This window comes from Hordeum vulgare, chromosome 5H (genome assembly GCF_904849725.1).
Source record: "Hordeum vulgare subsp. vulgare chromosome 5H, MorexV3_pseudomolecules_assembly, whole genome shotgun sequence".
NCBI classification, from domain to species: Eukaryota; Viridiplantae; Streptophyta; class Magnoliopsida; order Poales; family Poaceae; genus Hordeum; species Hordeum vulgare.
Window position 1 is genome coordinate 355,088,810 of NC_058522.1, and position 72,089 is coordinate 355,160,898.

Here is a 72,089-nt window from a genome sequence, read left to right on the forward strand (position 1 = left end):
CCGGCACCCTGCCGAAGGGAGGATTGACCTCCGGGAGCTTCTCCAGCACCATGGATGCTTCTCGGACATGCCATGAGTAGTCCTCCTTGGACCATGATACCATGACCAGTAGCTATGTGATGTCTTCTCTCCAATCTTGTGCTTCCATGATTAGCCCTTGTGAGCTGCCCTACATGATCAAGGCATCTATGTAATTTTCCTGCTATCGCTATGCTCGGTTTGTTGGGATCCGATGGATTATGAGATTATGTTCAGATTGTTATGAGTTATATATTTAATTATCCTTTTATATTATGTTCTTTAGTGATTCATGCATGTTCTCCATTGCTCTTTATTGCTTTGGCCGAGTAGTAGATTGTAACTCCAAGAGGCAGCGTTATGCATGATTGTGGGTTCATGCCCCCTGATGTCTAGCTTGAGTGACAGAAACATGAGACTAGGAGATGTGGTGTTGCCACCAGGGAGAAAACAACGGTGCTTATGACCATGGTTGCAAGGATTGTTTACCTTATGCATAGTTCGTTAATGCAGTTGTCCGTTGCTTTGAGTTTACACTTTTTGTGGGGCTCGCAACTTAATACCAGTGAGATGTTCTGGATAGATATCTCAAGGTGGATGATTAGTAAGTAGATGCTGATGAATAAACGATCTACTTGTCTTGGCGTACTGCCCGTTACTATTGAGTCTCTAACTTTCAAGTAGCATAATTAGCATTGCGGTGCATTTATAATTATGTCAATTGCCTAGCTGTAATTTGTTTACCTGATGTCTACTACGCAACCTTCTCCTTGTTGACGTTGTTGGGCCTCCAAGTGTAGAGGGTTGTAGGACAGTAGCAATTTTCCCTCAAGTGGGTGACCTAAGGTTTATCAATCCACGGGAGGCGTAGGATGAAGATGGTCTCTCTCAAGCAACCCTGCAACCAAATAACAAAGAGTCTCTTGTGTCCCCAACACACCTAATACAATGGTAAGTTGTATAGGTGCACTAGTTCGGGAAGAGATGGTGATACAAGTGCAATATGGATGGTAGATATAGGTTTTTGTAATCTGAAATTACAAAAACAGCAAGGTAACAAATGGTAAAAGTGAGCAGGAACGGTATTGCAATGCGTGGAAACAAGGCCTAGGCTTCATACTTTCACTAGTGAAGTTCTCTCAACAATGATAACATAGTTGGATCATATAACTAGCCCTGAACATGCAACAAAGAGTCACTCCAAAGTCACTAATAGCGGGGAACAAACGAAGAGATTATTGTCCAGTACGAAACCACGACAAAGTTATTCTTTATGATCGATCTATTCAAGAGTCCGTAGTAAAATAACACGAAGCTATTCTTTCCGTTCGATCCATCATAGAGTTCGTACTAGAATAACACCTTAAGATACATATCAACCAAGACCCTAATGTCACCTAGATACTCCATTGTCACCTCAAGTATCCGTGGGCATGATTATACGATATGCATCACATAATCTCAGAATCATCTATTCAACCAACACATAGAACTTCAAAGAGTGCCCCAAAGTTTCTACCGGAGATTTAAAACGTGTGCCAACCCCTATGCATAGGTTCCCAATGTCACGAACCCGCAAGTTGATCACCAAAACATACATCGAGTACTCACATGAATCAAACTTGTGCCAACCCATATGCATAGGTTCCCAATGTCACAAACCCGCAAGTTGATCACAGCAGATAGACACGTGCAAGACATGCATCAAGTGTTCTCAAAGACTCAATCCGATAAGATAACTCCAAAGGGGAAACTCAATTCATTACAAGAGGGAGAGGGGGAAGAACATCATAAGATCCAACTATAGTAGCAAAGCCCATGGTACATCGAGATCAAGACATCTCAAGAACAGGAGAGAGAGATCAAACACATAGCTACTGGTACATACCCTCAGCCACGAGGGAGAACTACTCCCTCCTCATCATGGAGATCGCCGGGATGATGAAGATGGCCACCAGAGATGTATTCCCCCTCCGGCAGGGTGCTGGAACGGGCTTGCGACGGCGGAACTCCCGATCTAGGTTTCTTTTTGGGGGTTTCTGAATTTATAGGAATTTATGGCGGTGGAATTACGTCGGTTGGGCCCACGAGGAGGTCACAAGCCTGGTAGGCGCCGCCTAGGGGGGTGGTGGAGGCCTCAGGGCTTGTGACTCCCTCGTGGCTCTTCTGGCCTTCTTCCAAAGCTTCGGGGGTCTCTTTTGGTCCAAAAAAATCATCGTAAAGTTTCATTCCATTTGGACTCCGTCTGAAAAAGGGTAAAAAACACGGAAAAAATAGAAGCTAGCACTTGGCACTGAGTTAATAGGTTAGTCCCAAAAAAGTTATAAAATAGCATATTCATGCATATAAAACATCCAAAGTTGACAAGATAATAGCATGGAACCATCAAAAATTATAGATATGTTGGAGACATATCAAGCATCCCCAAGCTTAACTCCTGCTCGTCCTCGAGTAGGGAAGTGATAAAGAATGAATTTTTGATGTTGCATGCTACCTAGCATAGTTGTCCTTTTTAACTTCTCTCATGTGACATGAATGTTCAGATCCGTTAGATTCAAAACAATAGTTTGCTATTGATGTGGAGACAATAATACTTCCAGCAAACTAGCAAGGTAATCATGAACTTTCAAAATAACAAGGCCAAAAGAAAGTTATCCCTACAAAATCATATAGTCTGGCTATGCTCTATCATCCTTGCACAACGAATTTAAATCATGCACAACCTCGGTATTGGCCAAGTAATTGTTTTCACACCTTTACTTTCTCAAACTTTTTCAACTCTCACGCAATACATGAGCGTGAGCCATGGTTATAGCACTATAGGTGGAATGGAGTGGTGGAGGTTGTGAGAAAAAAGGAGAAGATGGTCACATTGACTAGGCATATCAATGAGCTATGGATATGCTCATCAATACATATCAATGTGAATCGGTAGGGATTGCCATACAAATGGTGCACTAGAGCTAAGAGTATGTGAAAGCTCTTAAAGAAAACTAGTGGGTGTGCATCCAGCTTGCTTGCTCACGAAGACCTAAGGCAATTTTGAGGAAGCCCATCATTGGAATATACAAGCCAAGTTATATAATGATAATTTCCCACTAGATATATGGTGGTGACAAAACGAGAGACTCTCAATCATGAAGATCATGGTGCTTAATATGAAGCACAAGTGTGGAAAGGATATAGTAGCATTGTCCCTTCTCTCTTTTTCTCTCATTTTTTGGTGGGCTCTTTGGCCTGTCTTTTTTTGTGGGCATCTTTGGCCTCTTTTTCTAAATGGGATTTGCTGGCCTCTTTTATTTCCTCACATGGGACAATGCTCCATCAATGATGATCATCACACTTACAACTCAAAACTTAGAGTAATGATGACTCTATATGAAATGCCTTCGGTAGTGTACCGTGACAATGATCTAGCATGGCATAGACATCAATGGAAACATCATGCTAGCTATCTTATGATCATGCAATGGCAATGTAGAAGCTGTGGCACATGTCATGGTGGTATTTTCATGGCAATATATCTCGGAATGGCTTTGAAAATGCCATAGTAGGTAGGTATGGTGGCTGTTTTGAGGGAGGCTGTATGGTAGGTTTATGCACCGGCGAAAGTTGCACGGTACTAAAGAAGATAGTGATGGTGGAAGGTGAAAGTGCATCTAAAACATGGACTCAACATTAGTGAAGAAGAAATCATATACTTGTTGCAAAAAATTTATTAGTAATCGAAACAAAGCATTCAACGCATACTCCTAGGGGAAGGGTTAGTAGGTATAAACCATCGCGCGATCCCGACCGCTACACAAAGGATGACAATCAATAAACTAATCATGCTCAAACTTCATCACATAGCGGTTCACCATACGTGCATGCTACGGGAATCACTAACTTCAACACAAGTATCTATAGATTCACAACACCATACTAACATAACTTAAATATTACCACAACCACATCTCAAAACTAATTGAGAGGAATCAAGCTTCTCTTTCTATTCAATGCACATGAAGATGGAAGTTTTCGTATCCCTTTGGATAACTACCACTTTTGGGACTACTTTCATAGCATAATCCAACTACCAAGCCACGCACCGATGTGCTCTAAAAGATATAAGTGAAGCACATAGAGAAAAATCAACTAGCTCTAAAGATATAAGTGAAACACATGTGAGCTAAATTGCCTAACTCAAAGGATATAAGTGAAGCTCGACAAAATTACGGTGAGTGCATCTCTCTCTCTCTAGGTGTGCAGCAAGGAATATTGTGACACAAAAAAAATAAAATACTCCTACGATACATGACGCTCCAAGCAAAACACATTTCACGTGGTGAATAAAAATATAGCTCCAAGTAACATTTCCGATGGATTGAAGATGAAAGAGGGGATGCCTTCCCGGGGCATCCCCAAGCTTAGGCTTTTTCAGCATCCTTGAATCAACTTGGGGTTCCTTGGGCATCCCCAAGCTTGAGCTCTTGCCACTCTTTATCTCTTTGTCCATAAGAACTTCACCCAGAACTTGAAGGCTTCACAACACAAAACTTAAACAGAAACTCGTGATATCATTAGTATAAGAAAGCAAATCACCACTTCCTTAGGTACTGTAGCAAACTTAAATTCTACTTATGTTGGTGTTGGGTTGCTGTATTTTTCACTTTTCCATGGCTAGTACCCTCCGATACTATCCATAGTTTCATCAAAATAAGCAACCAACTCAACAAAAACAGAATCAGTTAACAGCAGACTAGTCCGTAGCAATTTGTATACTTCGTATACTTCTGGTACTTCAAAAAATCTGAAACATTACGACAGCATGAAGAAATTACATAGAAATCAGAAGCAAAAAGAATCAACTCAAAAGCTCTTACAGAATAAAAATGAAAATTCTTTTCATGAGCAGAAAGTTTCTGTCTTTTTCCAGCATGATCAAACAATCATCACCAAGACTAATCATAACGGTTTTGCTTGGCACAAACACAAAAAGAAACACAAAAGAAACAATCATAACAGAATTATGATGGTGTGGAGAAAACAAAACAGGAAGCAAAAACGCAAAGAAAAATTTATTCATTGGGTTGCCTCCCAACAAGCGCTATCGTTTAACGCCCTTAGCTAGGCATTGCTTTCAATGATGCTCACATAAAAGGTAAGGATTGAAACACAACGAGAGCATCATGGAGCAAATGGCTAGCACATTTAAGTCTAACCCACTTCCTATGCATAGGTATTTTGTGATCAAACAATTTATTGGAGTAAGAATCAACTAGCATAGGAAGGCAAAACAAGCATAGCTTCAAAAATTTCAACATATGGAGAGGAAGCTTGATACTATTGCAATAAGTAGAAGCATATGATCCTCTCTCATAGTAATTTTCAGTAGCATCATGAATGAATTCAACAATATAACCATCACCTAAGGCTTTCTTTTCATGATCTACAAGCATAGGAATTTTACTACTCTCCACATAAGGAAATCTATTCTCAAGAATAGTAGTGGGAGTATCGTAAAAGACTTGAGCACTACAAATTGTGTCCACAATGAAAAAGCAAGGTTTAGCAAAGGGGTTCTCGAGAGTATGACAAGTTTTATCATCCCTCTTCTTTAAAGCATAAGTATCCTCACAATAATCATCATAGATAGGGGGCATGCTTTCATCAAAATAATTTTGATCATTCAAAGTGGAAGAACTAAAAAGATCCTCTTTATCAAATATAGCATCCCCAAGCTTGTGGCTTTGCATACCATTAGCATCATGGGTATTCAAATAATTCATGCCAAGGACATTGCAATCATGCTCATCATTCACATATTCTATGCCAAGCATTCTATGTAATTCTTCTTTCAGCACTTGAGCACAATTTTCCTTCCCATCATGCTCACGAAAGACATTGAAAAGATGGAGCATATGAGGCATCCTCAATTCCATTTTTTTTGTAATATTCAGCGAAAGAACAAGAAACAAAAAGATTCGATTGCAAGATCTAATGATATACCTTCAAGCGCTAACCTCCCCGACAATGGCGCCAGAAAAGAGCTTGATGTCTACTACGCAACCTTCTCCTTGTAGACGTTGTTGGGCCTCCAAGTGCAGAGGGTTGTAGGACAGTAGCAATTTTCCCTCAAGTGGGTGACCTAAGGTTTATCAATCCACGGGAGGCGTAGGATGAAGATGGTTTCTCTCAAGCAACCCTGCAACCAAATAACAAAGAGTCTCTTGTGTCCCCAACACACCTAATACAATGGTAAGTTGTATAGGTGCACTAGTTCGGCGAAGAGATGGTGATACAAGTGCAATATGGATGGTAGATATAGGTTTTTGTAATCTGAAATTACAAAAACAGCAAGGTAACAAATGGTAAAAGTGAGCACGAACGGTATTGCAATGCGTGGAAACAAGGCCTAGGGTTCATACTTTCACTAGTGAAGTTCTCTCAACAATGATAACATAATTGGATCATATAACTAGCCCTCAACATGCAACAAAGAGTCACTCCAAAGTCACTAATAGCGTGGAACAAATGAAGAGATTATTGTCGGGTACGAAACCACCACAAAGTTATTCTTTCTGATCGATCAATTCAAGACATACATCAAGTGTTCTCAAAGACTCAATACAATAAGATAACTTCAAAGGGGAAACTCAATTCATTACAAGAGGGAGAGGGGGAAGAACATCATAAGATCCAACTATAGTAGCAAAGCCCATGGTACATCGAGATCAAGACATCTCAAGAACACGAGAGAGAGAGAGAGATCAAACACATAGCTACTGGTACATACCCTCAGCCCCGAGGGAGAACTACTCCCTCCTCGTCATGGAGATCGCCGGGATGATGAGGATGGCCACCGGAGATGGATTCCCCCTCCGACAGGGTGGTGGAACGGGCTCCAGATTGGTTTTTGGTGGCTACAGAAGTTTGCGGCGGCGAAACTCCCGATCTAGGTTTATTTTTGGGGGTTTCTGCATTTATAGGAATTTATGGCGGTGGAATTACGTCGGTTGGGCCCACGAGGAGGTCACAAGCCTGGTAGGCACCGCCTAGGGGGGTGGTGGCGGCCTCAGGGCTTGTGACTCCCTCGTGGCTCTTCTGGCCTTCTTCTAAAGCTTTGGGGGTCTATTTTGGTCCAAAAAAATTATCGTAAAGTTTCATTCCATTTGGACTCCGTCCGAAAAAGGGTCAAAAACACGGAAAAAACAGAAACTGGCACTTGGCACTAAGTTAATAGGTTAGTCCCGAAAAAGATATAAAATATCATATTCATGCATATAAAACATCCAAAGTTGACAAGATAATAGCATGGGACCATCAAAAATTATAGATACGTTGGAGACGTATCATTACCCAAGCATAGTTGTTTATCGTCTTTTGGGAGAGAGACATCACTAGTGAACATCATGTGACTCCAGTCCATATCACCACCATTGCTTACACCTCCACCATTTAGTGATTTCATTTAGTTTTCCGTTGCAATCACTATCACTATTCCTGCTTGTGTTTTGATCCTTTGCAAACTACAAGGCCGGAGAGATTGACAACCTCTCTGTACTCGTTGGGAGCAAAGTTATTTGTTGTGTGTGAAGGTCCACGTCTTTTGCTAGCTCCAGGGCAGCGAGCACCTACTTGTTGATCCTCGGAGTCCTCATGGTTCGATAAATCTTTCTGTCTCCGTGTAAGGGAAAGTTGATGCTGACTACATCTCCACCTTCCACTTGGGGAAACCAATGAGGGGCGAGAAGTATATTCATCAACTCGTCATCAACAGGGAGGCATCCTCTCGTGGATTATGCCATGTTCCGCACAGAAAGAATCAAATTCATTTGAGAAATACTCTCCACCACGATTGGACCTAAGCCTCTTGATCTTTCGATCAAGTTGGTTTTCAGCTTCACTTTTATAGATCTTGAAATAGTTGAAAGCCTCATCGTTAGACTTTAGCAGATACACTTGGCAGTATCTAGTGGAGTCATCAATTAACATCATGAAATATTTCTTTCCACCTTTTGTTAAAATGCCATTCATTTCACATATATCTGAATGTATGAGCTCTAGTGGTGCAAGGTTTCTCATTTCGGCAGTCGTGTGAGACTTACGAGGCTGCTTGGCTTGCACACAACCTTGACACTTAGATCCCTTGACGATGGTGAAACTAGGGATTAAGTTCAATTTGGCTAGTCGTGACATGCAACCAAAATTAACATGACTGAGACGCGAATGCCACACATTTGATTCACTATTGTTGCAAACATGATTGACAACTTTACTGCAAACATGTGCCAAGGATAAACGGAACAGGCCTCCTGACTCATAGCCTTTACCAACAAAAGTTCCATACTTGGATATTACAAATTTATTCGACTCAAGACAAGCTTGTAGCCATCCCTACACAGAAGAGATGCGCTAACAACATTTTTATTGACGGAGGGGGCATAATGCACATTCTTCAGCCGCACGATCTTCCCCGAAGTATGTTGGGGAACGTAGCATGGGAAACAAGAATTTTCCTACGCACACGAAGACCTATCATGGTGATGATCATCTATGAGAGGAAGATCGGATCCACATACCCTTGTAGATCTCTAAACGGAAGCGTTAATAAACGCGGTTGATGTAGCGGTACATCTTCATGATCCATCCCACAAACCATCCCACGATCCGTCCCACGAATAGTCTCGTGATCCGTCCCGATCAAGTGCCGAACGGCACCTCCGCATTCCGCACACGTACAGCTCGATGACCATCTCCGCCTTCTTGATCCAGCAAGAGAGACGGAGATGTAGATGAGTTCCCCGGCAGCGCGACGACGCTCCGGTGGTGGTGGTGATCTATTCCTACAAGCCTTCACCCGAGCTCCGCAGAAAACCGATCTAGAGGAAGAACTACGAAGTTAAGGTTTAGGGTTGCACGTGGCAAAGTTGTGTCTCAAACAGCCCTAAACCTCCAGTATATATAGGAGGAGGGAGGGGGCAGGCCTTGCGCCACAAGGGAGGAGCCCTTCGGTCGGCCGAAGTGGAGGAGGGAGGAGTCCTCCTCCAATCCCACTTGGATTAGGACTCCTTCCTTAATTTCCCACCTCTTTTGGATTTTCCACTTTTCCTCATGGGCTTTCCTTGGATGACTTTGTCAGACCATTATGCCTTATCGCGCATCCAATAAACCCATGGACCCCTTGGGCGTGGTGGGCCCATCCAGTGGGCCCCCGGAACCCATTCGTCACTCCCGGTACACTGCCGGCAATGCCCGAAAACCTTCCAGAATCCAAATACCAACTTCCTATATATCGATCTTCATTTTCGGACCATTCCGGAACTCCTCCTGACGTTCGGGATCCCATCCGGCACTCCGAACAAAACTTCGGTCACCAACACATATGACTCAAGTATACCGAAACGTCACCGAACCTTAAGTGTGCAGACCCTGCGTGTTCGAGAACTATGAAGACATGACCCGAGACACTCTCTGGTCAATAACCAATAGTAGGACCTGGATGTCCATATTGGCTCCCACATATTCTACGAAGATCTCTATCGGTTGAACCTCTATGTCAAGGATTCAGTTAATCCCGTATGTTGTTCCCTTTGTCCTTCGGTATGTTACTTGCCCGAGATTCGATCGTCGGTATCTCCATACCTAGTTCAATATCGTTACCAACAAGTCTTTTTACTCATTCCGTAATACAAAATCCCATAACTAACTCCTTAGTCACATTGCTTGCAAGGCTTGTTGTGATGTTGTATTACCGAGTGGCCCCCGAGATACCTCTCCGTTACACGGGGTGACAAATCCCAGTCTTGATCCATGCCAACCCAACAGACACCTTTGGAGATACCTGTAGAGCACCTTTATAGTCACCCAGTTACGTTGCGACATTTGGTAAACCACAAGGTATTCCTCCAGTGTCTGAGAGTTGCATGATCTCATGGTCATAGGAACAGATACATTGACATGCAGAAAACAATAGCAATAAACTGACACGATCATACACTGCGTTTATAGTTTGGGTCTTGTCCATCACATCATTCTCCTAATGATGTGATCCCGTTATCAAGTGACAACACTTGTCTATGGTTAGGAAACCTTAACCATCTTTGATCAATGAGCTAGTCAACTAGAGGCTTACTAGGGACAGTGTTTTGTCTATGTATCCACACATGTATTTGTGTTTCCAATCAATACAGTTACAGGATGGATAATAAATGATTATCATGAACAAATAAATATAATAATAACTGCCTCTAGGGCATATTTCCAACAGTCTCCCACTTGCACTAGACTCAATAATCTAGTTCACATCACTATGTGATTTTAACGAGTCCAACACCCATACAGTTCTGGGGTTTGATCACGTCTTGCTTGTGAGAGAGGTTTTAGTCAACAAGTCTGAACCTTTTAGATCTGTGTGTGCTTTACAAATCTCCATGTCATCTTATAGATGCTGCTACTACGTGCCATTTGGAACTATTCCAAATGACTGCTCCACTATACGAATCCGCTTTACTCCTTAGAGTTATTCGGATTAGTGTCAAAGCTTGCATCGACGTAACCCTTTATGACGAACTCTTTAATCACCTCCATAATCGAGAAAAAATTCCTTAGTCCATTAGTTACTAAGGATAACTTTGACCGTTGTTGAGTGATTCAATCCTGGATCACTCTTTGTACCCCTTGACAGACTTATGGCAAGGCACACATTAGGTGCGATACACAACATTGCATACTTTAGAGCCTACGACTAAGGCATAGGGGACGACCTTCGTCCTTTCTCTTTCTTCTGTCGTGGTCGGGCTTTGACTCTTACTCAAATTCACACCTTACAACACAGCCAAGAACTCCTTCTTTGCTGATCTATTTCGAACTCCTTCAAAAACTTGTCAAGGCATGCATTTCATTGAAAGTTCTATTTAGTGTTTTGATCTATCTCTATAGATCTTGATGCTCAATGTTCAAGTAGCTCTATCCAGGTTTCCTTTGAAAAACTCCTTTCAAACAACCCTTTATGCTTTCCAGAAATTCTACATTACTTTCGATCAACAATATGTCAACCACATATACTTATCAGAAATTCTATAGTGCTCCCACTCACTTCTTTGTAAATACAAGTTTATCATAAACCTTGTATAAACCCAAAATCTTTGATCATCTCATCAAAGCGTATATTCTAACCCCGAGATGTTTGCACCAGTCCATAGAAGGATCGCTGGAGCTTGCATACTTGTTAGCATCCTTAGGATCGACAAAACCTTCTGGTTGTAGCACATACAACCTTTCCTCAAGGAAACTGTCGAGGAAACAATGTTTTGACATCCTATGTGCAATATTTTATAAATAATGCAGCAACTGCTAACATAATTCCAACAGACTTTTAGCATCGCTATGAGTGAGAAAGTCTCATCATAGTCAACTCTTTGAACTTGTTGGAAACATCTTTGCGATAAGTCGAGATTTTCTTAATGGTGACTTTTCACCATCATCGTCTGTCTTCCTTTTAAAGATCCATATGTACTTAATAGTCTTACGACCGTCAAGTAGTTCTTCCAAAGTCTATACTTTGTTTTTATACACGGATCCTCTCTCGGATTTCATGGCCTCCAGCCATATGCCAGAATTCGGGTCCACCATCGCTTCTCCATAGCTCGTAGATTCATTGTTGTTCAACAACATGACCTCCAAGACAGGGTTACCGTACTAGTGTAGTAGTACGCAACCTTGTCGACCTACGGGGTTTGTAGTAACTTGATCCGAAGCTTAATGATCACTATCATCCGTTTCTACTTCAATTGGCGTATGTGCCACAGGAACAACTTCCTGCGCCCTGCTACACACTGGTTGAAGTGATGGTTCAGTAACCTCATCATGTTCCACCACCCTTCCACTCAATTCTTTCGAGAGAAACCTTTCCTCGAGAAAGGACCCATTTCTAGAAACAAACACTTTGCTTCCGGATCTGAGATAGGAGATGTACCCAACTATTTTGGATATCCTATGAAGATGCATTTATCCACTTTGGGTTCGAGCTTATCAGAGTGAAACTTTTTCACATAAGCGTCGTAGCCCCAAACTTTCAAGAAACGACAGCTTAGGTTTCTCCAAACCATAGTTCATACGGTGTCATCTCAACGGAATTACGTGATGCCCTATTTAAAGTGAATGCGGTTGTCTCTAATGCCTAACCCAAAATGATAGTGGTATTTCGACAAGAGACATCATAGTATGCGCTATATCCAATAGGGCGCGGCTATGACGTTCGAACACACCATCACACTACGGTGTTCTAGGTGGCATGAATTGCAAAACAATTTCCACATTGTCTTGACTGTGTACCAAAACTCGCAACTCAGATATTCATCTCTATGATCATATCGTAGATATTTTATCCTCTTGTCACGATGATCTTCACTCTGAAATAGCTTTGAACTTTTCAATATTTCAGACTTATGATTCATCAAGTAAATACTCCTGTATCTACTCAAATCGTCAGTGAATTAAGAACATAACGCTATCCACTGCGTGCCTCAGCACTCATTGGACTGCACACATCAAAAATTTATTACTTCCAACAAGTTACTTTCTTGTTCCATCTCACTGGAAAACAAGGCCTTCAGTCATCTTGCCTATGTGGTAGGATTTGCATGTGTCAAGTGATTCAAAATCAAGTGAGTCCAAATGATCCATCTGCATGGAGTTTCTTCATGCGTTTATACAAATAGGTATGGTTTGCATGTCTCAAACGTTTCAAAAAATGAGTGAGTACAAAGATCCATCAGCATGTAGCTTCTTCATGCATTTTATACCAACATGACTAAAGTGGCAGTGCCACAAGTAAGTGGTACTATCATTACTACTTTGTATCTTTTGGCATCAATATTGTGAACATGTGTAGCACTACGATCGAGATTCAATAAACCATTGAAGGTAATTATTCAAGCAAACAAAATAAACATTATTCTCTTTAAATGAATAATCTTCTTGCAATAAACACGATCCAATCATGTTCATGCTCAAGGCAAACACCAAATAACAATTATTTAGGTTTAACACCAATCCCGATGGTAGAGGGAGCGTGCGATGTTTGATCACATCAACCTTAGAATTACTTCCAACACACATCGTCACCTCACCCTTGCTAGTATCCTTTTAATCCGTAGCTATAACTTCGAGTTACTAACACTTAGCAACTGAACCAATATCTAATACCTTGGTGCTACTAGGAATACTAGTAAGGTACACATGAATATCAGGTATATCCAATATACTTTTGTCGACTTTGCCAGCCTTCTCATCTACCAAGTATCTAGGTTAGTTCCGCCTTAGTGACCGTTTCCCTCATAACAGAAGCACTTAGTCTCGGGTTTGGGTTCAACCCTCGGTTTCTTCACTAAAGGAGCAACTGTTTTGCCGTTTCATAAAGTATCCCTTCTTACCCTTGCCCTTTCTTGAAACTAGTGGTTTTATAACCTCAACAATTGATGCTCCTACTTGATTTCTACTTTCGCAGTGTCAAACATTGCGAATAGCTCAAGGATCATCATATGTATCCTTGATATGTTATAGTTCATCATGAAGCTCTAGTAGCTTGGTGGCAGTCACTTTTGAGAACCATCACTATCTCATCTGGAAGATCAACTCCCACTCGATTCAAGCGATTGTAGTACTCAGACAATCTGAGCACATGCTAAAAAATTGAGCTTTCCTTCCTTACTTTGTAGACAAAGAATCTTGTCAGAGGTCTCATACCTCTTAACAAGGGCACGAGCATGAAATCCCAATTTCATCTCTTGAAACATCTCATATGTTCCGTGACGTTTCAAAACGTCTTCAACGCCCCAATTCTAAGTCGTTAAGCATTACACACTGAACTATCACGTAGTCATCAAAAACATGTATGTCAGATGTTCGCAACATCCACAGACGACGCTCGAGGTTCGGCACCCTGAGCGGTGTATTAAGGACATAAGCCTTTTGCGCAGCAATGAGGACAATCCTTAGTTTACGGACTCAGTCCGCAAAATTGCTACTATCATCTTTCAACTAAATTTTCTCTAGGAACATATAAAAATAGTAGAGCTACAACGCAAGCTACAACATAATTTGCAAAGACCTTTTTGACTATGTTCATGATAATTGAGTTTAGCTAATCATATTACTAATAACTCCCACTCAAAATAGACGTCCCTCTAGTCATTTGAGTGGTGCATGATCCAAATCCACTAACTCAAGTCCGATCATCACGTGAGTTGAGTATAGTTTCAGTGGTGAACATCTCCATGTTGATCATATCAACTATATGATTCATGCTCGACCTTTCGGTCTCTTGTGTTCTAAGGCCATGTCTGTACATGCTAGGCTCGTCAAGTTTAACCCGAGTGTTCCGCGTGTGCAACTGTTTTGCACCCGTTGTATGTGAATGTTGAGTCTATCACGCCCGATCATCACGTGGTGTCTCGAAACGACGAACTGTCGCAACGGTGCACAGTCGGGGAGAACACAATTTTATCTTGAAATTCTAGTGAGGGATCACCTTATAATGCTACCGTCATTCTAAGCAAAATAAGGTGCATAAAAAGGAATAACATCACATGCAATTCATAAGTGACATGATATGGCCATGATCTTGTGCTTCTTGATCTCCATCACCAAAGCACCGACATAATCTTCATCATCACCGACGCCACACCATGATCTCCATCATCGTGCCACCATCGATGTTTTCGTGCTATCTATGCTATTACTACTAAAGCTACAACCTAGCAATATAGTAAACACATCTGCAAACACAAACGTTAGTTTAAAGACAACCCTATGGCTCCTGCCGGTTGCCGTAGTATTGACGTGCAAGTCGATATTTAACTATTACAACATGAGCATCTCATACATCCAATATATCACATCATGTCTTTGGCCATATCACATCACATGGATACCCTGAAAAAACAAGTTAGACGTCCTCTAATTTGTTGTTGCATGTTTTACGTGGCTGCTATGGGTATCTAGTATGATTGCATCTTAATTACGCAAAGCCACAATGGTGATATGCAAATTGCTATTTAACATTTCTCCAAGGACCGCCTTAGTCAAATCTGATTCAACTAAAGTTGAAGAAACAGACACCTGCCAGTCATCTTTATGCAACAAGTTGCATGTTAGTCGATGAATCCGGTCTCTCGTAAGCGTAAGAGTAAGGTTGGTCCGGGCCGCTTCAATCCAACAATACCGCCGAATCGGGAAAGGACTAAGGAGGGAAGCAAGTCGAACATCAACGCTCACAAAAACTTTTGTGGTCTACTCGACATTTCATTAATCTATGCATGAACCTAGCTCATGATGCCAGTGTTGGGAACATAACATGGGAAACAAAAAATTTCCTACGCACACGAAGACCTATCATGGTGATGATCATCTACGAGAGGGAGATCGGATCCACATAACCTTGTAGATCACTAAGCGGAAGCGTTAATAAACATGGTTGATGTAGTGGTACGTCTTCACGTTCCATCCCACGAACCGTCCCACGATCCGTCCCACGAACAGTCTCGTGATCCGTCTCGATCAAGTACCGAACGGTCGACACCTCCACGTTCCGCACATGTACAGCTCGATGACGATCTCCGCCTTCTTGATCCAGCAAGAGAGACGTGGATGTAGATGAGTTCCCCGGCAGCGCGACGACGCTCCGGTGGTGGTGGTGATCTATTCCTGCAGGGCTCCGCCCGAGCTCCGTAGAAAACCGATCTAGAGAAAGAACTACAAAGTAGAGGTTTAGGGTTGCACGTGGCAAAGTTGTGTCTCAAACAGCCCTAAACCTCTAGTATATATAGGAGGAGGGAGGGGCAGTCCTTGCGCCACAAGGGAGGAGCCCTTGGGTCTACCAAAGTGGAGGAGGGAGGAGTCCTCCTCCAATCCCACTTGGATTAGGACTCCTTCCTTAATTTTCTACCTGTTTTGGATTTTCCAATTTTCCTCATGGGCTTTCCTTGGATGACTTTGTCAGCCCATTATACCTTATTGCTCATCCAATAAACCCACGTGGACCCCTTGGGGCGTGGTGGGCCCATCCAGTGCGGGTGAGCCCTGCTAGCAGTCCCCGGCAACGGCACTAGAGAAATGTTGTTGACGTGTTCCTGACTTGATGCCTCCACGGCAACGGAGCCAGAACTGCTCCCAGTTGCTCAACAATTAGCAATTGTCTTGCAATGGCCCACCAGTGCGTGGGTTCGCGACAGTTTTCGAGGGTAGAGTATTCAACCCAAATTTTTTGGTTCGCCCGACGGGAAGTGGAAGAATATTCTCAAGTATTAGCAGCTGAATGTGTCAGATTCAACCACACCTGAAAGATTAGTATATGCAATCAAAGTATCAACAACAAAGTAGTATGATAACAACGGTGCTAGAAACGATCTGTTGACAAGGCAGACTATTCCTAACTGTCGTATCAATGGCGCCAGAAGTTGATCGTGGACGGGAAATATTCTTTCCCGTCATCGGCGCGAGAAAAAGTATTGTAGCAGGTAGCAACAGTGTAACGAGTAACATCAGTGGCAAGGAACAACAGTAGTGACAACAGTGGGACAAACTCGTAGGCAATGGGTCGGTGATTTGTTTGGATGATATTCATCATGCAATAGTTATAACACGGGGAGATATGTGGCTAGCTCCCGTTCGTCAATGTGATGTAGGCATGCATTCCGTGTGTCGTCATACGTGCTTAGGGAAAAGAACTTGCATGACATCTATTGTCCATCCCTCCCATGGCAGCGGGGTCCAAAAGGAAACTACGAGATATTAAGGTTCTCCTTTTAATAAAGAACTGGACCAACACATTAGCACTTGGTGAACACATGAACTCCTCAAACTATTGTCATCACCGGGAGTGGTTTCGGTTATTGTCACTCGGGGGTTGCCGGATCATAACACATAGTAGGTAACTACAACTTGCAAGATTGTATCTAAAACACACATATATTGGTGACAACATAATAATTTTAGATCTGAAATCATGGCACTCGGGCCCTAGTGACAAGAATTAAGCATGGCAAAGTAGTAGCAACATCAATCTCAGAACATAGTGGATACTAGGGATCAATCCCCGTCAAAACTAACTCGATTACATGATAGATCTCATCCTACTCATCACCGCCCAGCGAGCCTACGAATAGATTACTCACGAACGATGAAGAGCTTCATGGAATTGGAGAGGGAAGAAGGTTGATGATGACGATGGCGACGATTTCCCCTCTTCGGAGCCCAAAACGGACTCCAGATCTGCCCTCCAGATGAAGAACAGGATGTGGCGGCGCCTCAGTATTGCAAACGCGACGAAATCTTCTCTCTTGATTTTTTCTAGGACGAAAGTGAATTTATAGAGCTGAGTTTGGGGGCGGCAGAGCCACGTGGGCCCCACAAGCCTGGTAGCCGCCACCAGGGGGCGGCGGCTACATGGCTTGTGGCCCACTGGCCGATCCCCTCCGGTGGATCTTTGTGCAGGGATTTTTCATATTTTCCAGAAATATTCTCCGTAAATTTTCAGGACGTTCCGAGAACTTTATTTCTACACAAAAACAACACCAAGAGAATTCCGCTAAAAACAGCATCAGTCCAGGTTAGTTCCATTCAAATCATGCAAATTAGAGTCCAAAACAAGGGCAAAAGAGTTTGGAAAAGTAGATACGATGGAGACGTATCAAATCTCCCCCAAGCTTAAAACCTTGCTTGTCCTCAAGCAACTCAGTTGACAAACTGAAAGAGAAAGAAAAACTTTGACAAACTTTGTTTGATCTTGTCGTTGCAACTATGTCTAACTCATAACCAGAATTTCAGCAAGATCACAAGTTAACCACATAAGCAAGTGACACAAAGGTCTCACGGTAAACTAATATCAATGGCATAATCAGCTAGCGAGCAAATACAAGCATGAAGCAAAATGAATAGGTGGTATCTCGCTAGCTCTTTCTGAGACCGCAAAACATAAATGCACAACACTTTCAAAGATCAAGGGCTGACTAAACATTGTAATTCATAGCAACGAAGATCCAGTCATAGTCATACTCAATATCAGTCAAAAGCAATACTCAATATCAATCAAAAGCAAAGCATAAAAATGACAGAGCTGCTCTCTAATTGGTGCTTATACAAGAAGAGGTTGACTCAACAGGAAGATAAATAGAAAAGCCCTTCGCAGAGGGAAGCATTGATTTGCAGAGGTGCCAGAGCTCAACTTTGAAAACAGAGATAATAATTTTGGGTGGCATGCTTTCATTATCAACGCGATGACCAAGAGTTCTCAATATATTCCATGCTACTCATGCTATAGGCGGTTCCCAAATAGAAAAGTAAAGTTTTAACTCCCCCACCACCAATCAATCACACTCCACGGCTAGTCGAATCCTCGGGTACTGTCCATACTAACATCAATTCGGGGGAGTCTTGTTTTACAGTTATGTTTTCGATTTAAGCGTGGAACTGGGCATTCCAATTACCGGCCCCTTTCTTGTGAATGAAAGTGAATAAACACATGTCGAGGATAAGACGCCTAACATGGAAGATATCAATAGCCCCCTATCACCACATGAGCGGTTCGGCATGCAAAATAGATTATTTCTTGAAGGTTTAGAGAATGGCACATGCAAATTTACTTGGAACGACAGGTAGATACCGTAAATAGGTAGGTATGGTGGACTCTCATGGAAAAACTTTTGGGTTTATGGAAGTGGATGCACAAGCAGTATTCCGCTTAGTACAAGTGAAGGCTAGCATAAGACTGGGAAGCGACCAACTAGAGAGCGAAAACAGTCATCAAGATGCAATGAGTTTGACTAACATTACGTGCAAGCATGAACAGGATATAAATCACCACGAACACGAACATCATAGAGGCTATTTTGATTTTGTTTCAACTACATGCATGACCATGCACCAAGTCAAGCCACTTGAATCATTCAAAGGAGAATACCATCCTATCATACTACATCATAGTCATCTCAAAATCTATGTTGGCATTCAAGACAAACCATTATAAGCTCTCAGCTAAATAAGCATGGCATCAAAAACTATGATCTCTAAGTTGTCATTGCAAACATGGTTCTCTCACAACAAAGCTGAATATGGGACGACAAGCTAGTCATATTTACAAAAACAAAATAGATAGAGTTCATACCAGGTCGAACGATGTGAACATGGTTCTCTCAGTCACTTCATCATATATCATCATTATTGCCTTTCACTTGCACGATCGAACGATGTGAACAATAATAAGAGTGCTCGTGCATTGGACTAAGCTGAATCTGCAGGCAAACACAAAGGACAAGACAAAGTAATATGGCTCCCTGAAAGCTAAACAGGTATGCATGCAAGAGACACTAAACATTGTAACCAATATCTTCTACCTTGACCCAAAGAAAAAGAAAACTATTTACACGGGAAAACTCCCAACAAGCAAAAGAAGAAAGGAAAATCTTTTTGGATTTTCTCAAAAGGACACAAAACAAGAAAACAAGAAAACGAAAATAAACTAGCATGGATAATACAGTGGCAAAGTGTAAACACCGGCTAACAAAGTGAAAGCATAAGTGATGTCTACTACGCAACCTTCTCCTTGTAGACGTTGTTGGGCCTCCAAGTGCACAAGGTTGTAGGAAAGTAGCAATTTTCCCTCAAGTGGGTGACCTAAGGTTTATCAATCCACACGAGGCGTAGGATGAAGATGGTCTCTCTCAAGTAACCCTGCAACCAAATAACAAAGAGTCTCTTGTGTCCCCAACACACCCAATACAATGGTAAATTGTATAGGTGCACTAGTTCGGCGAAGAGATGGTGAAACAAGTGCAATATGGATGGTAGATATAGGTTTTTGTAATCCGAAATTACAAAAACAACAAATTAACTAGTAAAAAAAGTGAGCACGAACGGTATTGCAATGCGTGGAAACAAGGCCTTGGGTTCATACTTTCACTAGTGAAGTTCTCTCAACAATGATAACATAATTGGATCATATACCTAGCCCTCAACATGCAACAAAGAGTCACTCCAAAGTCACTAATAGCGGGGAACAAACGAAGAGATTATTTTCAGGTACGAAACCACCACAAAGTTATTCTTTCGGATTGATCTATCATATAGTTCGTACTAGAATAACACCTTAAGATACATATCAACCAAGACCCTAATGTCACCTAGATAATCCATTGTCACCTCAAGTATCCATGGGCATGATTATACGATATGCATCACATAATCTCAGAATCATCTATTCAACCAACACATAGAACTTCAAAGAGTGCCCCAAAGTTTCTACCAGAGCGTCAAAACGTGTGCCAACCCCTGTGTATAGGTTCCCAATGTCACGAACCCGCAAGTTGATCACCAAAACAAACATCAAGTACTGACATGAATCCATGTGTGCCAACCCATATGCATAGGTTCCCAATTGTCACAAACCCGCAAGTTGATCACAGCAGATAGACACGTGCAAGACATACATCAAGTGTTCTCAAAGACTCAATCCGATAAGATAACTCCAAAGGAGAAACTCAATTCATTACAAGAGGGATAGGGGGAAGAACATCATAAGATCCAACTATAGTAGCAAAGCCCATGGTACATCGAGATCAAGACATCTCAAGAACACGAGAGAGAGAGATCAAACACATAGCTACTGGTACATACCCTCAGCCCCGAGGGAGAACTACTCCCTCCTCGTCATGGAGATCGCCGGGATGATGAAGATGGCCACCGGAGATGGATTCCCCCTCCGGCAGGGTGCCAGAACAGGCTCCAGATTGGTTTTTGGTGGCTATAGAGGCTTGCGGCGGCGGAACCCCCGATCTAGGTTTCTTTCTGGAGGTTTCTGAATTTGTAGGAATTTATGGCGGTGGAACTGCGTCAGTTGGGCCCACGAGGAGGTCACAAGCCTGCTCGCCACCACCGGGGGGGGGGGGGGTGGCGGCGTGAGGATTTGTGACTCCATCGTGGCCCATCTGGCCTTCTCCCAAAGCTTATGGGGTCTCTTTTGGTCCAAAAAAAATCATCGTAAAGTTTCATTCCATTTGGACTCCGTCTGAAAATGGGCCAAAAACACGGAAAAAACAGAAACTGGCACTTGGCACTGAGTTAATAGGTTAGTCCCAAAAAAGATATAAAATAGCATATTCATGCATATAAAACATCCAAAGTTGACAAGATAATAGTATGGAACCATCAAAAATTATAGATACGTTGGAGACGTATCAAGCATCCCCAAGCTTAACTCCTCCTCGTCCTCGAGTAGGGAAGTGATAAAGAATGAATTTTTGATGTTGCATGCTACCTAGCATAGTTGTCCTTTGTAACTTCTCTCGCGTGACATGAATGTTCTGATCCGTTAGATTCAAAACAATAGTTTGCTATTGACGTGGAAACAATAATAATTCAAGCAAACTAGCAAGGTAATCATGAACTTTCAAAATAACAAGCTCAAAAGAAAGTTATCCCGACAAAAGCATATAGTCTGGCTATGATCTATCATCATTGCACAATGAATTTAAATCATGCACAACCCCGGTATTGGCCAAGTAATTGTTTTCACACCTTTACTTCCTCAAACTTTTTCGACTCTCACGCAATACATGAGCGTGAGCCATGGTTTTAGCACTATAAGTGGTGTGGAGTGTGGTGGAGGTTGCAAGACAAAAAAGGAGAAGATGGTCACATTAACTAGGCATATCAATGAGCTGTGGAGATGCTCATCAATAGATATCAATGTGAATGAGTAGGGATTGCCATACAAATGATGCACTAGAGCTAAGAGTATGTGAAAGTTCTTAAAGAAAACTAGTGGGTATGCATCCAACTTGCTTGCTCAGGAAGACCTAAGGCAATTTTGAGGAAGCCTATCATTGGAATATACAAGCCAAGTTATATAATGAAAATTTCCCACTAGCTATAATGTGGTGACAAAATGAGAGACTCTCAATCATGAAGATCATGGTGCTTAATATGCACAAGTGTGGAAAAGTGGTAGCATTGTCCCTTCTCTCTTTTTCTCTCATTTTTATATTTTTTTTGGTGGGATCTTTGGCCTCTTTTTTTTGGTGGGCATCTTTGGCCTCTTTTATTTCCTCACATGGGACAATGCTCCATCAATGATGATCATCACACTTTCAACTCAAAACTTAGAGCAATGATGACTCTATCTGAAATGCCTTCGGTAGTGTACCGTGACAATGATCTAGCATGGCATGGACATTAATGGAAATATCATGCTAGCTATCTTACGACCATGCACTGGCAATGTAGACGTGGTGGCACATGTCATGGTGGTAGTTGCATGGCAATATATCTCGGAATGACTTTGAAAAAGCCATAGTAGGTAGGTATGGTGGCTGTTTTGAGGGAGGCTAATGGTGGGTTTTGTGCACCGGCGAAATTTGCACGTCACTAAGAAGATAGTGATGGCGCAAGGTGAAAATGCATCTAAACCATGGACTCAACATTAGTCATGAAGAACTCATATACTTGTTGCAAAAGTTTTATTAGTAATCGAAACAAAGCATTCAACGCATACTCCTAGGGGAAGGGTTGGTAGGTATAAACCATCGCGTGATCCCGACCGCCACACAAAGGATGACAATCAAAAGACTAATCATGCTCAGACTTCATCACATAGCGGTTCACCATAAGTGCATGCTACGGGAATCACTAACTTCAACACAAGTATTTCTAGATCCACAACACCTTACTAGCATAACTTCAATATTACCACAACCATATCTCAAAACTAATTGAGAGGAATCAAAATTCTCTAACTATTCAATGCACATGAAGGTGGAAGTTTTCGTATCCCTTTGGATAACTACTCTTTTGAGACTACTTTCAAAGCATAGATCAACTACCAAGCCACGCACCGCTGCGCTCTAAAAGATATAAGTGAAGCACATAGATAAAAAGTATCTAGCTCAAAAGATATAAGTAAAGCACATGTGAGGTGAATTGTCTACCAAAGGATATAAGTGAAGCTCGACAAAATCACGGTGAGTGCATGTCTCTCTCTAGGTGTGCAGCAAGGATGATTGTGACACAACAAAAATAAAATACTCCTACGATACAAGACGCTCCAAGCAAAACACATAACATGTGGTGAATAAAAATATAGCTCCAAGTAACGTTACCGATGGATTGAAGACGAGAGAGGGGATGCCTTCGCGGGGCATCCCCAAGCTTAGGCTTTTACGGCATCCTTGAATATCTTGGGGTGCCTTGGGCATCCCCAATTTTGAGCTCTTGCCACTCTTTATCTCTTTGTCCATAAGAACTTCACCCAAAACTTGAAAACTTCACAACACGAAACTTAAACAGAAACTCGTGATAACATTAGTATGGGAAAGAAAACCACCACTTCCTTAGGTAATGTAGCTATCGTGGGTATAAGTCTGACAGTAGATGTGTAGGGTACAAAAGGATGGGCAGAGCCTTAGCTACGGCGACGTTGTATGAGTTCAGGCCCCTCTACGGTGGAGGTAAAAGCCCTACGTCTCAGTGCTCTTGGGAGCTTAGTGTCAGACTTATACCCACGACAGTTGGCGCCCACCGTGGGGCAGGCGTCTAAGCGACTTCCAGCGAGTTTGCAGCTTCATCTTTTCATCATGTCGTCCGCCGGAGATTTATGCATGGGTCGGGAGATCCTCTTCGGCGCACTCTCCTTCATCGTCGACGATTCGGCATGGCTTCGAGATGCGTCTCTTGATGTGAAGGCGCTCCCCAGTCGCGGGGCTACGCACTTCCGTGCCGGTGCCCGCGGCGTCCTTCTTCTCCAGCAGTCGGCCCCGGTGTCGACCTTCGCCCCCGTCACGCGCCGCAACAAGCGGTCCCGCCGTCCACGGCTCCAGCGTTGGGTGCGACACGCCCAGGCGCGCCAGAACGCGTCCTCTCAAGTGGCGGTCCTCGAGTCGGTTGTGGTCGTGCCGCCGTCCCAGTGCTTGGACTCAGTTCCGACTGAGTTACCTTCCGAGTACTTGGGTCGCAGGCCTGCAGCCGAAGTTCTCATGTAAAATTCCCATGAAAGTCCCCACTGGACTGGCCGGAACGAGCAAGAGGTCGGTGAATCGTCCGGCGCTCGCCGTCAACACCAACGTTCTGCCAGTCGACGCACTCGCCAGAGCAATGTCGAGGTGTTCCGTACACCCGTCCTCAACCTGGCTGCCGCTGCCAAGATAGCCGATTCCCTCCAACCGACTGATTCGGAGGCTGGTAGAGGAATCGAGCAGATCCGTGCCCTGTTGCACATGGCGCAGCAGCAGAATTTGGCGGTCTCCCAGTCGCACAACATGATCCACAACAGTTTTGTTCACGCGAACACGCATCGGTCGGTTTACAGCCCCCACTCTCATCAGCGACGCGGAGGGGGCAGCCGTTCCACGAATCCCGAAGATCGTCGCCGTTCACGCACCCCTCCGTGGGGTGGGCCTTACGGGCCCCGACATCTTGATGATCGGCGTTCAGTCGGTGACACGTATGATCCAAGGCCCGACGCAAGAGGGCACATCGCCCAGAGGAAGGTCGACAGGAGTCGAGCCCACCGTGATGGTCACGATAGACACCGTCCGAGTGGAAGCATGACCATTGTCTCTGGCCCCGAGTGCTTCAGTCGGGCCATCCGTTCAGCTGACATCCCTCCCAACTTCCGATTGGCGACGGGGATCAGCAAGTTCAGACGAGAATCCAAGCCAGAAACGTGGTTGGACGACTACCGAGTGGCGGTCCAGATCGGTGGCGGAGATGACCAGGCCGCCATGAAACATCTCCCCCTGATCTCGACGGCTCGGCACGAGTGTGGCTGAATCAGTTGGCTCCATCAAGCATCTACAGCTGGGCATATTTGTCCCGAGTGTTCATCAGGACCTTCGAGGGCACGTGCAAACGGCCTGCTCGTCTCGTGGAGCTCCAGCACTGCGTCCAGAAGCAGAATGAGCCCCTGCGCAATTTCATCCAGCGCTAGACGACCGTCTACCACACGGTGGAGAACGTCACTGAGCATCAAGCAGTCTGCGCGTTCAAGGCAGGCGTGCGGTATAGAGATCTGTACCTGAAGTTTGGTCGGACAGGCGACATCTCCATGAGCAAGATGATGGAGATAGCCACACGCTATGCAAATGGCGAAGAAGAGGACCGCATACGTAGCGGCAAGCACAAGGCAGTCGCCGACGGAGATGGGAACAACAATCGGAAGCAAAAGCAGAAAGCTCCGTCCACTCCGCAGGAAGAGGCAGCTGCCGTTACAAATGCCAAGTTCAAGGGCAAGGGGAAAGCTCAGTATACCCCCAAGAAGAAGCAGTTCGGGAACTCCATCCTGGATCAGCCATGTCCGATCCACACGAAGATGGATGAAGAAGGCAACGCCATATTCCCAAAGCACACCACTCGGCAATGTCGCCTCCTGATCCAAGGGTTCGGTGAAGGGCAGCCGAGTGAAAAGGACAACGAGCAGGATGATGAGGACAAGGAGGATCCGTTCCCCCAAGTCCACGCAACATTAATGATTTTTGCTGACGTGGAAAGCAAGAGTCGACTGAAGCTGGTGAACAGGGAGGTGAACATGGCCACCCTGACCAACCCCACGATCCTCAAATGGTCTCAGACTGCGATCACCTTTGATCAGTCGGATCATTCAGCACATGTACCCACCCCGGGGAGGCAGGCTCTGGTAGTCGACCCGGTGGTGGAAGGAGTCCGACTGCGCAAAGTCCTCATGGATGGCGGCAGCGGCTTGAACATCATGTACGCTGACACTCTCAAGGGGATGGGCATTCCGATGTCCAAACTTAGTGCGAGAAGCATGCAGTTCCACGGAGTCGTCCCAGGACGAAAGGCCAAGTCACTCGGTCAGATCGTGTTGGACGTCGTTTTTGGCTCCGACAAGAACTTCCGCAAGGAAAAGCTGACATTCGAGGTGGTGGACTTCCAGAGTGCATACCATGCAATTCTGGGCCGTACGGCGTATGCACGTTTCATGGCCCGTCCATGTTATATGTATTTGAAGCTGAAGATGCCGGGTCCCAAAGGTGTGATCACCATCACAGGCAATCGGCAGCGGGCCGAAGAGTGTCTGCAGCAGGGGTCGCGGATTGCCGATCAACAGATGGCTATCCTCGAGCTGGATGAGTACGAGAAGACGGCCGACCCCGCTGACTTGATGCGTTCAAAGAAGCCAGCTTCGGAGTCCGCATTCCAGTCGGCGGGCGACACGAAGAAAGTCAGCATCCACCCGACGGACGGCACCGCCGCCCCGACGAACATCTCCACCACCCTTGATCCAAAATAGGAAGCCGAGCTCATCCAATTCCTCTGTGAGAACTGGGACATTTTCGCATGGAAGCCCGCTGACATGCCGGGTGTACCCAGGGAGTTGGCTGAGCACCGACTACATGTGGATCCTACCGCTCGGCCCGTCCGAGTACGCCTGCGTCGGTCCGCCGCGCACAAAAGGAAGGCAATCAGAGAGGAGGTGGCTAAACTTTTGGCAGCCAACTTCATTCGCGAGGTGCACCACTCCGAGTGGCTCGCCAATGTTGTCATGGTGCCCAAGAAGGACAAGTCCCTCCGTATGTGCATCGATTTCAAGCATCTCAATAAGGTCTGCCCGAAAGATCATTTCCCGCTCCCCCGCATTGATCAAATTGTCGATTCGACTGCGGGTTGCGAGCGTTTATCATTCCTTGATGCCTATTCGGGCTATCATCAGATCCGTCTGTATGGTCTGGATGAATTGAAAAAAGACTTCATCACCCCATTCGGGTGTTTCTGCTACATCACTATGCCATTCGGTTTGAAGACTGCAGGAGCAACTTTTATGCGCATGATCCAGAAATGCCTCCTTGACCAGATCGGTCGAAATGTGGAGGCATATATGGACGATATCGTAGTCAAGTCACGCAAAGGTTCCGACCTGCTGACTGACTTGGCAGAAACATTCGCCAACCTTCGTAGGTACGATATCAAGCTTAACCCTGCCAAGTGTTCATTCGGTGTTCCGAGCAGAAAGTTACTCGGTTTCTTCGTTTCTGAACGAGGAATCGATGTCAACCCCGAAAAGATCGGGACCATCGTCCGAATGGAGCGGCCGGTCAGAATACATGATGTTCAAAGGCTCACAGGTTGCCTAGCGGCTTTGAACAGGTTTATCCCTCGACTTGGCGAGAAGGCGTTACCTCTGTACCGACTTATGAAGAAATGAGATACTTTCGAGTGGACAGACGAAGCCCAGATTGCATTCGACGACCTCAAAGCCCTGCTTTCCTCCCAGCCGGTTCTTACTGCCCCGCTAAGTAAAGAACCCCTTCTTCTGTACATCGTGGCTACAAATCAAGTCGTCAGCACTGTTCTCACAGCCGAACGTGAAGAAGAAGGCAAAGCGTACAAGGTTCAGCGGCCAGTATATTATGTCTCCGAAGACCTGACTCCTTCCAAGCAGAGGTATCCCCATTATCAAAAGATTATTTATGGGATCTACATGACTGCAAAGAAGGTGGCTCACTATTTCCAAGACCACTCGGTGTCTGTCGTTTCTGATGCTCCGTTATCGGAAATCATGCACAATCGAGACGCATCAGGCCGAGTGGCGAAATGGGCTATGGAGATGTTATACTGCGACATCAAGTTTGAAGCCAAGAAGGCTATAAAGTCTCAAGCTCTGGCTGACTTCATAGCAGAATGGGTAGAGCAACAGCAACCGACTCACATCTACTCGGCTCATTGGACTATGTTCTTCGATGGGTCCAAGATGCTGAATGGCTCCGGCGCTGGCGTAGTGATCATATCGCCGAAAGGTGATAAGCTTAAGTATGTGTTGCAGATACATTTCGATTCTTCCAACAATGAGGCAGAGTATGAAGCTCTCCTTTACGGATTGCGCATGGCCATCACACTCGGCGTCCATCGCCTGATGGTCTATGGCGATTCAGATTTGGTGGTTAATCAAGTGATGAAGGAGTGGGATGTCAGGAACCCCACCATGACTGCATACTGCAACGCAGTAAGGAAGCTCGAGAAGAAGTTTGAAGGTTTGGAACTTCACCATGTTCCGCTACTGAAGAACCAAGCAGCTGATGAGTTGGCAAAACTCGGATCCACTCGGAGACTAGTCCCGAGTGATGTCTGCCTCGAGCACCTACATCTCCCTTCTGTGAAAGAAGACCCCTTTACAGAGGAACCGGTACAACCGAAGAGCTCAACAGATCCGACTGAAGTCGAGGTCCCCGCTGTGGTTGATTTGATCATGGAGATTCTTGCTATCTTCCCCGATTGGACTGTACCGTTCATTGCATACATCCTGAGGCAAGAATTACCAGAGGACGAAGTCCAAGCGAGGTAGATCGTCTGCAGGTCGAAGTCCTTCACCGTCATTGATGGCCAGTTGTACAAGGTAAGTGTTTCAGGAGTCCTTCAGCGATGCATCTCCCCTGAGGAGGGACAGTTAATCCTGGAAGAAATTCACTCGGGAACTTGCGGTCATCATGCCTCCTCAAGAGCAATTGTCGCCAAAGCATTCAGAGCTGGCTTCTTCTGGCTGCAGGCGAATGAAATGGCAAAGGATATGGTCGACCAATGCGAAGGCTGTCAGTTCTATTCGAACAAGTCCCACAAGCCAACATCTGCACTGAAGACAATCCCTCTTGTTTGGCCGTTCGCAGTGTGGGGATTAGATACAGTCGGTCCGTTCAGAACAGGCCAAGGGCGATTCACTCATCTGTTGGTGGCAGTCGACAAGTTCACCAAGTGGATTGAAGCCAAGCCGATCAAGAAGCTCGACGCCCTTACGGCCATTAAATTTTTCAGAGACAGCATCTCCAGATTCGGAGTACCGCACAACATAATCACTGACAATGGCACAAACTTTGACTTGGACAGATTCAAAGGTTTTTGCACAGACCGAGGTATCCGAGTGGATTTTGCATCTGTGGCGCACCCTCAAACCAACGGGCAAGCAGAGCGGGTGAACGGACTTATTCTTCAAGGGTTGAAGCCTCGACTCCTGCGAGAAGTTGGACATGCCGCCAGCGCATGGGTCACCGAGCTGCCTTCGGTGTTTTGGGGCCTCCGCACAACTCCGAATAGATCTACAGGGCGATCCCCGTTCTTCCTCGTTTATGGAGCGGAGGCAGTCCTTCCGAGTGACTTGCTTCACAACTCTCCACGAGTCGAACTCTTCTCCGAAGCCGAAGTGGAGCAGGCCAGGCAAGACGGAGTGGATCTACTAGAAGAAGAGCGCGAGATGGCACTGACTCGCTCAACAATTTATCAACAAGATCTGCGGCATTTTCACATGCGGCACGTCAGGAGTCGCACATTCCAAGCAGGTGACCTGGTGCTTTGAGTGGACCAGCAGAGGCCTCACAAGTTGGCTCCCGCCTGGGAAGGACCCTTCATCATCTCTAAGGTGCTGAACAACGGAGCATATCGACTCTACAACCTCGACAGGGAAACAGACGAGCCGCGAGCATGGAACGGAGATCTCCTGAAGCGCTTCTACACGTGACCGCCGACGGAGGCAATGTAAGGAACAAGTATCATTGAAGTAATACAAAGCAGGCTGATTTTTTGCAGGTCCAAAATTCTTCCGCGTTTGCAGACTCCGGTCTAAAAAAAAAATCTCTCCGAGTGCGCGCTAACAGCCGCACTCGGGGACTTAGCTACGATCCAGAATCACCTAAGTAAAAAATTCTCTCCGAGTGTGCGCTAACAGCCACACTCGGGGACTTAGCTGCGATCCAGAATCGCCTAAGTAAAAAATTCTCTCTGAGTGTGCACTAACAGCCACACTCGGGGACTTAGCTGCGATCCAGAATCGCCTAAGTCAAAAATTCTCTCCGAGTGCGCGCTAACAGCCGCACTCGGGGACTTCGCTGCGATCTAGAATCGCCTAAGTAAAAATTCTCTCCGAGTGTGTGCTAACAGCCGCACTCGGGGACTTAGCTGCGATCCAGAATCGCCTACGTAAAAAATTCTCTCCGAGTGCGCGCTAACAGCCGCACTCGGGGACTTAGCTGCGATCCAGAATCGCCTAAGTAAAAAATTCTCTCCGAGTGTGCGCTAACAGCCGCACTCGGGGACTTAGCTGCGATCCAGAATCGCCTAAGTCAAAAATTCTCTCCGAGTGCGCGCTAACAGCCTCACTCGGGGACTTAGCTGCGATCTAGAACCGCCTAAGTAAAAATTCTCTCCGAGTGTGCGCTAACAGCCGCACTCAGGGACTTAGCTGCGATCCGGAATCGCCTACGTCAAAAATTCTCTCCGAGTGCGCGCTAACAACCGCACTCGGGGACTTAGTTGCGATCCAGAATCGCCTAAGTAAAAAATTCTCTCCGAGTGTGCGCTAACAGCCGCACTCGGGGACTTAGGTGCGATCCAGAATCGCCTAAGTCAAAAATTCTATCCGAGTGCGCGCTAACAACCGCACTCGGGGACTTAGCTGCGATCCAGAATCGCCTAAGTAAAAAATTCTCTCCGAGTGTGCGCTAACAGCCGCACTCGGGGACTTAGCTGCGATCCAGAATCGCCTAAGTCAAAAATTCTCTCCGAGTGCACGCTAAGAGCCGCACTCGGGGACTTAGCTGCGATCCAGAATCGCCTAAGTAAAAAATTCTCTCCGAGTGTGCGCTAAAAGCCGCACTCGGGGACTTAGCTGCAATCCAGAGTTGCCTAAGTCAAAAATTCTCTCCGAGTGCGCGCTAACAGCCGCACTCGGGGACTTAGCTGCGATCCAGAATCGCCTAAGTAAAAATTCTCTCCGAGTGTGCGCTAACAGCCGCACTCGGGGACTTAGCTGCGATGCAGAATCGCCTACGTCAAAAATTCTCTCCGAGTGCGCGCTGACAGCCGCACTCGGGGACTTAGCTGCGATCCAGAATTGCCTAAGTAAAAAATTCTCTCCGAGTGTGCGCTAACAGCCGCACTTGGGGACTTAGCTGCGATCCAGAATCGCCTAAGTCAAAAATTCTCTCCGAGTGCGCGCTAACAGCCGCACTCGGGGACTTAGCTGCGATCCAGAATCGCCTAAGTAAAAAATTCTCTCCGAGTGTGCGCTAACAGCCGCACTCGGGGACTTAGTTGCGATCCAGAATCGCCTAAGTCAAAAATTCTCTCCGAGTGCACGCTAACAGCCGCACTCGGGGACTTAGCTGCGATCCAGAATCGCCTAAGTAAAAAATTCTCTCCGAGTGTGCGCTAAAAGCCGCACTCGGGGCCTTAGCTACGATCTAGAATCGCCTAAGTCAAAAATTCTCTCCGAGTTTGCGCTAACACCCACACTCGGGGATTTAGCTGCGATCCAGAATCGCCTAAGTAAAAAATTCTCTCCGAGTGTGCGCTAACAACCACACTCGGGGACTTAGCTACGATTCAGAATCGCCTAAGTAAAAAAATTCTCTCCGAGTGTGCGCTAACAGCCGCACTCGGGGACTTAGCTGCGATCTAGAATCGCCTAAGTAAAAAGCTTCTTTCGACTGTATCCTCGAGATCCACTCGAAGGCTTAGCAGACCCTCCTTGAGGCTCATGTGGATGTGAAGACAACTGACAACTACATGAGTATCAACTCGCTCCGAGTGCGCACGAGATGCCGCACTCGGGGACTTAGATGCGATCCAGAATTGCCTAAGTAAAAAAGCTTGCTTCGAGTGTATCCTCGAGATCCACTCGGAGGCTTAGCAGACCCTCCTTGAGGCTCATGTGGATGTGAAGACAACTCACAACTACATGAGTATCAACTCACTCCGAGTGCGCACGAGGTGCCACACTCGGGGACTTAGCTGCGATCCAGAATCACCTAAGTAAAAAGCTTCCTTCGAGTGTATCCTCGAGATCCACTCGAAGGATTAGCAGACCCTCATTGAGGCTCATGTGGATGTGAAGACAACTGACAATTACATGCTCCGCATGTTTGCCATTGGATTCACCAAGAAACGCCAAACAAAAACCACGAGCCAAAATTGTGTCAGAAAATAAACTTGGCGAAATAACAGCAAAATATTCGATTCGAATTCAAAGTTGGATCTACGATAGTCGGCTCGGTGTGGATCAAGCTTACCCACACCGAACCATGAATGTGATGGCCAACAACAGTGGCCCAAGTTTCATACACATACCACTTGGCATACCGAGGTAATGTTTTTCAAGCGTCATCAGGACTGGCACCGGGACTGGCAGGCTCCACAAAGGTCTCAATATCGATCCCGTCCGCGATACGAGTGGCTGTCTCGAGGAAGGTCTCCATGAAATCTTCGAATCAAAGCTTCTTGGTGTTGGCGACCTGCAAAGCCTTCAGCTTTTCTTCGCGAGCTTCCTTGCAGTGGACTTGGACCAGCGATAGCGCAACGTCCGCACCACAACGAGCGGCAGACTTCTTCCATGCCTGCACTCTGTTCGGGACGTCCTCCAGCCGAGTCATCAACCCTTCTATTTCCTGCCGGGAATCATCTTCGGGCCACAGCTCCTTGTCGATCCGGCCGATGACTTCTCTCAAACGGCCGATGAAAGGTCCCACTCTGCCAAGGCGAATATGTGCTCGGAGCATGTCCCGATTGGCTTCGTCGCTGAGTGGAACGTTCGGAACGACCGACCATTCAATGTCGGCCGCTTCAGCCTCAGCGTCCAGACAAAAATCTGCAAAGAAAAGAAGAGCAGAAAGTAAGCGCAGAATGAATTACAAAGTCAAGAAGCACTCGGCAAGAAGCTTACCACCGAGCAGTGCAATCATCTTCCTTGCCCAGTCGTTCACATACTTCTCCTGCGAAATGCATCGACGGTTCATCACCTTCATTTGACCCATTAGTTCACTTCTTTGCTTGCCCATTTTCTCAATTTCGGCCACCAATGCCTTGTTGGTCTCCCGGGACTCCTCCAAAGACTTCTCTCGGTCGGCAAGAGCCCCCTTCACACCAGCCAAGTCATTCACAGCTGCCTCCAATTCCGCAGCAAGCTGAACCTTTTCAGCCTTCAGAGTATTGTACGCGGATCCCATTTCACAAGTCTTCTGCCAAATCAGCGCAAAGGGAAGCTCAGACACATTCAACAAGGAAAACAAACAAAGCTCAAAGTTCTTCAGACCCCTGCCGATGCAAGCACTCGACAACGGTCTCGGGGACTACACCCAGTGGGTTCACTAAGAGTGACCCCACTGGCATGAAGCTCGAACAGGCCGGCCCTATTGAGCTACATGAAAAACAGACAAATCTACGTGAATGCTATTACCCGACGTGAGTAACACTACTCTCGGGGACTACATCCAGTGGATGCACTCCGAGTGCCCCCACTGGCAACATTTGGGCAGACCAGCTCGGATCTGCTCAGATAACGGGAAATATATATAAAGACAACTGCTGGTGCAAGAACTCGACAGAAGTCTCGGGGACTACACCCACTGGGTTCACTCTGAGTGAACCCACTACAAAATAATCCTACTGTATCCGAGTATATCACTTGGACCCCCAGTGGATTACAAGAGGGAAGTAAACACTTACTAGCGCACTTACTCGGATATCGTCTCGGAGCTCCAAGCTTCTCTTGTACAAAGACGCGACGCAGTCGTACGCTCCCTTGGCATCACCCACCATCAACTCCATCTGCACCATGGCCTCCTTGGCGGCTCCCACTTGGTCTTCCGGGAGGTGTCGGGCGTCGTACTGGACGGTCGATGGACGTGGCATGACAGAAGACTCCTTGGGCATCCCAAGTCCCGCTCCAGTCGGTTCCGCCGCGAGGGACACCGCCTCAGTCGACGACATCGGCTCGGTCGGCGGAGCATCCACGGTGGGAGCAGCAGATGGAACAACCTCAAGGACAGGCGCCAAAGTTGGCCCTGATCCCCTTTGGTCGTCCTCCTCCAGATGAATCACCTCCGAAAGGAAGCCCGACTGAACAACATGAGGTTGCAGAAAAAGGACAAGATTAAAGACAGCAGTCGTGAAACAATAATGCAAACTCTCGGAGTCGTCACAACGTACCTTGCTGAGATGTGGCATCGTTATCCGCATCCATGGGATCGTCGTTCTGGCGCAGCAGAGAGGTGGCGGAGGTGGCAGCTCTTTCGAGTAAAATCCACTCGTCCGATAAGCATGAGTTCAGTCGAATATCGAAAGAAGATGAGAGAACAAGACACTTACGCTGAGGCAACTGGAACAGCGATCCTCATCCGAGGCAAAGCTTTTCGAGGCTTGGGCCCACTCGGTTTGGCCACCTTGGACGGTTGGTCCGTAGGCTCGGCAGCAGCGTCCCTGGTCCTCTTCACGCTTCGAGCGCTCAGAGCCACGGGAGGAGCTGGCGGAGCACTCGGAGCCACGGGAGAAGCAGGCGGAGCACTCGGAACTGCTGGAGGAACCGACGGAGCCGCGGGTTCGTGACGACGCTTAGTCCGAGGCTCTGATGGTGGAGGCGGCGAGCTCTGCTCCCCAGCCTCCCCCTCCTCCTCTTCAGACTCCTCCTCCATCTCCCCACTGTCGGATACATACTCGGCGCTATCCATGCTGCCCTCCTGGCTGCCCTCCTCTTCCTCAGCGGGATTCCCGTTTGAGACGGGAGAATGACAGTTGGTCCACTCCTACACAAGATACAGTCGACAACATCAGACACCAAGTGGCGACACAAGAAAAGCGATAAATCTAAGAAGATTGAAAGCACTCGACAAGATGCGCTCACCTCCTTCGGAGGAGGGTTGTCGGCGCGGAAGGGCCTCACTCGCCGGGCTCCTTGGGGGTTGTCGCATGCGCATGTGATGCCGCGGACCCACGCTGTCACCGTCTCCCCGGTCACGCACTCTGGGTGAGTCCGAGTGGAATCCTCAGGCCCCACATAGTGCCACATGGCATGGTGTCGGGCTTGCAGCGGCTGGATGCGCCGACCTAGAAAGGTCTCCAGCAAGTCCGTGCCGGTGACTCCCTTGCGGACGACGGTTATCAGCGCGTCGACCAGAGGCTGGATCTGAATCTTTTCCAACTTGGAGAGCGCAAGTTGTCTGGGAGGAGTCGGACGGTCTAGCCTAAAGGGCGGCAACCCAGTCGCAGCATTCAGACAAGCTATGTCCTGGCAGTAGAACCAGGTCAACTGCCAGTTCCTAACTGACTCGGACAACTGGAGAGGGGGGTAGCTACTCTTCGTTTTCTTTTGGAAGCCTAAGCCCCCGCAGAGCTGGAGGAGATGGGTTTTATCGTCCGACTGGCTAAGCTTTTTGACAGTCTGAGACCTAGCGGAGAAGATATACTTAAAGAGCCCCCAATGGGGAGGACATCCAATAAAGCACTCGCACAGAGTGACGAATGCCGCGAGATGAGCTATCGCGTTGGGAGGAAAATGATGGAGTTGCGCCCGAAGTGATTCATAATACCTCTAAAGAAGGGGTGGGGAGGCAAGGAGAAGCCCCTGTACACGTGGCTGAGCAGCAAGACGCGCTCTCCCTCCTGCGGCGCCGACTCCGTCTCGCCCTCCGCCGGCAACCTCCACGACTTGTTGGCAATCATGCCTTGCTCCACCAGCTCCAGCAGGTCGTTCGTCATCACCGTGGAGGGGAGGAAATCCCCCTGGATCCAACCCGTCGGTAGTGCTCGCTGTCGCCGTTGAGCAGGAGCCTTCTTCTTCTTCTTCTTCTTCTTCTTCTTCTTCCGCGACTCGAGCTTGCTCCTCTGCCCCTTCGTCATGGTGAAGGCAGCAGATCCGCAGAGGAGGAGAGGAAGGAGGAGGCTTGGAACGCACAATGAGCTACGGGAGAAGCGGGGCGAGTGCGAGTAACAAGGGCAGCGCAACAAGAAACCCCCGCCGGAGAGGCTTAAATAAGGTTCCCACTGGGTCACTAACAGGTGGCCCCAAAATCTGATCCCCCCGACCGGCTGCTGTGATATTAGTGGAGAAGATAAAGGCGCGGCAATCGAGGTGGAAGAAACTACTCGATGACGATGTCGACATCCCCGCTGAGCGCGCGGTAACCAAAATTTGAAGATCCCAGAAAATCCACCGCTGTCAGTTTGACCGGTCACGTCGAAAGATTCCGCGGAAGCACTCGGTCCCTGACGGTTCGTGCCACTGGTATATTCACTCGGATCACTGGTCGAAAGGATAAAATGGATCGAGGCTAACAATGCCAAAGTCACATCCATACCAGTCGGATCCGTACTCCAGGTACCACTTCGTCGTTCCAACCTCGATCCATTCGGGGACTAATGATGGGGTTATAGTCCCAGGGTATGGTCATAGGCCTGCCCTATAGGTCCTACCCAAGGACTACCCTTCACAGAGGGCAAGGCCCTTAGACAGTTCTGACAGAACTAAGGACCCCCCATCATCCAGTCGGTGACGAGCATTCGGAGCGTATTTATCGTACCGACTGAATTCCACTCTGTACATCGTAACCTCCCAGGAAGGTAACGGTCGTACGTTTTCATACACCATCATTAGCATTTAAGACATACGTTACCTGTAACGTATGCATTTATTCGCCACTACTCCACCCTTGTCCACCGGACCGTTGTGGAGGGCAGCGCACTCTATATAAGCCGCCCTTCCCCACTGGTGCAGGGGTTGGCATTCACTGTAATCCTATATTCCACTCGACACTAAGATCCCAAGAGCACTGAGACGTAGGGCTTTTACCTCCACCGCAGAGGGGCCTGAACTCATACAACCTCGCCGTAGCTAAGGCTCTGCCCATCCTTTCCTACCCTACACATCTACTGTCAGACTTATACCCACGACAGTAGCAAACTTAAATTCTACTTATGCTGATGTTGGGTTACTGTATTTTCAATCTTCCATGGCTAATACGCTCCGATACTATCCATAGTTTCATCAAAATAAGCAACCAACACAACAAAAACAGAATCTGTTAACAGCAGACCAGTCTGTAGCAATCTGTATATTCCGTATATCTCTGGTACTTTAAAAATTCTTAAAACTTACGACAGTCTGAAGAAATTGCGTAGGAATCAGCAGAAAAAAGAATCAACTCCAAATCTCTTACAGAACAAAAACTAAAATTCTTTTCGTGAGCAGAAAGTTTCTGTCTTTTCCAGCATGACCAAACGATCATCCCCAAGACTAATCATAACGGTTTTGCTTGGCACAAACGCAAAAAGAAACACAAAAAACACAATCATAATAGAATTATGATGGTGTGGAGAAAACAAAACAGGAAGCAAAAAGCAAAGAAAAATTTATTCATTGGGTTGCCTCCCAACAAGCGCTATCGTTTAACGCCCTTAGCTAGGCATTGATTTCAATTATGCTCACATACAAGGTAAGGATTGAAACACAACGAGAGCATCATGGAGCAAATGGCTAGCACATTTAAGTCCAACCCACTTCCTATGTATAGGTATTTTGTGATCAGACAATTTATTGGAGCAAGAATTAACTAGCATAGGAAGGCAAAACAAGCATAGCTTCAAGAATTTCAACATATGGAGAGGAAGCTTAATACTATTGCAATAAGTAGAAGCATATGATCCTCTCTCATAGTAATTTTCAGTAGCATCATGAATGAATTAAACACTATAACCAGCACCTAAAGCATTCTTTTCATGATCTACAAGCATATAAATTTTACTACTCTCCACATAAGGAAATCTATTCTCAAGAATAGTAGTGGGAGTATCGTAAAAGACTTGAGCACTACAAATTGTGTCCACAATGAAAAAGCAAGGTTTAGCAAAGGGGTTTTTGAAAGTATAATAATACCATCCCTCTTCTTCAAAGCATAAGTATCCTCACAATAATCATCATAGATAGGCGGCATGCTTTCATCAAAATAATTTTGATCATTCAAAGTGGAAGAACTAAAAAGATCATCTTCATCAAATATAGCATCCCCAAGCTTGTGGCTTTGCATAGCATTAGCATCATGGGTATTCAAAGAATTCATGCTAAGAACATTGCAATCATGCTCATCATTCACATATTCTATGCCAAGCATTCTATGTAATTCTTCTTTCAGCACTTGAGCACAATTTTCCTTCCCATCATGCTCACGAAAGACATTGAAAAGATGGAGCATATGAGGCATCCTCAATTCCATTTTTTGTAGTTTTCTAGCGAAAGAAGAAGAAACAAAAAGATTTGATTGCAAGATCTAAAGATATACCTTCAAGCGCTATCCTCCCCGGCAACGGCGCCAGAAAAGAGCTTCATTGACGGGATGTTAGTGCCGCTTACCTAGCCTCCCCGGCAACGGCGCCAGAAAAGAGCTTGATGTCTACTACGCAACCTTCTCCTTGTAGACATTGTTGGGCCTCCAAGTGCAGAGGGTTGTAGGACAGTAGCAATTTCCCCTCAAGTGGGTGACCTAACGTTTATCAATCCGCGGGAGGCGTAGGATAAAGCTGGTCTCTCTCAAGCAACCCTGCAACCAAATAACAAAGAGTCTCTTGTGTCCCCAACACACCCAATACAATGGTAAATTGTATAGGTGCACTAGTTCGGCGAAGATATGGTGAAACAAGTGCAATATGGATGGTAGATATAGGTTTTTGTAATCTAAAATTACAAAAACAGCAAGGTAACTAGTAACAAAAGTGAGCACGAACGGTATTGCAATGCGTGGAAACAAGGCCTAGGGTTCATACATTCACTAGTGAAGTTCTCTCAACAATGATAACATAATTAGATCATATAACTAGCCCTCAACATGCAACAAAGAGTCACTCCAAAGTCACTAATAGCGGGGAACAAACGAAGAGATTATTGTCGGGTACGAAACCACCACAAAGTTATTCTTTCTGATCGATCTATCATAGAGTTTGTACTAGAATAACACCTTAAGATACATATCAACCAAGACCCTAATGTCACCTAGATACTCCATTGTCACCTCAAGTATCCGTGGGCATGACTATACGATATGCATCACATAATCTCAGAATCATCTATTCAACCAACACATAGAACTTCAAAGAGTGCCCCAAAGTTTCTACCAGAGAGTCAAAACGTGTGGCAACCCCTGTGCATAGGTTCCCAATGTCACGAACCCGCAAGTTGATCACCAAAACATACATCAAGTACTCACATGAATCCACGTGTGCCCACCCATATGCATAGGTTCCCAATTGTCACAAACCTGCAAGTTGATCACATCAGATAGACAGGTGCAAGACATACATCAAGTGTTCTCAAAGATTCAATCCGATAAGATAACTCCAAAGGGGAAACTCAATTCATTACAAGAGGGAGAGGGGGAAGAATATCATAAGATCCAACTATAGTAGCAAAGCCCATGGTACATCAAGATCAAGACATCTCAAGAACACGAGAGAGAGAGATCAAACACATAGCTACTGGTACATACCCTCAGCCCCGAGGGAGAACTACTCTCGCCTCGTCATGGAGATCGCCGGGATGATGAAGATGGCCACCGGAGATGGATTCCCCCTCAGGTAGGGTGTCAGAACAGGCTCCAGATTGGTTTTTGGTGGCTACAGAGGCTTGTGGCGGTGGAACTCCCGATCTAGGTTTCTTTCTGGAGGTTTATGAATTTATAGGAATTTATGGCGGTGGAATTGCGTCAGTTGGGCCCACGAGGAGGTCACAAGCCTTCTTGCCACCACCGGGGGGGGGGTGTGGTGGCGGCGTGAGGGCTTGTGACTCCCTCGTGGCCCATCTGGCCTTCTCCTAAAGCTTCGGGGGTCTCTTGTCGTCCAAAAAAATCATCGTAAAGTTTCATTCCATTTGGACTCCGTCTGAAAATGGGCCAAAAACACGGAAAAACGGAAACTGCACCTGGCACTGAGTTAATAGGTTAGTCCCAAAAAATATAAAATAGCATATTCATGCATATAAAACATCCAAAGTTGACAAGATAATAGTATGGAACCATCAAAAATTATAGATACGTTGGAGACGTATCAATAAGCATGAATGTAAGGTCGGTGCAAACACGTACTCCCCAAGCTTAGGCTTTTGGCCTAGCTTGGTCTACTCCCATGGATGGTCTTGGTGAAACCCAAAATCATACTGGGTGTTATACGGGAGTGCTGCAGCCACTGCCTGAATAGCTGCCTCACGAAGACGGGCATCCGTCGCCTCCCTCTCATACTCCTCTGCCTCTCCTATGGTTATGTAGTATCTCCGTTTTACATGAAAGTCAACGAAAGTAGGAGCAGGAAGGGTAATATGGAAAACACACTGCCGGCTAAATATCAAACGGTATAGGAGGGATTCCTCATCCCTCTCAAGGAATCGGTAGCGTGTTAGAGCGACACGATCAAGGTAGGCTGTACGGAGAGGTGGGTCTCCTAAACGGATGGGTACTCCAAGAAAGTTTGCTAAGCGCGTAGCATAAATTCCACCAAAGAAATCCCCATCAATGGCATTATTATTCGGCCTCCTTGCTATTATAGCTCCCATGTTGAAGCTCGTGTCACCTGTTACTGCGCTCTTAAGGATACTAAGGTCGGATGCGCATAGGTGACAATGTGCACCCTTGCCGTTAATGCACCTACCTATGAAGAGGGCAAAGTAGTGCAAGGCAGGGAAATGAATGCTTCCTATGGTAGCTTGCGTGATGTCTCTAGTTTCTCCAACAGTTATACTAGAGACAAAATCTCTAACCGAAGATTTAGTAGGATTATTAAGACTACCCCCATCGGGTATCTTGCAAATCCTATTGAAATCCTCCAAATCCATTGTGTAGGATTCATCATACAAATCAAACAGTATGGATGAGTCACGGCCAACTAAAAATTTAAATCTACGCACGAAAGAGGCAGTGAGCATAGCATACTGTTCACATTTATCTGAGTGGAATTCTTCTAACCCGGCATTGCGGACAAGTGTATCAAACTCATCCTTGAAGCCTGCTTCGATCATGAACTCATCGGAAGGCCATTCACATGGTTGTACCGTTGCGTCCCTTAGTTGATAAGTTTCGGGCTCCCAAAAAGAAAGACGGGGACCCTTCTTACTTGAGGAGCTACCATGAAACTTCCTCCTGAACATAATTTCCTTTTGCTGAATTTTTTGAAGTTCAAGAGAAAAGTGAATGAAGACCAACCACACCTTGTAGCAATGACTCCTACTAGTGCCTAGAGACCGTATCACGCGCTAAAACTACATGGGACCAGCTAAAATCAACATTTCAATCTCAAGAACAGGGTCACCAAGGTAGCAAGAATACGCAAAGGATAAAGCACTAGAGCAAAAACTAATTGGACCAATGGAGGAGTCACTTACCAAGGAGTAATTTCCCCAAAACGGTTCGGAGAATGGTGCTTTGAGCAAGGAGATCGAAAATCATAGCCAAATGAGTAAGAACACGGGTTTGAGCAGCGAAATGATTTTTTCTGGAGGTAGAAGAAGAGGATGAGAGCTGGAATGAGTGGAGGGGGTCCCTGTGGGCCCCACAAGCTTGGTAGCCGCCACCATGGGGGCGGCTACAGGGCTTGTGGCCCACTGGGGTGGCACCCAGGCCAACTCTCAGTCCTAGTATTTTTCAAATATTCCAGAAAAAATCATACTAAATTTTCACGACCATCGGAGAACTTTTATTTTCGGGGTATTTTTCTCCGGGATGCTAAAACAGAAAACAGGAAAAACTAAACTAAATCTATCATTTTTCTTCTAAGCAACACAAAGTGAAAGCTTAAAACAGAGGTATGTGACTCTTTGATTCATCCATTTCATGGTCATCGAAAGAAATCCGTCAATGGGGTTGATCAAATCCTCATGACAAAACCTTTTCGAACCACAAAAGAGAACGAAGAATTTTCGAATAGCCACTAAGTCACCTCAATGGGGATATGTATCTCCCCAACAAGCAAATCATACTTCATCTTGACACGAGGAATAGGGCATTCAAAGCTCCCAATAAGAATCGATGAAGTTTTTTCGATAGCATTGATGCAATGTACTTGATATCGTTTCTTCGGAAAGTGCACTGTATGCTCATTACCATTGACATGGAAAGTGACATTGCCTTTGTTGCAATCTATAACAGCCCCTGCAGTGTTTAAAAAGGGTCTTCCGAGGATGATATCCATGGCATCGTCCTCGGGAATATCCAAGATAACAAAGTATGTTAATATAGTGGTGTTAGCAACCACAACATACACATCCTCGCAAATGCCGATAGGGAAAGCAGTTGATTTGTCGGCCATTTGCAGAGAAATTTCAGTGGGTGTCAACTTATCCAGTTCAAGTCTACGATAAAGAGAGAGCGGCATAACACTAACACCGGCTCCAAGGTCACATAAGGCAGTTCTTACGTAGTTTCCTTTAATGGAGCCAGGTATAGTGGGCACTCCGGGATCACCAAGTTTTTTAGGAGTTCCACCTTTGAAAGTGTAATTGGCAAGCATGGTGGAGATCTCAAGATCTGGTATCTTCCGTTTATTATTCATGATATCTTTCATGTACTTGGCATACAGAGACATTTTGAGCATATCAATTAACCGCATCTGCAGAAAGACGGGTCTTATCATCTCAATGAAGCGCTCAAAATCCTCATCATCCTTTTTCTTGGATAGCTTAGGAGGAAAGGGCATAGATCTCTGAACCCATGGCTCCCTTTCTTTACCATTCTTCCTAGCAGCGAAGTCATTCTTATCGTATCTCTTAGGTTGTGGGTTATTAGGATTAACCGTAGGTTCAAACTCCACATCCTTATCATTGCTAGGTTGAGCCTCATTATGAATATCGCTGTCCATATTGTCACCAGGTTCATGTTCATCACCAGATTGTGTTTCTGCATCAGACGCAGAAATATCATTTGGTTCTTCAGGTGTGAAAGTATTTGGTGAACTGACTTGTAGGTTTCTATCATCCTTCTTCTTCTTAGGATGACTGAGTATATCTGCATTAATTCCTTGAGAATCTTGATCAATTCTCTTAGGATAGCCTTCAGGATACAAAGGTTCCTGAGTCATTTTGCCTCCTCTAGTAATGACTCTGACATAGTTGTTATTTAATTAATTGAGCAAGTCATTCTGAGCTTTAAGTACTTGTTCTACCTGAGTAGTAATCATAGAGGCATGTTTACTCAGAAGCTTCAGATCATTGACATTTCTGTCTACACAAGCACTTAAATGACTAAGCATACAAGTACTTTGTTCCAAATGTCTACTAACATAATCATTGAAACTCTGTTGTTTGGCAAAAAAGTTGTCAAATTCATCAAAGCATAGGCTAGCAGGTTTATCAAAAGGAATATCACTCTCATCAAACCTACGCAGAGAATTCACTTCTACTAGTTGTATCGGGTTATCGAGACCATGGATCTCTTCGATAGGTGGTAGATTTTTGACATCTTCAGATCTAATGCCTTTCTCTTGCATAAATTTCTTAGTTTCTTGCATATCTTCGGGACTAAGGAATAGAATACCTCTCTTCTTAGGAGTTGGCTTAGGAGGTGGTTTGGGAATAGTCCAAGCATTATCGTTGATCAAGATGTTATTCAGAAGGATCTCAGCTTGTTCTATAGTTCGTTCCCTAAAAACACAACCGACACAACTAGCTAGGTGGTCTCTAGAAGCATCGGTAAGTCTGTTATAGAAGATATCAAGTATCTCATTCTTCTTAAGAGGGTGATCAGGCAAAGCATTCTGTAGCTGGATGAGCCTCCCCCAAGCTTGTGGGAGACTATCTTCTTTGAGTTGAGCAAAGTTGTATATTTCCTGCAAGGCAGCTTGCTTCTTATGGGCAAGGAAATATTTCTCACAGAAGTAATAGACCATATCCTGGGGACTACTCACACATCCAGGAGCAAGAGAAGTGAACCAGGCTTTAGCGTCATCCTTTAGAGAGAAAGGAAACAACTTAAGGATATAGTAATGGCGGATCTTCTCCTCACTAGTGAAAAGGATGGCTATATCATGTAGTTTGGTAAGATGGGCTACAACCGTCTCAGACTCATAACCGTGGAAAGGATTAGATTCGACTAGAGAGATTATCTCAGGGTCGACAGATAATTCATAATCCTTATCGGTGATAAAGATAGGTGAAGTGGCAAACTTCGGGTCGTATTTCATCCTAGCTTTTAGAGATTTTTCCTTCCACTTGAGAAGTAATTTATCAGCGTCATAGGCATCCTTACACGCAAGAAAATCCTCAGCTATCTCTCCCTCCATAACATAACCCTCAGGTATATCAGGCAATTCATATCTAGGAGAGCTAGATCTAGCAGGAGCAAAAGCAGGTTCTATCTCAATAGTATCGGCAGTTTCAGAAGCATCACGAGCATTCGCAGTAACTCTAGCAATATGAGCATCAAGGAATACCCCTATTGGCATATCAGGCAAAGTAGTATCTCTAGCAGTATCAAGCATAGCATCATCAGGCAAAATAGCATCTCTAGCATCATCAGGCAAAGCAGTATCAAGCATAGCATCATCAGGCATAGCATCTCTAGCAGTATCAGGCATAGCATCTCTAGCAGTATCAGGCATAGCATCATAAGCATCATCAAGCACATGCGACATATCAAGATTTCTAGGAGGAGGTGGTGTCACAAACTTACTCATAACTGAAGGTGAATCAAGTGCAGAGCTAAATGGCAGTTCCTTACCTCCCCTCGTAGTTGAGGGCAAGACTTTGGTTTTTGGATCTTTCAGATTCTTCATAGTGATCAGCACATACAAATCCCAAGCGACTCAGAGAATATAGCAATCCCTTCCCTGGCAACGGCGCCAAAAAAATGCTGCTAGCAGTCCCCGGCAACGACACTAGAGAAATGTTGTTGACGTGTTCCTGACTTGATGCCTCCACGGCAACGGAGCCAGAACTGCCCCCAGTTGCTCAACAATTAGCAATTGTCTTACAATGGCCCACCAGCGCATGGGTTCGCGGCAGTTTTCGAGGGTAGAGTATTCAACCCAAATTTGTTGGTTTGCCCGACAGGAAGTGGAAGAATATTCTCAAGTATTAGCAGCTGAATGTGTCCAATTCAACCACACCTGAAAGATTAGTATCTGCAAGCAAAGTATCAGCAGCAAAGTAGTATGATAACAACGATGCCAGAAACGATCTGTTGACAAGGCAGACTATTCCTAACTGTCATATCAATGGCGCCAGAAGTTGACCGTGGACGGGAAATATTGTTTCCCGTCAACGGCGTGAGAAAAAGTATTGTAGCAGGTAGCAGCAGTGTAATGAGTAACATCAGTGGCAAGGAACAGCACTAGTGAAATCATCAGTGGGACAAACTCGTAGGCAATGGGTCCGTGATTTGTTTGGATGATATTCATCATGCAACAGTTATAACACGAAGAGATATGTGGCTAGCTCCCGTTCGTCAATGTGATGTAGGCATGCATTCCGTGTGTCGTCATACGTGCTTAGGAAAAAGAACTTGCATGATATCTATTGTCCATCCCTCCCATGGCAGCGGGGTCCAAAAGGAAACTACAGGATATTAAGGTTCTCCTTTTAATAAAGAACCGGACCAACGCATTAGCACTTGGTGAACACATGAACTCCTCAAACTATGGTCATCACCGGGAGTCGTTCCGGTTATTGTCACTCCGGGGTTGCCGGATCATAACACATAGTAGGTAACTACAACTTGCAAGATCGGATCTAAAACACACATATATTGGTGACAACATAATAATTTCAGATCTGAAATCATGACACTCGGGCTCTAGTTACAAGCGTTAAGCATGGCAAAGTAGTAGCAACATCAATCTCAGAACATAGTGGATACTAGGGATCAATCCCCGTCAAAACTAACTCGATTACATGATAGATCTCATCCTACTCATCACCGCCCAGCGAGCCTATGAATAGATTACTCACGAACGATGAAGAGCTTCATGGAATTGGAGAGGGAAGAAGGTTGATGATGACGATGGCGACGATTTCCCCTCTCCGGAGCCCAAAACGGACTCCAGATCTGCCCTCCAGATAAAGAACAGGATGTGGCGGCGCCTTTGTATCGCAAACGCGACGAAATCTTCTCTCTTGATTTTTTCTGGGACGAAAGTGAATTTATAGAGCTGAGTTTGGGGGCGGCAGAGCCACGTGGGCCCCACAAGCTTGGTAGCTTCCATGAGGGGGGGGGGGGCTACAGGGCTTGTGGCCCACTGGCCCATCCCCTCGAGTGGATCTTTGCGCAGGTATTTTTCATATTTTCCAGAAATATTCTCCGTAAATTTTCAGGACGTTCCGAGAACTTTCATTTCTGCACAAAAACAACACCAAGGCAATTCTGCTGAAAACATCGCCAGTCCAGGTTAGTTCCATTCAAATCATGCAAATTAGAGTCCAAAACAAGGGCAAAAGAGTTTGGAAAAGTAGATACGATGGAGACGTATCAAGCCCCTGGAACCCATTTGTCACTCCTGGTACACTCCTCGCAATGCCCGAAAACCTTCCAGAATCCAAATACCAACTTCCTATATGTCAATCTTTGTTTCCAGACCATTGCTGAACTCGTCGTGACGTCCGGAATCCCATCCGGGACTCCGAACAAAACTTCGGTCACCAAAACATATAACTCAACTATACCGAAACATCACCGAACCTAAAGTGTGCAGACCCTGCGGGTTCGAGAACTATGCAGACATGACCTGAGACACTCTCTGGTCAATAACCAATAGCGGAACCTGCATGTCCATATTGGCTCCCACATATTCTACGAAGATCTCTATCGGTTGAACCTCCATGTCAAGGATTCAGTTAATCCCGTATGTTGTTCCCTTTGTCCTTCGGTATGTTACTTGCCCAAGATTAGATCGTCGGTATCTCCATACCTAGTTCAGTCTCTTTACCAACAAGTCTATTTACTCGTTCCATAATACAAGATCCCATAACTAACTCCTTAGTCACATTGCTTACAAGGCTTGTTGTGATGTTGTATTACCGAGTGGGCCCCAAGATACCTCTCCATTACACGGAGTGACAAATCCCAGTATTGATCCATGCAAACCCAACAGACACAAGGTATTCCTCCGGTGTCCGAGAGTTGCATGATCTCATGGTCATAGGAACAGATACATTGACATGCAGAAAATAGTAGCAATAAACTGACACGATCATACGATGCGTTTATAGTTTAGGTCTTGTCCATCACATCATTCTCCTAATGATGTGATCCCGTTATCAAGTCACAACACTTGTCTATGGTTAGGAAAGCTTAACCATATTTGATCAACGAGCTAGTAAACTAGAGGCTTACTAGGGACAGTGTTTTGTCTATGTATCCACACATGCATTTGTGTTTCCAATCAATACAATTATAGCATGGATAATAAACGATTATCATGAACAAAGAAATATAATAATAACTAATTTATTATTTCCTCTAGGGCATATTTCCAACAAAGTAAACTTCAGATCGACCGTGCCAACACAATGAATAGAAGCACTTGAACCATTTCCCATCAGCAAGGTGGAAGTCCCTGCGGTCTGATAAGATGAAAACATGGAAATATCACTGCATACATGCACATTTGCACCCGTGTCAATCAACCAATCGGGGAAATGACATACTGAAAGGATAGTGGGAAATATACCATACCCAACATCCTTCATGTGAGTGTCACCAATGACAACATTAGTGGTCTTGCCGCCTTTCCCATGTTGACGCTTGTCATAACGGTTAGCGTAGCTGGGTGCCCAATGATCAGGATATCCGCAGACATGACAAACACCTTCCTTCTTGTTAGTCTTCTTCTTGAAGTTGGTGTGCTACGAAGCCTTATTCTTCCCATCACACTTTCCCTTACCATCAAACTTTCCCTTGTTCTTGAAATTGTGGGGCTGGAAGTTTTTCTTCTGTACCAAATTGGCACTAGATCCTCCCTCAATACCTCAAGCACGTGTGTATTTTTCTCTCGACTTTTCTTCCACATCAAAGTACCAATGAGATCCGGAACAGAAAACTCGTGCCTCTTATGCTTCAGTAAGGTAGCAAAGTTCCTCCACGATGGAGGAAGCTTAGTGATGATGCCTCTGGCAACAAACTTTTCCGGTAGCATACAATTGAAGTGCTCAAGTTCTCTAGAAAATGACTGTATCTCGTGAGCTTGCTCAACCAAAGAACGCTCTTCAGTCATCCTGTAGTCATAGAATTGTTCCATGATGTACACCTCAGTGCCAGCATCCGAGATCCCAAACTTGGCCTCGAGTGCATCCCACATATCTTTTACATTATCAATTGACGCATAAGCATCAACTATGTTCTCACCAAGAACACTCAAGAGAGCAGCCTTAAACAGAGTATCCATTTTTTGAAAAGTTTGTTCCTGTTTAGTATCATAATCTCCTTCATGTTTGCCAAGAGTGGCATCATAGCAGCTCATGGTTTGAAACCATAGAACGGCTCTCACACGCCACCTCTTATAGTGGATACCCTCAAACATAGGAGGTATCATGGAAGCAGCAAAACCACTTGGGGTAAATTGCCTATAATAAGGTTTTTGGATTGTTGGAAATATGAGCAATTTACTATAGGATTTTATTAACAGAAAAGGTAGGAAAAACATGACTATCATAATAGAGATGAAACAAGGCACGCAATATAGAGATGAGACGGCAAAAGACATGTGCAAATATGATCTACAAGAGAACATATATAGAGCCGTTCTATATACACAAGGCATCATATGAAAGGATGAGCATAAATGGAACATATCTAGAAGTGAAACTAGAGCAAGAAGTTATAGAAGGAACTCAAAGAAAAACAACACGAGCACGTACTGAGTTGCAGCAACAGTAGGGTTGGTGTTGGCGTTGTCGTTGGCCATGTTACCAAAGAGGTGGTCGACATCGGGGAAGAAGTCGTCGTCAGGGAAGTGGTCCACGGTATCCATGATGAAAGCCAGTAGTCACGCTGAGCGCTCCCCAAAAACCTTATCGCCCTTCTCCCGTACGGGACTCAAAGACACGGAGTTTTGGAGGCCTACTGTCCCAAACTACGGTGCACACCGCAAGTCAGGATCGGGAAGAACGTAGCAGCAGCACAGAGAACGGAACCGGTGGCGAGAGGAAGTCCTCATGTGTATCTCTCGAGAGGAGCGACCTCTCTTTTATAGGCGCAAGAGAAGGAGGCGAGAGGCCAATGACGGGAACCGGAGAGAATGAGGGAGACGAAACAAACAGAGAGCAGCTTTTCGTATACTAGTCGTGCGCGACAAAAAATTAGTTTGGCTCGGATCATTCCCGCAACCCGCAGCGCGTCATGACGAGGCGAGGTGGGCGGCGGAGGAGGAGGAGCGCGTGTGTATGTATCTCTTGTTCTCAAGCTCATACATGCATGTGTGGAAACATCCTCCCTTTTAAGGAGGTCCAACTCCCACTAAACTAGCAAAATTGCTTGAAGCCGGAGTCATCCGAGACATCAAACATCCCGAGTGGTTGGCAAATTTGGTCATGGTAACAAAGAAGGATAAATCATGGCAGCTATGTGTCGATTTCAAAGACGTAAATAAAGCCTTCCCTAAGGACCCCTTTCCCTTACCCCACATAGACGAATTCATTGACGCCACTGTCGGCTATTACTCACTATGCTTCCTCGATGCCTACTCCGGATACCATCAAATCAAGATAAAGGAATCCGACCAAGACGCAACCGCCTTCATTACTCCCTACGGACTATTCTGCTTCAACACAATGCCTTTTGGGTTAAAAACGCGGGTGCTACATATCAAAACATGATTCAAATATACGTGGAAAAGCAAATTGGCAAAGCAGTCGAGGCATACGTGGATGACATGGTCACTAAAATGAAACACGTGAGCTAGCTGGTTGATACATGTCCGACATATCTATAATTTCTGATTGTTCCATGCTATTATATTATCATTTAAGAACATTTTTATGAACTTATCTACCAATTCATATTATTTTTGAGCACTAACATAATTACCCAATGCCCAGTGCCAGTTGTTGTTTTGTGCATTTTTTCCCACTTTTTAGGTTCCAGTACCAAACGTAGTCCAATTGACCTGAAACTTTTTGTGAATTTTTTCTGGACCAAAACAAGACCGTGGAGCATCGGAAGGAGACAGGAGGGTGCACGAGGGCCCCACAAGCCAACAGGGCATAGCCCGGGGGCCCTCATGGCTTGGGGCCTCCTCATGGCTCTCCCGACTCCATTCTATGGCCTATAAATTCTCATCTACCCTAAAAACATCGAGGGAGGTTCCAAAACACTTTTTACGCTGCCGCAAGTCTCTGTTCCAATGGGAGGACATCTAGAGCTCTGTTCCAACACCCTGTCGGAGAAGGGATCGATAACGGAGGGCCTCTTCATCAACCTTACTGCCCTCATGATGATGTGTGAGTAGTTCACCACAGACCTACAGGTGCATGGCAGTACCTATATGGCAATCTCTCTCTCTTTGATCTTCAATACAATGATCATCGCATCTTCGCTCTGATCCATATGATGTAACTCTTTTCTACAGTGTTTGTTGGGATCCGATGAATTTTGGGTTTATGTTCAGATTATTCATGATAAATATTTGAGTGTGCTCTGAAATCTTATATGATTCTTATGTGCATGATTATGATAGTTTCGTAATTATCTTCGATATATGGAAATAGTTTGGCCAACTAGATTGATATATTTCTTCGGGGAGAGAGGTGCATTGTAGTAGTTTCAACCTGACGAATTTCTATATCCCAGTGACAGAAGGGGACAAGATGCGTCTTTGTGTTGCTGCTACTAAGGGTAAAACGATGGGGTTGTTTCATATTGGTTGAGTTTGCTTTGTCTACATGATGTCATCTTACTCCAAGCATTATTTCGTTTGTCATGAACTTTATACGTAGAGAGGCAAGCATATAAGTGCTCTTGAAGTAATGTAATAGTCATAGGTGTAGGCAGGAGTCGGCCTATTTGTTTATGGACTTGATTCCTATATTTACACGATCATTTCCGTGAAAATTGCATAACTATTCGCTCTTCTATCAATTACCCATCAGTAATTTGTTTACCCACTGTATGCTTATTTTCTTGAGAGACGCCACTAGGGAAAGTTATGGCCCGAGGGTCTATTTACAATATATTGCTAAAAAATACAATACCTTGATACCATTTATTTGCTTTTATTTTATTTTGTATGTTACAATTAGCTACAATTATCTACACACCTCATTTGCTTGCAAATAACGAGACCAAGGGGATTGACAACCCTCTTGCCCGCGTTGGGTGCAAGCTGTTTCTTATTTTGTGTGTAGCCACTGAAGACGGTTGTGGTTGATATTCCTATTGGCTAGATAAACTTTGGGTACATAATTTGAGGGAAATACTTACCCACATTGTGTTGCGATAACCCGTTCCTCTTCACGGAAAAACCAACGCAGATCACAAGTATCAGGAAGGATTTCTAGCGCCGTTGCCGAGGAATATCATCACCAACTATCAAGTAACTCCACATAAAATTTCATTCACTTATTCCTCTTTTTTTTGCTGGTATATTTAGTTTGCATCATAAAAAATAAAAACACAAAATTATTTACTTTTGCATGTTACTAGTTGTCTTGTTTGAAGTCATGCCTAGTTCTTCCTTTGTTCGCGTTACTCCCGATAATGATGTTGTCAATTTTAAACAAAGGGGAGTAGAAAGTTTGAAAGATGCATGGTATAGGATTTTCTATGGTCAAAATAAAGCAACTAATAAGCTATCCACTACTACCTTGCTTCAGAATTTTTATGTTGGTGTGACAACTTGGTATAGGTTTGTCCTTGACACCATCACCGGTGGGAAATGTTGGGGAACGTCGCATGGGAAAGAATATTTTTTCCTACACTCATGAATATCAATCTATGGAGACTAAAATCTACGAGAGGGGAGTGAATCTACATACACTTGTAGATTGCTGAGCGGAAGCGTATATAATGCGGTTGAAGTAGTCATGCGTCTTCACGATCCAATCGTGATCTCTCCTGATCAAGCGCCAAATGGATGGCACCTCCACTTTCAACACATATGCGGCTCAATGAAGTCTCCGCCTCCTTGAGCCAGCAAGCGAGGGCAGAGAATTAGATGGGATCTCGATCAGTACAACGGCATGGTGGAGATGGTGGTGGAGCATTGCGAGCAGGGCTTTGCCAAGAGCCTTCAGAACTACGAACGAGGAAGAATGAGAGAGACGGGAGGGAGAGGGCTGCCTCAAAGGAGAGAACTTGTTGTGTTGAGACCTCCCCTCCCATCCACTATTTATAGGAGGCAAGGGGAAGTAGGGGGCGCAGCCCTAACCCCTCCTCCAAGGGAGGGGGCGAAATCCAAGAGGGAGGAGTCCTCCCTCCCCAAGGCACCTCCTAGGTGCCTTCCCCTTTAGGGTTTCCTACCCCCTAGCCGCATGGGCCCTTGGGGCTGGCCCAACAAGGATTGGACGCCCCCTTACAACCCATGCACGTCCTAGGACCTGGAGGAACCCTTCCGGACTCCTCCGAAACCCTCTGGAACCTTCCAGAACCTTTGAGAAGCTTCCTGGTAGAATACCGATAAAACCTGAATTTTTCTGGTAGCCAAAATATGACTTCCCATATATAAATATTTACCTCTGGACCATTCCGGAGCTCCTCGTGATGTCCAGGATCTTATCCGGGATTTCAAACAACATTCGGTCACCAATGTATGTATCCCAATACTACTTTAGAGTCACCAACGTTAAGCGTGCGGACCCTACGGGTTCGAGAATCATGTAGACATGACCGAGACACCTCTCCGGTCAATAACCAACAACGAGACCTGGATGACCATATTGGTCCCTACATATTCCACGAAGGTCTTCATTGGTCGAACCACGAGGCCAAGGATTCAATTGATCCCGTATGCAGTTCCCTTCATTCAGTGGTATGTTACTTGCCCGAGTTTTGATCGTCGATATCTCCATACCTAGTCCAATCTTGTTACTGGCAAGTCTCTTTACTCGTTCCATAATACAAGATCCTGTGACTAACTCCTTAGCCACATTACTTGCAAGCTTATTATGATGTTGCATTACCGAGTTGGCCCCGAGATACCTCTTTGTCATACGGAGTGACAAATCCGAGTCTTGATCCATGCCAACTCCATAGACACCCTCGGAGATACGTGTAGAACATCCTTATAGTCACCGAGTTACGTTGTGACGTTTGATACACACAGGGAATTCCTCCGGTGTCGGGGAGTTGCATGATCTAATGGTTATAGGAACACATACATTGACATGGATAAAGCAGTAGCAATAAACTAATATTATCAGATGCTATGCTTACGGTTGGGTCTTGTCCATCACATAATTCTCCTAATGATAGGACCCCATTATCAAATGACAACTCATGTCTATGGTTTGGAAACCTTAAATATCTTTGATCAACGAGATAGTCTAGTAGATGCTCACTAGGGACACAGTGTTGTCTATGTATCCACACATGTAATTGAGTTTCCAATCAATACAATTATAGCATGGATAATGAACAATTATCATGAACAAGGAAATATGATAATTACTAATTTATTATTGCCTCTAGGGCATATTCCCAACAGTCTGACACTTGAACTAGAGTCAAAAATATAGTTAACATCACCATGTGATTAACACCCAATAATTTATGGGGTTTGATCATGTTTTGCTTGTGAGAGAGGTTTTAGTCAATGGGTCTGCAACATTCAAATCCATGTTTACTTTACAAATCTTTATGACTGCTCCACTACACGAATCCGGTTTGCTACTGAGAGTCATCCGGATTGGTGTCGAAGCTTGCATCGATGTAACCCTTTAGGACAAACTCTTTCATCACCTCCATAATTGAGAAACATTTCCTTAGTCCTCTAGTTACTAAGGATAATTTTGACCGTTGTCTAGTGATCCACTCTTGGATCACTCTTGTACCCCTTGACAGACTCATGGCAAGGCACACATCATGTGCGGTACACAACATTGCATACCATAGAGCCTACGACTAAGGCATCAGGGACGACATTCGTCCTTTCTATTTCTTCTGTCATGGTCAGGGTTTGAGTATTACTCAAACTCACACCTTACAATACAGTCAAGAACTCCTTATTGTATTGATCCATTTGGAACTCCTTCAAAATCTTGTCAAGGTATGTCTTTATTGAAAGTTTTATCAAGCGTCCTGATCTATCTCTATAGATCTTGATGCACAATATTTTAAGTAGCTTTATCAAGGTTTTCCTTTGAAAAATCCTTTCAAACAACCTTTTATGCTTTCCATAAGTTCTACATCATTTTCATTCAACAATATATCAACCACATATACTTATCAGAAATTCTATAGCGCTCACTCACTTTGTTGTAAATACAAGTTTCTTCATAAATTCTCCATAAACCAAAAGCTTTGGTCACTCATCAAAGCGCTTATTCCAACTCCGAGATGCTTGCACCAGTCCATAAATGGATTACTGGAGCTCGCATTCCTTTTAGCATCCTTAGGATCAAAAAAACCTTCTGGTTGTATCACATACAACTTGTCCTTATGGAAACCGTTAAGGAAACAATGTTTTGACATCCATCTGCCAGATTTCATAATTGAAAAATGCAGCAACTGCTAACATAATTCCAACATACTTTAACATATCTACGGGAGAGACAGTGTCATCATAGTCAACTCCTTGAACTTGTCGGAAACCTCTTTGCAACAGGTCAAGCTTTCTAAATGGTGACATTTACCATCATCGCCCCTCTTCCTTTTAAAGATCCATTCGTACTTAATAGCCTTACATCCGTTAACTAGTTCTTCCAAAGTCCACACTTCGTTTTTGATACTTGGATCCTATCTTGGATTTCATGGCCTCAAGCCATATGTTGGAATCTAGATGCACCATCGCTTCTCCATAGCTCGTAGGATCATTGTTGTCCAACAACATGACCTCCAAGATATGATTACCATACCACTTCTAGAGTGGTACGTGTCCTTGTCGACCTATGAAGTTTGGTAGTATCTTGATTTGAAGCTTCATGATCACCATCATTAGCTTCCTCTTCAACTGGGGTAGGCACCATAGGAACTTCTTCCTCTGCACTACTACTCTCTGGTTGAAGTGAAGGTTCAAAAACGTCATCAAGTTCCACCATCCTGCCACTCAATTCTTTCGAGAGAAACTCTTTCTTGAGAAATGACTCGTCCTTAGCAACAAACACTCTGCCTTCAGATCTGAGATAGGAGGTATACCCAATTGTTCCCTTTGGGTATCCTATGAAGATGCCTTTATCCGCTTTGGGTTCGAGCTTATCAGCCTGAAGCCTTTTGACATAAGCATCGCAACCCCATACTTTAAGAAACGACAACTTAGGTTTCTTGCCAAACCATAGTTCATACGGTGTCATCTCAACAGAATTATATGGTGCCCTATTTAAAGTGAATGTGGTTATCTCTAATGCATAACCCCAAAATTATAGTGGCAAATCGGTAAGAGACATCATAGTACGCATCATATCCAATAGGGCACGACTACGACGTACGGGCACACCATCACACTATGGTGTTCGAGGTGGCATGAGTTGTGAATTTTTTTCCGCATTCTCTTTAGTGTGTACCAAACTCATAACTCATATATTCACCTCTACGATCACATCGTAGACATTTCATCCTCTTGTCATGACGATCTTCAACTTCACACTGAAATTTCTTGAACTTTTCATCATTTTAGACTTGTGATTCATCAAGTAAATATACCCGTATCTACTCAAATCATCTATGAAGTAAGAACATAATGATATCCACTGCGTGCTTCAACACCCATTAGACTGAATACATCAAAATGTGTTATTTCCAATAAGTCACTTGCCCGTTACATGTCACTAGGAAACAAGGTCTTTAGTCATCTTTACCATGTGGCATGGTTTGCATGTCTCAAGCAATTCAAAATCAAGTGATTCCAAAGATCCATCAGCATGGAGTTTCTTCATGTGTTTTACACCAATAGGCATCGTACGCATGTGTCAAGATATTCAAAATCGAGTGAGTCCAAAGATCCATCAACATGGAGTTTCTTCATGCGTTTTACACCTATATGACCTAAGCGGCAGTGCCACAAGTAAGTGGTACTATCATTACTAACTTTACATCTGTTGGCATCAATACTACGAACATGTGTATCACTACGATCGAGATTCAGTGAACCATTCATCTTGGGTGCATGATCATATAAGACATTATTAAGGTAAATAGAATAACCCATTAGTATCTAGCTTACATAAATAATCGTCTCGCAATAAACAAAATTAATATAATGTTCATGCTCAACGCAGACACCTAATAACATTTATTAAGGTTCATCAATAATCCCGAAGGTAGATGGAGCGTGTGATGGTTATCACGTCAACCTTGGAAGCACTTCCAACACACATCTACACCTCACCCTTAACTAGTCTCTGTTTTATTCCTCCACTCCTATTTCGAATTACTAATATTAGCAACTGAACCGGTATCAAATACCCAGGAGCTACAATGAGAACTATCAAGGCACATGTCAATAACATGTATATCAAATATACTTTTGTTGACATTGCGAGCCTCCTTATCTGCCAAGCATCTGGGGTAGTTCTGCTCCCAGTGACCGTTCCCCTCACAATAGAAGCACCCAGTCTTGGGTTTTGTTCAAACTTGGGTTTCTTCATTGGAGCAACAACTGGCTTGTCATCGTCGAAGTTTCCCTTATTGCCCTTACCCGTCTTGAAACTAGTGGTTTTACTAACCATCAACACTTGATGCTCCTTCTTCATTTCTAGCTTCACGGTGTCAAACATCACGAATATCTCAGGGATCATCATATCCATCCCTGGTATGTTATAGTTCATCACGAAGCTCCAGTAGCTTGGTGGCACTAACTTGGAGAATTATGTCAATCACTATCTTATCTGGAAGATCAACTCCCACTTGATTCAAGCAATTGTAGCACCCAGACAATCTGAGCACATGCTCACCGATTGAGCTATTCTCCTTCATCTTTTGAGCAAAGAATCTTGTCGGAGGTCTCCTACCTCCCAACACGGGCACGATCCTGAAATCCTAATTTCAGCTCTTTGAACATCTCCTATATTCCATGATGTTCAAAATGTTTTTGGAGCCTCAGTTTTAAGCCGTAAAGTATGACGCACTGTACTACCATGTAGTCATCAAAACATGCGTGTAAATTGTTCACAACATCCACATACGACACAGGGGGGGTAGCACACCGAGCGGTGCATCAAGGACATAAGCCTTCTGTGAAGTAATGAGAAAAATCCTCAAATCACGGACCCGGTCCGCACAATTGCTACCATCATCTTTTAACTTAGTTTCCTCTAGGAACATATCAAAATATAAGGGAGCTACAATGCGAGCTATTGATCTACAACTTAATCTGCAAAGACATTTTGACCATGTTCATGATAATGAGTTCAATTAATCATATTACTTAAGAACTCCCACTCAAATCAACATCCCTCACGTTGTTCGAGTGTGACATGATCCAAATCCACCAACCCAAGTCTGATCATCACATATGATGAGGTGGTTTCAATGGTGAACATCTCCATGTTGATCATATCTACTATACGACTCATGTCCGACATTTCGGTCTCCTATGTTACGAGGCCATGTGTGTACATGCTAGGCTCATCAAGTTTAACCCAAGTGTTCTACATGTGCAAAACTGGCTTACACCCGTTGTATGCGAACATAGAGTCTATCGCACCCGATCATCATGTGGTGCCTTGAAATGACTAACCTTCGCAACAGTACACACTTGAGGAGAACACAATTTTATCTTGGAATTTTAGTGAGGGATCATCTTATAATTATACCACCGTCCTAAGAAAAATATGATGCATAAAAGGATTAAAATCACATGCAAATCATAATAGTGACATGATATGGCCATCATCGTCTTGTGCTTTTGATTTCCATCTTCAAAGCACCAGCATGATCTCCATCATCATCGGCATGACACCATGATCTCCATCATCGTGTCGCCATTGAGGTTTTTGTGCAAACTATGCTTCTACCTCTATTTCTTACTCATAGCGATCAAGTAAAGCAAAAAAGGTGCAAATAATTGAAGACAACCCTATGGCTCATGACGATAGCCGTACTGATAGGCATGTAAGTCATGATAATCTATGCAAAACATGATCATCTCATACATCACATATATCATATCATGTTCTTGGCTATATCATATCACAACATAGCCTGCAAAAACAAGTTAGACGTCCTCTACTTGTTGTTGCATGTTTTACGTGGCTACTATGGGTGACTAGCAAGAACCGTTCTTACCTACGCAAAGCCACAACAGTGATATTCAAGTTGCTATTTAACCTTCTACAAGGACCGCCTCTATCGAATCCGATTCAACTAAAGTGGGAGAGACACACACCCGCCAGCCATCTTTATGCAACAGGTTCCATGTCAGTCGATGGAACCGATCTCTCGTACGTGGACGAGTAAGGTTGGTCCCGGCCGCTTCATCCCACAATACCACCCAAAAAGACTAAGGAAGTAAGCAATATAAACATCAACACCCACAAAATCTTTTGTGTTCTACTCATGCATGTTATCTACGCGTAGACCTTACTCATGATGCCACTGTTGGGGAACATCGCATAGGAAACAAAATAAATTTCTACGCTCACCAAGATCAATCTATGAAGACTAACATCTACGAGAGGGGGTGTAGGATCGAAAGTATGTCTAGAGAGGGGGTGATTAGACGACTTGACGAGATATTTTTTTTGCATTTTGCCAATTCTACTTAAGAAACAACTACGACGGTTATAGCAGGTCAAGTACACCCTACACATGCAATTCTAATAGTATAGCAGAGGAAAGTAAAACATGCAAGTGTAAAGTAGAGGAATAAGGTAGGGAGATCAAACACATGAGGTTGACACGACGATTTTTGGCATGGTTCCGATAGGTGGCGCTATCGTACATCCATGTTAGCGAAGATTTCCACCCACAGAGGATAACGGCTGCGAAGGAGGGCTCCACCCATGGAGGGTCCACAAAGAAGCAGCCTTGTCTATTCCACCACGACTTCCGTCCACCGAGGACTAGCCTTACTCACGTAGATCATTGATGACCCACAAGTATAGGGGATCCATTGTAGTCCTTTCGATAAGTAAGAGTGTCGAACCCAACGAGGAGCATAAGGATCTGACAAGTGGTTTTCAGCAAGGTAATATCTGCAGGCACTGAAATTATTGGTAACAAGTGGTTGTGTGGTGAGATGATTCGTAGCAAGTAGCAAGTAACAAAAGTAACAACGGTGCAGCAAAGTGGCCCAATCCCTTTTGTAGCAAGGGACAAGCCTGGACAAAGTCTTACAGGAGGAAAAACGCTCCCGTGGACACACGGGAATTTATGTCATGCTAGTTTTCATCATGTTCATATGATTCACGTTCGTTACTTTGATAGTTTGATATGTGGTTGGACCGGCGCTTGGGTACTGCCCTCACTTGGAAAAGCATCCCACTTATGATTAACCCCTCTCGCAAGCATCCGCAACTACGAAAGAAGAATTAAGACAAAGTCTAACCATAGCATTAAACTAGTGGATCCAAATCAGCCCCTTACGAAGCAACGCATAAACTAGGGTTTAAGCTTCTGTCACTCTAGCAACCCATCATCTACTTACTACTTCCCAATGCCTTCCTCTAGGCCCAAATAATGGTGAAGTGTTATGTAATCGACGTTCACATAACACCATTAGAGGAAAAACAACATACAACACATCAAAATACCGAACGAATACCAAATTGACATGACTACTTATAGCATGACTTATCCCATGTCCTCAGGAACAAAAGTAACTACTCACAAAGAATTATCATATTCATGACCAGAGAGGTAATGAGTAGCATCAAGGATCTGAACATAAACTCTCCCACCAAGTAATCCAACTAGCATCAACTACAAGGAGTAATTAACACTACTAACAACCTTACAAGTACCAATTGGAGTCGCGAGATGGAGATTGGTTACAAGTGATGAACTAGGGTTTGGAGATGAGATGGTGCTGATGAAGATGTTGATGGTGATGAGTCCCCTCCGATGAGAGGAGTGTTGGTGATGACGATGGAGACGATTTCCCCCTCGGGGAGGGAAGTTTCCCCGGCAGGATCGTCCTGCAGGAGCTCTAGATTGGTTCTGCTCAAGTTCCGCCTTGTGGCGGCGGCGAATCCTCCGAAAAGCCTCCCCCTGATTTTTTCCAGACCGAAACCCTTCTTGTAGCAAAAGAGGGGGCCAGTGGGCCAGCGGGGAGCCCACAAGCCCCCTTGACCCGGCCAGGGGGGTGGTCGCGCCTAGCAGGCTTGTGGCCACCTGCTGGCGCCCCTCTGGCACTTCTTCGGCCCAGTATTTTTTATAAATCCCAAAAAAAATCCATGTTGATTTTCACGGCTTTTGGAGTTGCGCAGAATAGGCATCTCAAACTTGCTCCTTTTTCAGGCCAGAATTCCAGCTGTCGGCATTCTCCCTCTTCATGTAAACCTTGCAAAATAAGAGAGAAAAGGCATAAGTATTGTACCGTGAAGTGAAATAACAGCCCAAAAAGTGATAAATATCAACATGAAAGCATGATGCAAAATGGACGTATCAACTCCCCCAAGCTTAGACCTCGCTTGTCCTCAAGCGAAAGCCTAGATCAATAAACATGACCACATGTTTAGAGAGAGAGAGATATCGACAAAACAAGATACGAACATGCAGGCATCATGATCATGATCAGAAAAGCAATACCAACATATAATCTCTCATGCTAAAGTGGCAATTCCTTCACAAAGTAAAGCATGGATCAAGAACCTTACCAAGAATTAACAACCGATAGCCTTTAGTCATTGAAGCAATTGCAATTTATCACAACATCACAAAGAGTCAAATAAGAGCTTGTAAAGCAAATCCACATACTCAATCATCTTTTCGTTCTCTACAATTGCTACAACTCACGTGGTACTCATGAGATCAAAGTTTCAGCTGGACACAGAGAAAGATAGGGGCTTATAGTTTCGCCTCCCAAGTGCTTACCTCAAGGGTAATGTCAACAATAATAATTCATGAATACCTACCTCAAGGTTGTCATGCACTTTTGAGGTTGGGATGCGTGTCCTCTTAGTGCGGAGGAACGTCACTTTATATTGCCTCCTCTGATAAAGAACTTTATTATGCAGTCTGTCGCTTTTATGTCTTCCTCATCACAGGTTCGTACAAAGCTTATTTTCCACACACTAATAGATCATACATATTAGGGAGCAATTTTTATTGCTTGCACCGATGACAACTTACTTGAGGGATCTTATTCCATCCATAGTTAGGTATGGTGGACTCTCATGGCAAAACTAAGTTGAAGGTTTATGGATGCACAAGTAGTATCTCTACTTGGTGCGGGAGTTTTGGCTAATATGAGGTGGAAGAAATCGTCACATGTTAAGGGATCTCTAATCATATAACATTGTTCGGAACCAAGAAAACACAATTCATTATGTTGTCTTCCTTGTCCAACATCTACTTCTAAGCATGTAATAGTTTAGTGGGTGTTCACAATCATAGATGGTGTCAAGGATGATATATTTATATGTGAACCTCTCCTTATTTATCACTTCCTATTAATTGCAACAATGACCAGGGTCTATGTTTGTCTACCCTCAACAAGTTTCAATCATCATCCTTTTTATATGTGAAGCCATCACTTCCCATAATATAATTACATGATCTTTCATGATTTTGCTCTTTTCTTAGTATTTTGATCATGCCATGAGGCAAGGCCCTTAACTAAGACACTCTTTATTATATGGCCCACGAGTTCGAATACATCGGGGGTGACACAAAGCAAAACTCAAGCCTAAAATACCAAGACCTTTATTCTACTAGAGAAAGAGAAAACTGAAAAGGAACAAACTAAAACAAAGGTAAAGGCAAAAGATGTGATGGTGATACGATACCGGGGCAACTCCCCCAAGCTTGGCACAAGCCAAGGGGATTGCCTATACCCATGCTTAGTTGTCTTCCTTTGGAGGTGATGGTGGTGGAGTTGTTGCAACATGGGTTTGATCCTCTGTCTTCCAAGGCATAGGTTCTCCATCATAGAAAGATGAACAAGTCTCCGGAATCCTCAAATCCGCAGCGAACCGTATTGATTTAAATCTATACTCATACTCACAGTTTTGGTTCTACAGATCATAGATCTGGGCTTGGAGGTGATTAATCCTGTCATAGAGCCTGGAGAGGTGCTTCGTGATACGTCTCTATCGTATCTACTTTTCCAAACTCTTTTGCCCTTGTTTTGGACTCTAATTTGCATGATTTGAATGGAACTAACCTGGACTGACGCTGTTTTCAGCAGAATTGCCTTGGTGTTATTTTTGTGCAGAAATCAAAGTTCTCCAAACGTCCTGAAAATTTACGGGGAGCAGTTTTGGGAAATATCAAAAATATCTGCGCCAAGTTCCACCTCAGGGGGAGGTCCAGTGGGCCACAAGTCCTTGCTCCGCCACCACCCTCTGGTGGCGGTGGGCAGGCTTGTGTGGCCCACACGGCTTTGCCGCCCCCAATTCCAGCTCTATAAGCTCCCTTTCATCCCAGAAAAAATAAAAAAGAGAAGTTTTCGTCGCGTTTTCGATACGGAGGCGCCGCCACCACCTGTTCTTCATCTGGAGGGCAGATCTCGAGTCCGTCTTGGGCTCCGGAGAGGGGAAATCGTCGCCATCGTCATCATCAACCTTCTTCCCTCTCCAATTCCATGAAGCTCTTCGTCGTTCGTGAGTAATCTATTCGTAGGCTCGCTGGGCGGTGATGAGTAGGATGAGATCTATCATGTAATCGAGTTAGTTTTGATGGGGATTGATCCCTAGTATCCACTATGTTCTGAGATTGATGTTGCTACTACTTTGCCATGCTTAATGCTTGTCACTAGGGCCCGAGTGTCATGATTTCAGATCTGAAATCATTATGTTGTCACCAATATATGTGTGTTTTAGATCCGATCTTGCAAGTTGTAGTTACCTACTATGTGTTATGATCCGGCAACCCCGGAGTGACAATAACCGGAACCACTCCCGGTGATGACCATAGTTTGAGGAGTTCATGTGTTCACCAAGTGCTAATGCGTTGGTCTGGTTCTTTATTAAAAGGAGAACCTTAATATCCCGTAGTTTCCTTTTGGACCCCGCTGCCACGGGAGGGATGGAAAATAGATGACATGCAAGTTCTTTTCCCTAAGCACATATGAGGACACACGGAATGCATGCCTACATCACATTGACGAACGGGAGCTAGCCACATATCTCTCCGTGTTATAACTGTTGCATGATGAATATCATCCAAACAAATCACCGACCCATTGCCTACGAGTTTGTCCAACCGCTATTACTTGTCTTGCTCTGCTGCTGCTACTACTGTTGCTATTGCTGTTACTTGTCTTGCTCTGCTGCTGCTACTACTATTGCTACTGTTGTTACTTATCTTGCTCTGCTGCTGCTGCTACTATTGTTGCTACTACTGTCGCTTCCTACCGTTGCTACTTGCTACCGCTGTCACTACTGTTGTTCCTTGCCACTGCTATTGCTTGTTACACTGCTGCTACCTGCTACACTGTTGGTTCACCGGACGTTGACGGGAACTGACAACTTCCGTCAACGCGGCAACGGAGGCGCCATTGATGTCAATCGTTAGGAATAGTCTGCCGTCAACAGATCGTTTGTGACACCATTGTTATCATATTACTTTGCTGTTACTATTGTGCTTGCAGATACTAATATTTCAGGTGTGGTTGAATCGGACAAATTCAGCTGCTAATACTCGAGAGTATTCTCTCACCTCCTATAAGCGATCAACAAATTTGGGTCGAATACTCTACCCTCGAAAACTGCTGCGAACCCACGCGCTGGTGGGCCGTCAACAACATTCTTCTAGTTTCATTGCTGGGGAGTGCTAGAGCATTCTTCTGGTGCCGTTGCAGGGGAAGGTTTGTTGTCATCAGCATTCGTCTAGCCATCGGCAGAGATTGCAATCAGCATTTTTCTGGCGCCGTTGCCGGGGAGGTATTGCTATATTCTCTGAGTCACTTGGGATTTATATCTGCTGATCAGTATGAAGAATTTGAAGGATCCGAAGACCAAAGTCTTGCCCTCAACTACGAGGGGAGGTAAGGAATTGCCATCTAGCTCTGCACTTGATTCACCTTCGGTTATGAGTATGTTTGCGACATCACCTCCTACTAGAAATCTTGATATGTTGCCTGTGCTTGATGATGCTTGTGATACTACTGCTAGAGATGCTATGCTTCATACTATGCCTGATACTGCTAGAGATGCTATGCTTGATACTATGCCTGATGATACTATGCTTGATACTATGCCTGATGCTGCTAGAGATGTTATGCTTGATACTGCTAGAGATACTATGCCTGGTGTTCCACTAGGAGTGTTCCTTGATGCTCATATTGCTAGAGTTACTGCCAATGCTCGTGATGCTTCTGATACTGCCGATACTATTGAGATAGAACTTGCTTTTGCTTCTGCTAGATCTAGCTCTCCTAGATATGAATTGCCTGATATACCTGATGAACCTGCCTATGACGTTGAGAAATTACTTCTCAAGTGGAAGGAAAAATCTCGGGAAGCTAGGATAAAAAATGACCCAAAGTTTGCCACTTCGCCTATCTTTGTCACCGATAAGGATTATGAATTCTCTGTCGATCCTGAGATAATCTCTCTAGTCGAATCTGATCCTTTTCATGGTTATGAGTCTGAGACGGTCATAGCCCATCTTGCCAAACTATCCGAAATAGCCAACCTTTTCACTAATGAGGAGAAGATCCGCCACTACTATATCCTTAAGTTGTTTCCTTTTCTCTAAAGGATGATGCTAAAGCCTGGTTCACCTCTCTTGCTCCTGGATGTGTGCGTAGTCCCTAGGAGATGGTCTATTACTTCTGTGAGAAATATTTCCCTGCCCATAAGAAGCAAGTTGCCTTGCAGGAAATATACAACTTTGCTCACCTCCAAGAAGAGAGTCTTCCACAAGCTTGGGGGAGGCTCGTGCAGCTACAGAATGCTTTTCATGATCACCCTCTTAAGAAGAACGAGATACTTGATATCCTCTACAACGGACTTACCGATGCCTCTAGAGACTATCTAGATAGTTGTGCCGGTTGTGTTTTTAGGGAACAAACTGTAGAACAAGCTGAGACCCTACTGAATAACCTCTTGATCAACGATAATGCTTGGACTATTCCCGAACCACCTCCTAAGCCAACTCCTAAGAAAAGAGGTATTCTATTCCTCAGTCCCGAAGATATGCAAGAAGCCAAGAAATCTATGTAAGAGAAAGGCATTAGATCTAAAGATGTCAAAAATCTACCACCTATCGAAGAGATCCATGGTCTCGATAACCCGATACAGGTAGTAGAAGTGAATTCTCTGCGTAGGTTTGATGAGAGTGATATTCCTTTTGATAAACCTGCTAGCCTATGCTTTGATGAATTTGACAACTTTGTTGCCAAACAACAGAGTTTCAATGATTATGTTAGCAGACATTTGGAACAAAGTGCTCGTATGCTTAGCCATTTAAGTTCTTGCGTAGACAGAAATGTCAATGATCTGAAACTTCTGAGTAAACATGCCTCTATGATTGCTACTCAGGTAGAACTTAAAGCTCAGAATGACCTGCTCAATGAATTAAATGACAACTCTGTCAGAGTCATTACTAGAGGAGGCAAAATGACTCAGGAACCTTTGTATCCTGAAGGTCATCCTAAGAGAATTGATCAAGATTCTCAAGGAATCAATGTTGCTAAACCCAGTCATCCTAAGGAGAAAAAGAAGGATGATAGAAACCTACACGCCAGTTCACCAAATATTATCACAGCGGAAGAACCTAATGATATTTGTGCGTCTGATGCAGAAACACAATCTAGTGATGAACATGAACTTGGTGACAATATGGGTAGTGATGTTCATAATAATGCTCAACCTAGCAATGATGAGGATGTGGAGATTGAACCTACGGTTAATCCTGATAACCCACTACCTAAGAAATACGATAAGAATGACTTCACTGCTAGGAAGCATGGTAAAGAAAGGGAGCCATGGGTTCAGAGACCTATGCCCTTTCCTCCTAAGCCATCCAAGAAAAAGGATGATGAGGATTTTGAGCGCTTCGTTGAGATGATAAGAACCGTCTTTCTGCAGATGCGGTTAACTGATATGCTCAAGATGTCTCTGTATGCCAAGTACATGAAAGATATCGTGACTAATAAACGGAAGATACCAGATCTTGAGATCTCCACCATGCTTGCCAACTACACTTTCAAAGGTGGAACTCCTAAGAAACTTGGTGATCCCGGAGTGCCCACGATACCTTTCTCCATTAAAGGAAACTAGGTAAGAACTGCCTTATGTGACCTTGGAGCCGGTGTTAGTGTTATGCCCCTTTCTCTTTATTGTAGACATGAATTGGATAAGTTGACACCCACTGAAATTTCTCTGCAAATGGCCGACAAATCAACTGCTTTCCCTATCGGCATTTGCGAGGATGTGCCTGTTGTGGTTGCTAACACCACTATCTTAATAGACTTTGTTAGCTTGGATATTCCCGAGGACGATGCCATGGCTATCATCCTCGGAAGACCCTTTTTAAATACTACATGGGCTGTTATAGATTGCAACAAAGGCAATGTCACTTTCCATGTCAACGGTAATGAGCACACAGTGCACTTTCCGAAGAAACGATATCGAGTACATAGCATCAATGCTATCGAAAAGACTTCATCGATTCTCATTGGGAGCTTTGAATGCCCTGTTCCTCGTGTCAAGATGAAGTATGATTTGCTTGTTAGGGAGATACACATCCCCATTGAGGTGACTTAGTGGCTATTCGAAAATTCTCCGTTCTCTCTTGCGATTCGAGAAGGTTTTGTCATAAGGACTTGATCAATCCCATTGACGGATTTCTTTCGATGACCATGAAACGGATGAATCAAAGAGTCACATACCTCTGTTTTGAAGCTTTCTTTTCTTTTGCTTAGAAGAAAAATGATAGAATTAGTTTAGTTTTTCCTGTTTTCTGTTTTAGCGTCCTGGAGAAAAATACCTCGAAAATAAAAGTTTTCCAATGGTCGTGAAAATCTAGTATGATTATTTTGTAATTTTTGAAAATTTCTGGGCTTGAGAGCTGGCCTGGGGGCCAGACCAGTGGGCCACAAGCCCTGCCACCGCCACCTACCCCCTGGTGGCGGGGTGCAAGCTTGTGGGGCCCACAGGCACCCCCTCCACTCATTCCAGCTCCCAGCCTCTTCTTCCACCTCCAAAAAAAATTGTTTCGCAGCTCAAAACCCGTGTTCTTGCTCATTTGGCTGTGATTTTTGATCTCCTCCTCAATGCACCATTGTAACATCCCAATTTTCTTAAATTAGGATGTTAATAGATCATTCATATGCATCTCATATTTTTTTCTATGCATTATTTGTTCTTCTGAAAATTCTATTCATTATGCAACTGAGGACAATTTATATTGGAGTGGAGATAATGTGACTTCTCCCCTCTCGAATAAAAGTTCATAGTGTTTAGAATATTATTTGGAGTTGTCCGATTTGGTTTTGCAAATTTTATAAAACTCCGATTTATATTTTGGTTGAGTTTTTGAAAGCTCGTTGTTCGTCCTATTTCATAAAAGCTATTTTCAAAATTATTGCATTAGGTGGAACTAGGGTTCCTTTATTATTTTATTAGTGGATATTATATATATATATATTACTATTTTAGTATATACATATATATTAGTATTTTTTTTGGTATTTTAGTATATATAAATCTTATTTTCTGGTATTATATTTAACTAGAAAATATAAATATATATATATATATACTTTTTATTATTTATTATTTTTTTCTTTTGTGGCTGTTTGTTTTTTCCATAAAAAAACCAAGCCGAGCCAGCCAGCCCGGCCGACCGAGCCACACCAGCTCCCGTGACGTGGCCCCATCGAGCCAGCTTCCCACCAGCGCTAGTGGCCACAGCCCTAGCGAACTAGCACCATCGCTAGCAGCCTCCCGAGCTGGGATTGAATCCAGCCAACCTCGAGCTGCCAGGAGGGCCGTGCCTCCCGAGGAAACCAAGCGTCAGCGGTCCAAGGGTTGACCAGGAGGGCCCCCTTCCGCCAACTCCCTCCCAAGCCGAAGTGCGTGAGCGCTCGCACCAGGAGTCCTTTTTTCTCCCGCGAGCAGAGAACCTCAGGAAACCGAGGCCCCTGTCCCGATTCCCCATGCCCTCGATCCGTTCCGCCGTCGCCGGAGCACCCTACAGCAACACGGCCATTCGCCAGAGCCGCGCCCGCCCGTGCTCCTCGTCTTCACAGGAGCCACACGCGCCTCGTCGGTTTCAAGCAGGACCCTGTCCTCGCGAGCGCATCGTCAGGAGACGACTCCCGCATCCCTAGCGCGAGACGATCCCGATTTCCCCAGCCGCCGCCTCGGGTTCTTCGACGCCAGGAGGAGATCGCCGCGAATCCAGGAGCTCAAGAGGAGTTCGTCAAGCTGATCCCAATCATCTGAAGCCGCACGTCGACCCGATTTCTTCGCAGGAGCTTGCCATCTGCCCGTTCGTTTCGTAGTTCGTCGGAGACTCACCGGAGGAGCACCACCGTTCCGTTTTTCCCTACTGTTCGTGGTGAGCACGCACGCATGATCCGATTCATCCAACCCTGATGAACAGCTTCACGGCAAATTAAACCTGTTTTTGGCCTATTTATTTTCGAGACAGATTCTCGGTAAAATTTTCAAACGCATTTATCTTTTTACTCGTAACTCCGATTCAGTAAATTCTTTTTGTGTGATCTCGTATTGATGAGTAGAACATGATAGAGCCAGTAATTTTCAGTTTTACGAAAATTATTATTTTTAAATCAGATTTATTTTAGACCTACCGGAGGCCATATTTTGCAAACCGTTCATCAGGTTTAGTTGATTCTTTTTGCGTTGTCATCGTATCAGCATGTAGATGATTTTATACCTACTATCATGCTATTTATGCTTTGGTTTTAAACAAGTTGTTTTATTGACGATGGTTTTATTTGGTGTTATGTGATTGTGGTGATTGATTGGTGATTGTTTGCAACGTGTAGATTGTGCGGAGTGCGACGCAAACTATTGTTAGGAGTGTGACTTTCTGAACCAGAATCAAGGCAAGTTACATGTTGATCATCCTTTACCTATTATTTTCTATGCATATAGTATTATATCACCCTATGAAAATTATGCATGTATAGGAATATTATTATTGCTGTGCTATTGAGCTATATCCCCTCGTCATTGAAGATCGTGTTAGATATATTTTGCTATGCTATGTAGACGGGAATTGGTTCCTGTATTCATTGAGATTATGTGAGGATTACTACAAAATAAATTGAGTAGTAATTCAGGATATAATACACCTCTGGGCGGGTATGGTATTGCTGGGTGGTTTCAAGAACATCATGGTTTCTACCCTCTGAATGTAAGTGGATGCCGCCCAGGTTCAAAAAGATCAAACAGACTTAGTGACTAGTAGCTTCCTTGTGCGACCACTGGCTATTATGGGCTCTGGCTTAGTTGATCAGTCGTGGAAACCTTACCCGGATGTGACAGCTGATGTAGCTATGATAGGTGGGATGGGCCTCCTGTGGGACTAGGTGACTACCTCTGAATCGTCTCAATCTTCGGGTTGGGTCCAGTGGGTACAACGTACTAACCTCTAGAGAGTGTATAAACTAATCATGATTAGCCGTGTCCCCGGTTATGGACAATTTTGAGCAGCTAGGTCATTACAGTTGTTGGATGATCTTGATAGATGACACACTTAATAAAATTTGTTGGGAAACTTAATAATGGTAATAGGTTGGAGTTGGAGATGCCAATTCAACCATATGTGAGTTATTGTAGCAAACTAACTAAAACTTGACTATTAGGTAGCTATGAGGATAAAATCAGCTTTCTGCAAAACAACCATCAGCCTTTCTCTTGTTATACTATGCATATACATGTAGGTCTGTTATATTACTTTTCCTGTGTAACTTGCCAATACATTCAAAGTATTGACCTATATGGCTGCAACGTATCATGTTGCAGGTTATTCAGACGAGGAGTAAGGTACCGTTAGGATCGCGAGTCTTCACTCAACATCGCCAGTGGGCTATGATGGGACTCATCGTTATTATTCTGCTACTGTTCCGTTGTTTGATAGAATAAAGCTAGCTAAGTGCTATGTAGATTGTTTTATTTTGTAAATTCTGGATCATACGTTATAATAAATAATGCACTTGCTATTATGGTTTTCATCTATATTGTGTGTGCTAGCGAGTCGATCCAGGGACTAGCACAGTAAAGCACAGAGACTCAAATCCTTCGAGATTTGGTCGTTATAGATGGTATTAGAGCCAGGTTGACTGTAGGTCGTGGCCCTAGAAAATGGATTAGAAAATCCATAGGAGTGAAAATTTATTCTATACACTTTGTCTACATCTTACTCTTTCATTAGACAACCACTCTAGTATCTTGACCAGCTTAAGTAAGAACTGGTGCTGAGACCACCACTTATCTTGTTTTATTTGCGATATTAACGTGTTAGCGTATCTGATTATGCCCGCTTTGTGGCATGACGATACTAGGTTGCTTGCTTGATTGTTATTTTGCTTGTTTGTTAAACTAGGATCTTGTCGGAATTATTCGACTATATATATAGATATGTTTGATTATTGTTATACTTGTTTGTGTTATTGCTAGGGTGTTTTGTTGCCTCATATATATTACCTTGATCATACTATGCATATGGGTAGAATATCTATATTTCTTTAGACCTGTTCTATCTATTACTCATCTATTCTTTCCAACCAAAACCCTTAGTATGCCTATTAGAGTGAGTTCCCCAGGAGCTGAGATGATAGCAGGTGTTGGTTGTCATCAGTTAAACTTGTCTGTTGGGAAGCATGAGTTCCCTACAGATTTGATCATATTGAAGTCACAAGGTCTGGACATTATTTTGGGCATGGACTGGTTACAATTATATGAAGGTGTTATCGATTGTGCTAGCCGATCTATTTCTCTCAGTGCACCAGGAGGGAAGAGAATCAAATATGTATGTAAGTACCAGCATAAGAGGATGCAGGTGAACTCTCTTAAGGGGGGTAGCCTGGAAGAGGTGCCAGTTGTGAAGGATTATCCTGATGTGTTTCCGGAGGAGTTGCCAGGTATGCCACCAGATAGAGATATTGAGTTTCTTATTGATTTAATACCTGGTACTGGACCTATTGCAAAGAGACCATACAGAATGCCTCCTCAAGAGTTAGAGGAATTGAAGAAGCAGTTGAGGGAGTTACAGGCACTAGGATTTATTCGCCCAAGTTCTCCTTGGTAAGTGACTCCTCCATTGGTCCAATTAGTTTTTGCTCTAGTGCTTTATCCTTCGCGTATTCTTGCTACCTTGGTGCCCCTGTTCTTGATCTAGAAATGTTGATTTTAGTTGGTCCCAAGTAGTTTTAGTGCGTGATACGATCTCTAGGCACTAGTAGGAGTAGTTGCTACAAGGTGTGGTGGGTCTTTATTCACTTTTCTCTTGAACTTCAAAAATTTCAGCAAAAGGAAATTATGTTCAGGAGGAAGTTTCATGGTGGTTCCTCAAGTAAGAAGGGTCCTCGTCTCTCCTTTCGGGAGCCCAAACCTTTTCAACTAAGGGACGCACCGGTACAACCATGTGAATGGCCTTCCAATGAGTTCATGATCGAAGCAGGTTTCAAGGATGAGTTTGATACACTTGTCCGCAATGCCGGGTTAGAAGAATTCCTCTCAGATAAATGTGAACAGTATGCTATGCTCACTGCCTCTTTCTTGCGTAGATTTAAATTTTTAGCTGGCCGTGACTCATCCATACTGTTTGATCTGTACGATAAATCATATACCGTGGATCTGGAGGATTTCAATAGGATTTGCAAGATACCCGATTGGGGTAGTGTTAATGATCCTCCTAAGTCTTTGGACAGAGACTTTGTCTCTAGTATAACTGTTGGAGAAACCAGAGATATCACGCAAGCCACCATAGGAAGCATCCATTACCCTGCCTTGCATTACCTTGCCCTCTTCATAGGTAGGTGCATTAACGACAAGGGTGCACATTGTCACCTATGCGCTTCTGACCTTAGTATCCTTAAGAGCGCAGTAACAGGTGACAGGAGCTTCAATA